General features: G+C 42.1%; 1 protein-coding gene across 1 annotated transcript; it reads left to right on the top strand.

The window, feature by feature from the left end:
- Positions 1-27058: 27058 nt before the first annotated feature.
- On the top strand, positions 27059-43310 carry LOC101844138. Its single transcript, XM_040743316.1, is given in 14 exon segments — positions 27059-27142; positions 36524-36991; positions 37108-37413; positions 37493-38113; positions 38115-39072; positions 39075-39853; positions 39932-40090; positions 40093-40461; positions 40463-40668; positions 40670-41083; positions 41128-41495; positions 41498-41557; positions 41560-42030; positions 42033-43310. Coding segments are annotated over 14 exon segments (6222 nt in total). The 3' UTR covers positions 42992-43310.
- Positions 43311-72089: the final 28779 nt, after the last annotated feature.

The raw sequence follows: 72089 nt of genomic DNA on the forward strand, positions 1-72089 counted from the left end.
ACCCTGGACTCTCAGGGGAGGGTCTAGGCCCTGGCCTGGATGAAATGACAGACTATGGACACCCCACCCTATGGAGGGCCTCACCCTCCATGGGGAAACGAGGGGGTATTGGAGGGGTTGGTGGGAGGAGGGGAGGGACCTGGAATTGACATGTGAAGCAACCTTGCTTCTAATTTAAATTTAAAAATTAAAATAAAAAAATAAAATATAAAATAAATAATAAAATATAAAAATAAATAAATAAAAGTCCTTGAAGCCTGAAAAAAAAAGAAATGGGGGTTAATTTCAGAGCTAGTTAGTAGCCAGCCTAAGCTATTGACCAGCAATAGAATAATAAAGAAACCTAGAAAAAAACAGAAAATATGAAATGTATATTTTACCTGCTCAAACATAAAACAAAATATCATCTTTGGCTAACTTGTGTACAAAACACAGTCTATACTTGTATTTATATAGACACGCATGTTACATTCAAAAGTTTATGTATTTTAGAACTAGGGGACCAGCAACCAATTAAAAATGGATGTCCCAGATGGCCCAGCCTCTCAAAAATGCCTCTGTTACAGTCTCCTGAGAATTCTGAATCCAGAACATCATCAAGGCTGCTGGCTGAGAAGATCCAGCCTCATAGACTATTCCAGCAAAGACCTAACAATTATTCTGGTTTTCTCAAGGTTCCCCCAAATAACCCAGTGCCCACAAACAACATGAGGTAGTATGAAGGCTGCATTCCCAAGACATGGGCTATGGATGGATTCTGGTTATTTTCGTGGATATTTTTCATTGTTTGGTTACAAGTTCCTATTGATCATAATCAGAAAAAAGGCTAAAGGAAAGACTTAAATTTAAAGATTTCTTTCTAAAGGAAAAAGGGGCATATGATATAAGAATGATAGAAAAAGGTAGATTATGAATCTACTTTAATCCAAAAAAACCAAATATTAATCTCAAAATTTTTTACAGTGGTGTAGATTTTTGTTTATTGATACAAATTTAAAGTTAACTTTGTGATATTAAATGTATGTTTCTACTCTTGCTTGGCGTATTTTGTTTATGCAGCTCATTAAAAAATATAATGTATAATTAAGAAATAGATTAATAGTCATATATAATAGTCAAACTTATAGTCTTGTTAGTAATGTTTTCTTTTTTTAATCCAGTTTTATTTGAGCTTGGCAAGGTATTTGTGAGACTCATCTCTGGAACTCATTCAATACTAAGAGCATTGAAATCTTGAATAGACTACAATGTGTTTCTCCATTCATGAATTGCTGGTCAACACCATCGTTTGTAGATCTTATTTTATTTTTTAATTCATTTTACACACCAACCACAGTTTTCCCTCCCTCTGATCCACCCTATCCACTCCTCAGTAAGGGTAAGGCCTCCCATGGGGAGTCAGCAACACTGGCACGTTCAATTGAAGTAGGTCCAAGTCCCCTGCTCCCCACATCAAGGTTGAGTAAGGCAATTCCACTATATCAAATGGGTTTCAAAAAGCCAGCTCATGCAATAGGGATAGATCCTGCTCCCACTGCCCGGGGTCCCACAAACAGACCAGCCTACAAAACATGCAGGCTCCCACCTGTCGGTCTAGACAGTTCATGAGTTCCTACAAGTTTAGGTCAACTGTCCCTGTGGTTCTCCCCATCATGATTTTGACCCACTTGCTCATATAATCTCTCCTTCCTCTCTTGGACTAGACTCCCATAACTTAGCCTGGTGCTTAGATGTGGGTCAGCTTCCATCAGTTACTGGGTGAAGGTTCTATAATGACAGTTAGACTAGTCACCGATCTGATTACATGGGAAGGCAGGGACCCTCTCCACTATTGCATTATTCATAATAGCCAGAATCTGGAAACAACCTAGAAGCCCCTTAACTGAAGAATGGATTAAGAAAATATGGTACATTTACACAATGGAGTACTACTCAGGTATAAAAAACATCATGAAATTTGCCAGCCAATGGATAGAACTAGAAAAAAATCATTCTGAATGAGGTAACCCACACCAATAAAGACAAACATTGTATGTATTCATTCATAAGTGGATACTAGATGTAAAGCAAAGGATAATCAGACCACAATCTAGGTAGCAAGGAGGACTCTAAGAGGGACACATGGATCACCCTGGGAAGGAGAAAAATGAAATTTCTTGGATAAACTAGGGGCAGGGTGGGTAAGGTAGATGAGATGAGGGATGATAACATGAGGTATGTTTTCAAGGTCAAACAGAAATATGTTTTAGATAGACAGATGGTCTTCAAACATTTCAGAGATCTACAGAATATAGAATTTAAGATGATTTAATAATATAAGGCTTTTTATGACAATGAAACACGTCTGCTCTTGGCAGCACTAATCCACATCAGAGGAGATGATGGGCATCAAAGAAACTCCATATGGAGTTTGTTTCTTTGTGGCAAAATGATGGGAAATATCAATCTGTATATATACTTCTCTTATTGGTTGATGACTAAAACACTAATTGGCCAGTAGCCATGCAGGAAGTATAGGTCGGGCTACCAAACCAGGAGAAGGCTGGGGAGAAGAAAGCAGAGAGGAGTTGCCAGAGAGATACCATGTAGAAGTAGTAACATGCCAGTACATTACCAGGTAAGCCAAGAGCACATGGGAATACTTAGATTAAGAGAAATGAGTTAATAATTAAGAAAAAGTTAGCCAGTAAGAAGCCCTAGACATTGGCCTAATAGCTTATAAATTAATATGTATTTTTTTGTTTATTTTGGGCTAATTGGTTATGGGACCAGGCAGAACAAAGGCCTCCATCTTCAGCAAAAGTTAGCCACTGGACAAGAAACTTCTGACAATGTGCTGTCCAAATTGGACAAGCAGGACACAAAAGAGACTTCCAAACTTTGCCAAGACAAATGAGACAGCCCTTCAAAATTCCTGCTTCATGGAAAAGTCTGTAAGGTATTCTAGGCCTGTAGTGCAAAGATGGATATCCCAGTGTTACATAAGAACCTAGAGTGACTGTCCAGGCAGCCAGCTATTTCTGTCATCTTTTAATATTGGAAGTCACTTCCTCTGCACTTCCTGTTTATCAAGGAAATATTACATCCTTCTCAGGTCCTTGATGGAATTGAAGAGTAGAAGTTACTATTATGAGTCTCCCTAATCATGGTAGAAACTGAATAAGGTACAAAATTCTGGATTCTTCAGGAGATGAGAGCTGATGGAGTATTTTCTCTATTTTGCTAAATACGAATTGACTTGATATTGTAACTGTTTTTCTTACTTGGTAACTGGTTTTGTTGTATATTATTTTACTATATTAAAGCTATAACCTTCCTTTTTCATTTAAGCAAAAAGGAGGAAATGCTGTGGAATAATCCTAGTGTACAATGTGAAAATAGGTTGCCCTCATTGTTAATAAAAGCTGACTTCCTGTTAGCTAGGCAGAATATTTGAGGCAGAGAAAATGCTGGGAAAAGAAGACACTGAGGAGTTAAGAGCCAGATGCAGAAGAAGCAACAAGAAATTTGGCTGATGTTGTAAATGATCCTCAGGGCAGCACTGAGATTGATAGAAATTGGCTAAATTAAGTTGCAAGACCTGGATGGAGACAAGTCTAAGCTATAGGCCTAACGTTTTTGGTTATTTGGAGAGCTGGCCATCCTGACCAAAAAAAAACTCTGCCTTCAGACTGGAGGAATCATGGAGGCTGCATGGGTCTGGCCTATGTTCTCTGCATATATGTTATCGTTGTGTTGCTTAGTGCTCCTGTGGGACTCCTATGCGTGGGGGTGGACGTATCTCCAGGGTACCCAACTCTTTCACTGGCTCTTGCGACCCTTTTTCTCCTACTGGGTTGCCTTGCCTAGCCTTGATACCGAATCCTGCTATGCTGTGTTCGGTTAATATCCTTGGGAGTCATGCTCTTTTCTGAAGGAAATGCAAGAGTGGATCTGGGGAGCAACTGAGAGGAATGGGGGGGGGGGGGGAAACTGCAGTCAGGATGTAATGTATGAGAGAAGAGTCAAAAGGAAAAATACTACGTAAGGAATGTTATGTTGATATGTTGTAAGGAATATTCTGTCTTATCTCTCAACTATTTGTCCCTTTACTAATCATAAGTTATATCATGGGTTTTGGTGTCTTTGTTTCAACTACTTGATTTTTATATCATTCATGGTTAATATATATTCAAAATGCATATGAATATAGGAATACACCTCACTAAATACTGGTTTCATTGTGTTTCTGCCTTTAACAGAACAGTATTTGGTAATAAAGTACAGTAAATTCCACAGTTATGCTCTTCAGGTAAAGGGAAATTTTATATTCTAACGTGGTAACGCCAGAAGAGGTAGTAATCATAGCAGTTAGAGTTTAGGGACTTCAGCATGGATTGTCATATCTGAATAGTAGTTTATCCAAATTTAGAAAGTAGGACTTATTATGAATCTCTTTTCTTTCTTTGAAGAAATAGGGGTGAGAGTTTAAATAATTTACCTAATGTTACTGTCAAGCACTGTAGCCAGACTCTGACCCCAGAAAACCATGTCTAGACATTCACGGATTCCCCTAGGGTTAGGCCTCTCTCATCACAGAGGTCTAATTTGCTCTTCCAAAACCTTATACAGTTATGGAAAACGCTTACTTTTTCTTTCAAGCTACTTGGAAAGGTGTGAGGGAGATAGCAGGGGAATATCTAACAACCCTCTCCATTCTTATGAATTTGAAGGAATTTGTACATCTGTATTATCATTCCTAATTAGAAGAGGATGACTGTAGGACTGTGTCATACTTGACATTGTATATCCAGCTTCTGGCATGATTCCAGATATAAAAGCTACTTTGCTTCGAGGTTGCCAAGTGAATGAATGCACCTCATAAGAATTGTTAAATGAGACTGACAAATTTGAAAGAGCTCACACAGCATGACACAGAACAGGGGTCCTCGTTAGTGGTAATTGAAACACACACACTCACACACACACACACACACAATAATAAATAAAAATTTTTAAAGCTTAAAGAAAGGAGAAGGAAGACAGTAGTAGGTGGGAAAAGAAGTAAAGGGAAAACCTGTAAAAAGCAACAGATGCAAGAATTTTATCTAGACAGAGAATTTAAAAGTGATAGATCCCCATTTATAATCTAAGTTGATGTGCTTATTATCATGGATTGAAGGGATTTGCATAGTGCATAAACAGTTCATTGTAGCTTTAGAAATATTCAACAATGAAGTTACCCTAATCCCAAATATAATCAAATTTTAAAAGCCAAATACGGCTCCAGCTGTCTAGGATGAATAATTGAAATCAGTCCTTCGCAAACCCCACACCCAGCACATTATCCTGATGAGGATTTGCCATTGTGCTGGCCTTCACCATGTAGAATTATTGGACTACAATTTCTGGAGGCTTCTTTGAACCATAATCACAAACAAATTAGCTTAATTATTTACTGCTCTCCAGCCCATATGAAAATGGTTCTATTTAAAGTAGGGGAGGAGGTGATTCTTGAAAAGAGAAGGCAACATCAAGGGCAAGTAAGGGCTCTCCCCTGGACTTTCTGAGGCTCTCTTCATTGTTGTTTCCACACAAGGGCAGATTTCAGGTGTGTTTGCTGTTTTCTCTCTCCTGTCATCCTTACACTTTAGAAAAGGGCCTTAATCCCCTCTCTCAGGACTGAGTCCAATAGGCCCGTGCTCACTAGTGAGGTCCCAGTGGTTCTCTAGGAACCATGGGTAGAAATTTCTGTCCCTGAAGAGCCAACAGGATAGGAATTTATTTTCAAACACAATTTGTTCTCTACTCAGAGTCTTTCCTCCCAGGAATCTGTTGACAGTGTCTGAAGTTATTGCTGGTTGTTACACTGCTGGTGGGAAATGAGAAACTATACTCTAAATTCTCTTAGTGTATTCAGAAACTCCATATAAGTGGGCAGTTTGGTGGGGAAAATGGTGTACAGTGCCCCCATATCTTCACTGAGTTTGTGAAAGAATTAAAATGGCCATAATTCAAGGAAGGAATCTCAGGTACACCATTTAGAGACTATTTTAGTTAGGGCTTCTATTGCTGTGGCAAAGCATCATGACCGAAATAAAGTTGGGGAGAAAAGGGATTTGACTTGCACTTTCAGATCATAGCCCTTTATTGGAGGAAGTCATGACAAGAACTCAAGCAGACCAATAACCTGGAGTCAGGAGCTGATGCAGAGGCCATGGAGGGGAGTTTACTGTCTTTCTTCACATGGCTTGCTGAGTCTGCTTTATTATAGAATCCAGGACCAACAGCCCAGGGATGACACCACCCACCATGGACTGGGCCCTCCTGCATTGATCTCATGGAGACATTTCCTCAACTGAGGCTCCTTCCTCTCTGATGACTCTAGCTTGTGTCAAGTTGACATACAAAACCAGCCATACACAGACCAATCAAACTCAATATCAAACACAAACTCTCTGAATTGATCTCCTTCAGTGGTCAAATATGAATAGGGTGATGAATCTTTGGAGGAGAAGTAAAGCTCTACATAATAGGTTGCATATCTATTGCAGTGTACGCTGAGTTAGGTGTATAATAAATATAGTCATTAACACCTCATATGTAGTCATTAACTAAATGTAGTCATTAATACTTCATATGTAGTCATTAGTTAAATGTAGTCAATAATACCTCATGTCAATGGATCCCAAACTGTATTGTGCATCTTAAATAACCTAGAAGGATTATGACAGTCCACATTTCCAGGTCCTGTCTCTGGTTTCTGCAATCTTCTTTGGCAGTAATCATCATCATCTAGCATAGGTATTTTGCAGAAGAAATTGAGTAATTCTGATCAACATTGTCCATGGACAATACACTGAAAAATGTTGCTGCCAAAGGTTGGAATTAGATTTCCTCAGGTTCACTGAACTGGACCTCCAAAGTCTCTAGAGAAGAATCAAAACTTCACCATACTCTCTTGCACCCTTCTTCTCTAGAACTTTCTGGAATAATAGCCCAGAAAGCCCTGCAGACAAAATTAGAGGGAGAAGACTCTGTATCTGCTTCCTCATGGAGAACATTAGGAAGTCAAGGAAAAAGTCTGACTTTTAAAGTGAGCAAGAGTAGGTATTCGGTCTTATCCTTCCTCAGTTTTCTCTCTGAGCCTCTGTTCCCTGACACAAAGACCTACTTCCTGTATTAGCAAGTGGGTTGTTTATAGTTCAGGTTTTTTTTTGAGACAGGATTTCTCTGTGTAGCCCTGGCTGTCTTGAAATATGCCCAGTACACTAGGCTGGCCTCGAACTCATCAATCCTCCTGTCTGGCTTAGCAGGTATTTATAATGATAGTCCACATGGCCTGGGCAGGTAGTTCTGGGATTGTTCCCTCTTGTATGTTTGTGGGAAACCACACAATTTCTACTTCCATTCACCTGAAAATTTCTGATGTCATTGATTTTTACCCCTGAGTAATACTCCATTGTGTAAATGTACCACATTTCCTTTTTTAAATAAATTTTGTTTATATTAGAATTGATCTTATTTTACATATCAATCCCATTTCTCTCTCTCTCTCTCTCTCTCTCTCTCTCTCTCTCTCTCTCTCTCTCTCTCTCTCTGTCTCCCATCCTCCCATGCCCCCCACAGCCAACCCCCATCCCATTCCCCACCCCAGGAAAGGTGAGACATTCTATGAGGGATCATCAAAATCTGCCAAGTCATTTGGGGCAGGGCCTAGGCCCTCCCCTGGGTATCTAATCTGAGAGAGTATCCCTCCATGGGAAATGGGGGGGATACATCCTGGTTCCACTGACAGAGGCTGCCATAGACTGCTCAGTGCTCTTAACTGACACCCACATTCAGGGGACCTATTTGGTCCTATGTCAGTTCACCACCTGTCAGACTGGGGTCCATGAACTCCCACTTGCTCAGGTCAGCTGTTTCTGTGGGTTTTCCCAGCATGTTCTTGACCCCTTTGCTCATCACTCCTCTGCTCTCTACAGCTGGATTCCAGGAGTTGCGTTCAGTGATTGGCTGTGGGTCTCTGCTTCTGCTTCCATCAGCTACTGGATGTAGGCTCTAGGATGGCATTTAAGCTAGTCATCAGTCTCATTATAGGGGAAGGACATTTAAGGCAGCCTCTCCACTATTGCTTAGGTTCCTAGTTGGTGTCATCCTTGTAGATCTCTGGACATTTTTATAGTGCCAGATTTCTCTTTAAACCTATAATGGCTCCCTCTATTGATGTGTCTCTTTTCTTGTTCTCCTCTATTCCTCTCCCCACTTAATCTTCCTGATCCCTCATGTTCTCCCCCCTCCTCTTCTCCCCTCCTCTTTACCCTACCCCCCCCATGCTCCTAATTTGTTCAGGGGCTCTTGTCCCTTTCTGCTTCACTGTGGGAACTTTCTTTATCTATTATTTGGCTAATGGTCTTCTAGGTTATTTTCAGGTTCTGGCTATTGCAAATAATGCTGCTATGAACACAACTGAGCAAATGTTCTTGGGGTATGATTGTGCATCCTTTGGGTATATGTCCAAGTGTAATTTTGCTGAGTCTTGAGGTAGATTGTGAGGTATCCCAGACCCAAAAAGACAAACATAGTATGTATTCACTCTTAAGTTGATATCAGATGTAAAGCAAAGGATAACCAGACTATAATCTACAACCCCAGAGAAACTAAATAAAAGGGAGGACCCTAAGATGGACACACATGGAGGGTCCCAGGAATGGAAAATACTTTGCATTTGGGGGGGTAGTTAAGTTCTCTGGATACACTGGGAAGGGGGTAGAAAGGAGAGAATGGAAGATGGGAACATGAGAGATCAAGAAGATCCAAGTTGAGGAAAGAAGGGAGGGAGTGAGGGAGGGAGGGAGTGAGGGAGGGAGGGAGTGAGGGAGGGAGGGAGGGAGAGAGCAATGAAAGAGATATTTTCACAGACAGAGCCATTATGGGATTAGATAGAGAAATTCTCAGAAATCCACAAGGATGACCCCAGCTAAGACTCTTAGCAATAACGGAGAGGGTGTCTGAATGGGCCTTTTCCTTTAATCAAGTAACTGATGGAAACAGATTCAGTGGCCCACAGACAAGCACTGGGCTGAGCTCCTGAAGTTCAGCTGAAGAGAGAGGAGGGATCATATGAACAAGGGGAGTCAAGACCATGATGGAGAAAACCAGAGACAGCTGACCTGAGCTAGTGGAAACTCATGGACTACGTATGGACTGAAAGCTGGGGAACCTGAATGAGACTGAACTAGATCCTCCGAGTGTAGGTGTCAGATATGTGACTTCATCTGTGGGGGGCAGGTGGGGCTGGCAGTGGCACCAGGACCTATTCCAGGGGCATGAACTGCTCTTTGGAGCCCATTTGCTATAGTGGGTAGCTTTCTCAGCCTTGATACAGTGGGGAGAGGCTTGGTCCTGCCTTAACTTGGTACGCCAGACTTTGTTGACTCCCCAAGGAAGGCCTTAACCCTTCTGAGGAGTGGATGGGGGGATGGAAAGTGGGTGAGCCTGGGGGGCAGAAAAAAGGGGAGTGAGGTGGAACTGGGGTTGATATATAAAATGAAAAATATGTTTTAAATAAACAAGAAAAAACACACAAATTGCCTATCTATTCCTCTTTCCTTGTTTGCCAATATTGTCAGATCATTGGGTAGAAGTTTTAAAAAGCATTATAATATAGTCAGATAAAAAGACAATATCCCGAACCAGGAGACGAGAGGAGTCTGGGAGTCCAGGGAAGCAGCTGTTCCTCCTGCAGCATCAGGTAACAGGCCGGCTTCCTGGCCTGTGTTCCAGTGCCTGCAGATCGCCTGGGAACTGCACAGAGCTCCCAATCCTAGCGGGAGCCAAGCACCCCAGACTCCAGATCTTCTCTCCCACCAACGAGACAAGGAAACCAGAGGAGGCAGGGAGACCAGGGGAGTAGCTGTTCTGGATCAGGTACAACAGGACCCAGCATAGGGTCCAGGGGACCAGGTAAGAGGCTAAGCACCCCAGATTCCTGTTCTTCTTCTCCACCCATGGGACCAGCATTTGGACAAGGAATAGAAGAACCACCAGATTATTGGACTTGCTAGCACCCACCAAAAAGGGAACTCTGGTCCCCAGACCAGTAAGGGGCTCTTTATGCACCCACTAGAAGAAGACATGGGAAAGAGACAATACAAAAACAACAGAAAAACAAATATGACACCGCCAGATTCTAGAGACTCCACACCAGCAAGACACCAACATTCCAATGCGAACAAAGCAGAAGAGAACGACCTTAAAAGCACTTTCATGAAAATGATAGAGGCCCTAAAAGAGGATATAGGAAAATCCCTCAAAGAAATGGAAGAAAAAACAAACCAAAAAATGCAAGAAATGGTAGAAAAAACAAAGCAAAAAATGAAAAAAATGGAAGAAGAAACAAACCAAAAAAGGCAGGAAATGGAAGAAGAAACAAAGCACAAAATGCGAGAAATGGAACAAAAAGCAAACCAAAAAATGCAAGAAATGGAAGAAAGAACAAACCAAAAAATTCATAAAAGGCAACAAACGGACGAAAAGATAAACAGAAAATTGCAAGAAGCAATGCAAACACTGCAAGGGTTGAAACTGAAATAGAGACATTAAAAAAAAACACAATCTGAAGAAAGGCAAAAAATAGAAAAGCTGGACAAACAGTCAGGCACTACCAATACAAGCATTACCAACAGAATAGAAGAGATGGAAGAGAGAATCTCAAGTGTTGAAGATACACTAGGAGAAATGGATTTATCAACCAAAGAAAACCTTAAATCCAACAAATCCTTAACACAAAACATCCAGGAAATATGGGACGCCATGAAAAGACCAAACCTAAGAATAATAGGTATACAAGAAGGAGAAGAAATCCACCTCAAAGGGGCAGAAGGCATATTCAACAAAATCATAGAAGAAAACTTTCCCAACCTTAAGAAAGACATGCCAATGAAGGCACAAGAAGCCTACAGAACACCAAATAGAGTGGACCACAAAAAAAAAAATTCCCTCGCCACATAATAATCAAGATCCCAAACATACAGAATAAAGAAAGAATATTAAGAGCAGCTAAGGAAAAAGGTCAAGTAACATATAAAGGCAGCCCTATCAGAATTACACCTGACTTCTCCATGGAAACTCTGAAAGCCAGAAGGTCCTGGATAGATATTCTACCTACACTAAGAGACCATGGATGCCAGCCCAGACTACTATACCCGGCAAAGCTCTCAATCACTATAGACGGAGAAAACAAGATATTCCATGACAAAACTAGATTCAAGCAATATGTGTCCACTAACCCAGCCCTACAGAAAATTTTGGAAGGAAAACTCCAACCCAAGGAAGCTAACTACAACCAGAAAAACATAAGCATTAGAGTATCCCTCTCTACCAACAGCCAAAAGAACAAAGGGGTGAAATTCCACACATAATTCCACCAACAACAACCATCGCAAATCGAAGAAGGATGAGCAATCAATGGTCATTAATATCCCTCAATATTAATGGCCTTAACTCACCCATAAAAAGACACAGACTAGCAGAATGGATTCGAAGACAGAACCCTTCCTTCTGCTGCATACAAGAAACACACCTCACCCTCAAAGACAGACATTACCTGAGAGTTCAAGGTTGGGAAAAAATTTTCAATCAAATGGACCCAAGAAACAAGCAGAGGTAGCAATCCTAATATCTAACAAACTAGACTTTAAATAAAATCAATCAAAAGAGATGAAGGAGGTCATTACATACTCATCACAGGTGAAACCCACCAAGATGAAGTGTCTATCCTGAACATCTATGCCCCCAATACAAAGGCATCCACATTCGTTAAAGAAACATTATTAGAACTTAAATCTCATCTAAAGCCCCACACAGTTATAGTGGGAGATTTCAACACACCACTCTCACCACTAGACAGGAATACCAGACAGAAACTCAACAAAGAAGCAAAGGGTCTAATAGAAGTAATGACCCAACTGGGATTAACAGATATCTATAGAACATTTCATCCACATAAAAAAGAATATACCTTCTTCTCACCACCACATGGAACCTTCTCAAAAATCGACCACATACTTGGCAACATATCAAACCTCAGAAGCTACAAAAAAATTGGAATAACTCCATGCATCTTATCAGACCACCATGCTTTAAAATTAGAATTCAACAACAACACAAATTGCAGAAAACCTACAAACTCATGGAAATTGAATAAAGCTCAACTGCACCATCCCTGGGTCAAAGAGGAATTAAAAAAAGAAATTAAAGACTTCCTCGAATTCAATGAGAATGAAGACACAACATACCCAAACCTATGGGACACTTTGAAAGCAGTGCTACGGGGGAAGTTCATAGCACTAAGTGCTCACATGAAGAAACAGGAGAACAGTTATACCAGAGAATTAACATCACAGCTGAAAGCTCTAGAACACAAAGAAGCAAACTCCCCCAGGAGGAGTAGACACCAGGAAATAATCAAATTGAGGGTTGAAATCAATAAAGTAGAAACCAGGAAAACAATACAAAGAATAAATGCAACGAAGAGTTGGTTCTTTGAGAAAATCAACAAGATAGACAAACCTTTGTCCAAACTTACCAGACAGCAGAGAGTGAGCACGCAAATTAACAAAATCAGAAATGAAAAGGGGGACATAACAACAGACTCTGAGGAAATCCAGAGAATCATTAGGTCATACTTTGAAAACCTGTACTCCAAAAATTCGAAAATTTAAAGGAAATGGATGACTTCCTGGACAGCTATCATTTGCCAAAACTAAATCAAGAACAGATAAGCAATTTAAATAGACCTATAACCCCTATGGAAATAGAAGCTGTCATCAAAAGTCTCCCAACCAAAAAAAGCCCAGGTCCAGATGGCCTCAGTGCAGAATTCTACCAGAAATTCAAAGAACAGCTTATACCAATTCTTCTCAAAGTGTTCCACACAATAGAAGCAGAAGGGTCTTTGCCAAACTCTTTCTATGAGGCTTCAATAACCTTGATCCCCAAGCCACACAAAGATACAACTAAGAAAGAGAACTTCAGACCATTATCCCTCATGAACATTGATGCAAAAATACTCAATAAAATACTTGCAAATCGGATCCAAGAACACATCAAAACAATCATTCACCACGATCAAGTAGGTTTCATCCCAGGGATGCAGGGATGGTTCAACATACGAAAATCCATCAACGTAATCCACCATATAAACAAGCTGAAAAACAAAAATCACATGATCATCTCACTAGATGCTGAAAAAGCCTTTGACAAAATGCAACACCCCTTCATGATAAAGGTCTTGGAGAGATCTGGGATAACAGGGACATACTTAAACATAATAAAAGCTATATACAGTAAACCAGCAGCCAACATCAAACTAAATGGACAGAAACTCAACGCAATTCCTCTAAAATCAGGAACAAAACAAGGCTGTCCACTCTCTCCATACCTTTTCAACATGGTACTTGAAGTTCTAGCTATTGCCATACGACAACAAAGGGGGATCAAGCGGATACAAATTGGGAAGGAAGAGGTCAAACTTTCACTGTTTGCAGACAATATGATAGTTTACATTAATGACCCAAAGAACTCTACCAGGGAACTCTTACAGCTGATTAACACCTTCAGCAAAGTGGCAGGCTACAAGATCAACTCAAGAAAATCAGTATCCCTACTATATATAGATGATAAAAGGGCTGAAAAAGAAATCAGAGAAACATCACCCTTTACAATTGCCACAAAAAACATCAAATACCTTGGGGTAATGCTAACCAAACAAGTGAAAGACCTGTATCATAAGAACTTTGAATCTTTAAAGAAAGAAATTAAAGAAGCCCTCAGAAAATGGAAAGATCTCCCATGCTCTTGGATAGGTAGGATCAATGTAGTAAAAATGGCAATCCTGCCAAAAGCAATCTACAGATTCAATGCAATCCCCATTAAAATCCCAGCACAATTCTTCACAGACCTTGAAAGAACAATAATCAATTTTGTATGGAAAAACAAAAGACCCAGGATAGCCAAAACAACCCTGTTCAACAAGGCAACGTCTGGAGGCATCACCATCCCTGACCTCAAGCTCTATTACAGAGCTTTAGTCCTGAAAACAGCTTGGTATTGGCACAAAAATAGACAGGTAGACCAATGGAATCGAATTGAAAACCCGGGTATTAACCCACACACGTACGAACATCTGATCTTTGACAAAGAAGCTAAAAATATACAATGGAATAAAGAAAGCATCTTCAACAAATGGTGCTGGCATAATTGGAGACTGGCATGTAGAAGAATGCAGATCGATCCATGTTTATCGCCATGCACAAAACTTAAGTCCAAATGGATCAAAGACCTCAACATAAATCCAGCCACACTGAACCTCTTAGATGAGAAAGTGGGTGGTACCCTTGAACGAATTGGTACAGGAGACAGCTTCCTGAACATAACACCAGTAACACAGACAGTGAGATCAACAATTAATAAATGGGACCTCCTGAAACTGAGAAGCTTCTGTAAGGCAAAGGACACAGTCAGCAAGACAAAAAGGCAGCCCACAGAATGGGAAAAAATATTCACTAATCCCACATCTGACAGAGGGTTGATCTCCAAAATTTACAAAGAACTCAAGAAGCAAGTCTCCAAAACACCAAAGGACCCTATTAAAAAGTGGGCTGCAGAACTAAATAGAGTGTTTTCAAAGAGGAGTCTAAAATGGCTGAGAGGCACTTGAGAAAGTGCTCAACATCCTTAGCCATCCGGGAAATGCAAATCAAAACAACTCTGAGATACCATCTCACTCCTGTCAGAATGGCTAAAATCAAAAACACCAATGACAATTTATGCTGGAGAGGATGTGGTGAAAGGGGGACACTCCTCCATTGCTGGTGGGAGCGCCAACTGGTTCAGCCACTTTGGAAATCAGTATGGAGATTCCTCAGAAAAATGGGAATAAACCTACCACAAGACCCAGCAACTCCACTCTTAGGCATATATCCAAAAGATGCCCATTCATACAACAAAGATGTCTGTTCCACTATGTTCATAGCAGCTTTATTTGTAATATCCAGAACTTGGAAGCAACCTAGATGTCCCTCAACCGAAGAGTGGATAGAGAAAATGTGGTACATCTACACAATGGAGTACTATTCAGCAGAAAAAATAATGGAATCATGAGATTCGCAGGCAAATGGATGACACTAGAAGAAACCATCCTGAGTGAGGTAACCCAGTCACAAAAAGAGAAACATGGCATGTACTCTCTCATATATGGATTTTAGACATAGATCTGGGGAGTGCCAGCCTACAATCCTATGGCCAGAGAGTCTGGGAAACAGAAACTTCATTTAGTGGCTGATCGAAGAAGAGGCAGACTCCCTTGGTTAAGTACTGAGCTGAACTCAAGAAAGCCAGTAACAGAGAGGGAGGACTGATGATCAAAGGGATTAAGACTGGGCTGGTTTAACCCCCAGAAACAGCTGACCAGACAAAGGTTAACTCTTGAATCCCAGGCATCAGCCTGGGAATCCAGCATGGGACTTATCAAGACCCCCTGAATCTGGGTGTCAGTGAGGAGGCCTAGGGAATCTATTGAGCCTTGGGCAGCAGATCAGTACCCATCCCAAGTATACACACGGACTTTGGACTCCCATAGAACAATGTGAGGTGCACTCTCACCCAGAACTCTTGGGGAAGGGTCTAGGCCCTGCCCTATATGAAATGACAGACTATGGACACCCCCATGGAGGGCCTCACCCTCCCTGGGGGAATGAGGGGGATAATGGGGGGGCGTTGGGGGGAGGGCACAGGAGGGAATGGGAGAGGGACCTGGAACTGACTTGTGAAGCAACCTCGTTTCTTATCTAAATTTAAACTGGAAAATAAAATAAAAAAAAAAGACAATATCCCAACGCGTTGTTCCATTTTGCTATTCCTGGACTGACTTACCTCCAAGGCTCTGAAGCTATTCTACAACCAGAATGAAACGGGTACACCCCACTACAGAAAATCTCCTGGTTTTCAGGGTTGAAACTGAGTGCAGTTGGCATGCAATGGGGTAACATGTAAGGAGGCATCCACTGGTCTTACAAGGCACAGCTGCTGTTGACAGTGAACGCTGTCTTAACTTGCCGCACCAGCTCATATTGCTCACTGTGATGCCTCCGGGCTGTCTTATTCTCCGCATTTTCTCCAGGCTTTACCTGCGCTGTCAGCTTCCAAGACTGATGCGACCTTCATGGCCAGTGCTTCCCACATGGCCATTTATGGTCTCCAGCATTTCATGAAATGTCTATAGTGGATATGGCATTTTTAAAATGCTATACAATTGAAAATACTGGAACCATCCCAGATAGGAAGAGTAAATACCATTAATTTTATCTCCACTATAGATATAAACATGTCAATGTTCATGTGTAGTTATGAACCCTGATATAAAATGTAGCACTTTAGATTTTTCTAGTGAGTCTTAAAAGGAAAAGTTCTCACCACCACCCCTACTCCTCCCACCTTCCCCACCCCCACCTCCCCCACTCCCATCTCCCCCACCCCCGCTCCAGTATATTTCTCCTCATTGATTCAGATTTCTTATCATATTCCATCACAGAGTTGTTAACTTCCTTGAAATTTTAGTTGAATTAAGCTTAAACAGGATTCAGTGTGTAGTAGCTACAGAGAACTTATACTGTGCTCACTAAAGTTTGAAGCTGTTAATTTCTTCATCATGTATCATGCATACTTAGAAGCTTAGCATCTTTCTTTACAGGATTAGAAACTGCCCACATCCCTAGTAGTATAACATCACCACATGTTGTTAAAGAAGTAAACAATTGTTTTGAGGGTTTTACGACAATAAAGTAAACCAAATATGTATTCTTTGGGAGCTTGGGGAATATCTGTCTACTTCCAAGAATAAATGATACAAAGAGTTAAAAATGGGCTGGACAGGTGGCTCTGCAGTTAAGAGCACTTGATATTCTTGCAGAGGACCTGGGTTCAGTTCCTGGCACCCACATGGGGAGGCTCATAGCTGTGTGTAACTCCAGTTCAGAACATCCAATGCCCTCTTCTAGCCTCTGAGAGCACCAGATAGGAATGTGGTGCACATACACACATAGAATGAAAATAGATACCTTTTTTTTCTTTTGGTTTTACGAGACAGGGTTTCTCTGTATTGTTTTAGAGGCTGTCGGTCCAGCCCGGCCTCGAACTCACAGAGATCCGCCTGCCTCTGCCTCCCGAGTGCTGGGATTAAAGGCGTGTGCCACCACCGCCCGGCCTGAAAATAGATAACTTTTAAAACAAAAGTAATAGCCAGGCGTTGGTGGTGCACACCTTCAATCCCAGGACTCAGGAGGCAGAGGCAGGCGGATCTCTGTGAGTTTGAGGCCAGCCTGGTCTACAAGAGCTAGTTCCAGGACAGCCGGACAGCCTCCGAAGCCACAGAGAAGCCCTGTATCGATAAACCAAAAAAAAAAAAAAAAAAAAAAAAAGGAAGGAAGGAAAAAGAGAAAGAAAAGAAAAGGAATTAAATGAACATTTCCCTAAATTAGGTTTAGTTCCCCCCCCTCCATTTTTCTGATAATTTCTTACTTTTTTCAAGGTTATTGATTTCCTATCTCTTTAGTTTTCAAGATTATAGTTACATAATTCCTCCTTTCCATTTCTTCCCTCCATAGTCTCTTATATACCACTCCTCTCTCTTTCAAATCAATGACCTCTTTTTCAGTGTGTGTGTGTGTGTGTGTGTGTGTGTGTGTGTGTGTGTGTTCCCAAACATAACCTACTCATTCTATATAATGTCACTTGTGGGCATGTTTTCAGTGTTGACAATTTTGTTTTAGATAACCAATTGGCAAGCAATTCAGAGTGAAAAAAAATGCCTCTTGCTCTCAGCATTCCTTAGTTGCTTACAGAAGTCCTTCAGGGGAAGTTTTGCTCAGTCCCCTCTGGCGATATTTTGTTTATGATATAACAAATAAAGCTTGCCAGAGACCAGAGAAGCAAAGAGGCCAGCCACTAGACAGTTCTCACCTACCCACATAAAAAGTTTGCCTGCCCTGGAACCTTGTAGGCAGTCAATGAATTACAAATAAATTCTTTATAAATTAACAGGCTACTTAATTACAAAAATACTTAGGTCTACAAAATGATCCAAAATATGTGAAAGTATCATTTGCATTCACTTTTAATCATATTAAAATTCAGCATATTCAGGTTCATATATTTTATATTCTTCATTTTTTCCAGCATTGGTGACTGAACCAAGAGCCTTGCAACTACCTGGCCAGTGCTCTACATTCGAGGTACATTGCCTGCTCTAGTCCTGTCTTCATTCTTCTTAGCTCATTATATCCTGTTATTGGTAACCAATTGCTCTTCAGAAAGGTATTGCGTTTGAAGCCATTTGTAAAGGAAGACTTTCATCTTTTTAAAAATAATGTTAACTTTGTCAATAGCAAAGCACTTAAACACAAATGTTACAAATGTCATTTTCTTTATATTCCAAAGGCAGTTCCTTTGCTATGCTCTTTCCTGTGTATGTAATTTGTGTTTTGTAGAATAAGGCAGAAATGGAAGGCTCCCAGCCTCTTGCTCTGATAATTTTCTTCTTTTTTCAATGCTAGAGAATTTGTGAACTTGGATGATATAAAAAAAAATCATCATAGCATTCTGTGGGCTTCCATGACTGTATTCAACCAACATTTATCCAGCATGTACTTATTACTTCATACATTAGTTGAACACTAATAGTTTCCTATGTGCTTTGTAACATAAATATACTAAATGTTTCCTCTGGGCTATGGCTCAAAGCTGAATTAGATATAGTAATTAATCTACTACCACATATGACCTGGGAAACAAAGTCATTAGTGATTTTACAATATTTCCCTCTTCCACATGGATATTCCTAAGCAAGACAGTTTACCTGGACAGACATGTTCTCTTTGTTCCTAAGCTGGATGGTTTGGACTGTCTTCAAAGAACTCTTCGGTTAAGATTGCATATGCTCTAGCAAGATAGTTGGACGTGCATAGACAAGTAATTTTGTGTTATTTCCAGGTGTAAAACTCAAGTTCCATTTTCCCTTTTATTCCGCTACAAGCTTTCTCCTAATGAAGCATGTCAGATGACAGTGACCCTCTCGCCCCTGACATACACTCCCATCTCTTCTGTTATAGGTTTATCTAAATAGCTTGTGTGGAAACTAACCATTTCTGTAGAAGAAACCACAAGACACGCTGAATGGAACCTTTTAAAGAGGCCCTGTTCTATAGCACATGATCACTTCCCACCATAAGCAAACTACTGTTTTCTGAGATGTTAGGGTTGTAGCTCAGGTGTAGTGCAGGTGTGAAATCCTGGGTTCTACATGTAGTATGAAAAGAAAGAAATAAGAGAATTGTGGTCGTGAAAGAATGAATGCATAATCCTTGTTCTAACACCTCTGGTGATATTCAGGCTGAAAATGCTATACAAAGATAGGGAAATATGCCAAATTGAGCAGGAACTATGAAATCTCACATTTCATTTGCATGCAAAATTATATCAATATTTACTTGTCCACACATGTTTGTATTGCTATTTACTTGTGCTATATATAGTATGTACATACTATACATATAATTTATTATTTATCTTGTACCAAGGTTATGGAAAACACTGGATGGCTATTTTCACATGTAAACCTCACAAAAGATCCAGAAGGCTAATATTGATTTGTTCAGTTTTCCAGAGAGAAGAATCCAATATTTATGGCTAGAATTTGCTCAAATTTACTAGTAAGACATTGTTGGAATTCTTCATTTCTAATCCATGTTATTTAATTACAAATGAAAGGCATCAGCTATTTATATGCACATACATACATGTATATACATACATGTGGACAGAAGTTTCTTTCCCACCTGGTTCCTCAAGCCCTTTAGTCCCAAATAAATATACAGAGGCTCATATTATAAACTGTTTGGTCAGTGACACAGGCTTCTTACTGACTAGCTCTCTCTGAATGATTAACCCATTTTTATTAATCTGTGTGTCTCCACATGGTCTTGGCTTACTGTAGAATGTAGGCGTCCTACCTTCCCAGTAGCTACATGGCATCTCCCTTACAACTCACTCTCTGCGTCCTCTTCCCAGAGTTCTCCTAGTCTTGTAGCCCTGCCTATACTTCATGCCTGGCTGCATCCTGCCTGTCCATTGGCCAAAACACCCTTAATCATCAACCAATAAGAGAAATACATATTTACAGTATATGGAAGTACACCCCCATCATAACAAACATGGAGGATATAATGGATTCTAAGAGATGGTTGAGGGGTACTTGCTTTGGTAAGAAATACAGCAGTCTTCAAAATGCCACATAGGAATCCCACTATCCTTATGCTATCCGGAAAGGCACCTATGTTAACATGAAAGTTAAGAACTAGAGTACAATCTTTGAAAATCTGACCATCGACCTAGTTCTGGCAGCTGGGGTTCCCTTCCTGTGAGTTTCACAGCTTCTCAACAGCAGCCTAGGTAGGGAACCAGCACTCAAAGCACGGCCCATGTAGAATATTTCAGATCCAAACCATGGCATTCTGCAAAATGCCTTTGGTTCAATACAAAAAAGTCTCCATAGTTGTAATCAGCCTGTCTGTTCAAATGCCCAAGATTATTTTAAGGGTCAGTACAAAAATCTAAGCTATAAGGTCCTACAAAATAAAAATGATATATAGTAAGCATTCCCATTCAATATGTGAAGAACTGAAAGACAGATCAGATCAAACATCAACGTGAGAAGTATTTCGTTCTGCAACTGTCCACACGAGTGCATGGCAGAGCTGCATGGTGCATCGTGTGGAACCCAGGTGCTGAACTCAGGTCATCAGCCTTGGTGAACATCAGAGCCATCTCTGCCGCCTGAAATGCAGCTTCCTATTCTGCTCTAGTCCATTCTGGTTCTGTTCCATTCTGTCCTGCTTAGGTTATTTGAAACAGGATCTCACTTTGTGACCCAGCCTCACTTTAAAGTCATGGAAATCTCCCTGCCTCAGCTTCCCAAGTTCTGGGATTTGGAGTTAGCCATAGTTAGCTTTGGAACCAGAACTAAATTCTCATAACTGTTATTTGTCATTTAGGCTGTACACCCTTAGCTCCCCAATAAACTACCAGAATCTAACAGGGTTGTTGAAGTTTTGAAGACACTTAAGGTTGGAAAATTCCATTTACTGGAAATTTCTGAGATGCCATTAAGATATGGTTCTAAGGAAATATACTGCTAAGAAATTTCTCCCAGTAAAAATATACTGTTATAATTAGTTAATTATGGTTAAATTTTAGAAAAAAACTTACTGATGAGAGTTAGTGTCACTTAAAATTGAAATGAGACTTGAAAGCCCAAAGTATCACATCCACAAAAAGGTTTCAGTGCTTAGCAATTCTGTAGGCAGAGCCTGGTCTGATCCTACTGATTCATAAGTGTGCATGCCTTCCCCAAAAACAGGAAATTGGTCAAGACAGTAATGTATATCATAGAAATTAACCAATACTACACATCGAGATTCTCACCCCATCCTAAACACAGTCACTGAATATTCACTGACACTGATGGAAAATGTTTTTAGTGTTTCCTAAATCAAAATGTCCTGAGTTACAACTTACTTTATACAATAATGTTCTCAGTGATGCTTCTGGTACAGATTTGCTTCCAACATGAATGAAATGATGAGTTAGGCCACGTCTGGATCTCTGTCAGCTGAGCCTGCATCTCTCGGGAAGGATGCAGCACTCCTGTGCAGCTGAGCCTGCATCTCTCAGGACAAATGCAACACTTCTGTGCAGCTGAGCCTGAATCTCTTAGGAAGGATGCAGCTCTCCTGTGTAGCCTGCGTCTCTCAGGAAGGATGCAGCTCTCCTGTGCAGCTGAGCCTGTGTCTCTCAGGAAGGATGTGCAGGATGCAGCACCCCTGACTGGAAGGATGTATCTCGTGAGAGACTCTTGAGCATGGCAGAGACATTCTTTGTGGTCTGAACCAAGACAGCCAGAGGAAATAAACATCAACAGGCCCTACCTTAGGAGGAAGAGTGAGAGGAAGTCTAACTGGTTTGGACAAGATTGGTAAGCCTGGAGGAATTTTTTAGTCTAACAGGTGATAGAAAAGGAATAAGAGAGATTTAAATTAATCAAAAGACACAAAGAAAGAAAACACTTCAAGCATATTCTTTATCATTGAAGAAGATAGGTAGAATAAATTCTAGGACCTTCATAAGCTATGTTTCTCTTGTTTCAGAAAAAGGAAAAGAAAAAGCTGATCTCAAGTCTTAATGCACACTAGAATTCCTATGGTTGCTGAGTGAATGGTCCATTGTCACTTTTCCCCAAGAAATGAAATTAAGAAACACTACCCATAGTTAAATGCAGCCTTTATAAATAGTCTGTAACCCATTTTTATAAGTAATACATGACACTCCTTCCCTCCCTCCCAAAAAAAAAAAAACAGAAAACTGAAAAGATAGGCTGGCCTAGCGGCTACTGAAGCTGGTGGGTGTTAGCACAGGCTTCTACTAACAAGATATTGCACTCCCAAAAGACTAATCTATGCTTTTAGAGAAAATGACCAGTATGTGCTCAGAGATAATTTATTCTCTTTTTATATATTCCATAAATCAGCTGGCCCTCTTTCCTGTAAAATTATGCATTGTTGTGTCAGTCTTCCTGGAGCAAAGAGAAACGCTGAATTCCCATTAAATTAAATAGGGGAGAAAATACGCAATATACAAGTTCTGAATGAAAGTAGACTAAGAAAAGGGATATGCCTGTGGGGTACACGCTTCTAAAACCTTAGTTTCAGAGGTTGTGGAACACTGAGTTTCAGTTCCTCTGTCAAAGCAAGGGTCAACTGAGAACAAACAACAGATCCAAAGCATTGTGGGTACTGTTAAAATTGAATACATACTATAATCTTATGCTCTAGTTCAAAGTGTTTCCCCTTGGCCCAGTGGACAACAACACATCCATTGTCTAATAGGGTGGCAGAGGGGAAATGGTTGCCTCCAGGTTCATTCTCTTGCCAAAGGTTGCAATTCATACTCTTTCAGTCCCTGCCCCCAGTCCCTCAGAGTGGTTCTCAAACTTGGCACTGGAGTGCTGTGGGGGATCCTTTGAAACTGATGCATTGGCCCCACCCTGATGGTTTTGATGGAATTGCCCTGAGGTTTGGACTGAGCATGGGAAATTTTAAAAGCTTCATACTTGGTTCTAACACAGTCAAAGCTGTGAGGCGATATTTGAGGCTTCAGAGGCCATCCAGTGATATCCCATGCTGTGGTTAGCAGGTGTGCAGTGGCTTGTTAAGATTGTTAGTTTGTGATCCCTCCTGTTCTCCTCCTCCTCCTCTTCTCCCCTCTCCTATCTTCTACCTCCCTCCCCCTCCCCCATGGTCCCAATTTGTTCAAGAGCTCTTGTACCTTTCCCCTTCACCAGGGGACCATGTATGCCCCTCTTAGGGTCCTTCTTGTTTCCTAGCTTCTCTGGAGGTGTGGATTGTAGGCTGGTAATCCTTTGCTCTATGTCTAATATCCATATATGAGTGAAAACATGCCATGTTTGTCTTTCTGTGACTGGTTTACCTCACTCAGGATGGTAAGTCCCTCCATTTGCCTGCGAATATCAAGATTTCATTGTTTTTATTCTGCTGAGGAGCACTCCATTTTGTAAATGTACCACATTTTCTTTATCCATTCTTCAGTTGAGGGGCATCTAAGTATCTTCCAGGTTCTGGCTGTTACAAATAATGCTGCTATAAACACATTTGAACTAATGTCCTTGTAGTATGAATGTACATTCTTTGGGTATATGCCTAAGAGTGGAATCACCCACACATGCCTGCCTCAACAGCAACAACAGAAAATCTTGTGTAGATGAACATATTCTCTATGAAAAGAGCAATACTGACAATTATAAGAATATATGGAAGGCTTCTTTTTGTTTGTAAAAATGTTCACATAATTTTCAAGATATACAAAAGTCTAGTGAAACATGGACATCAGAAGTGACCCTGGCCATATGAGGAAACCACTGGTAGCTACCTGTACTTTTGTCACCAAAACAGTTTCTCAAGATTTTAAAAGCTAATTATTAGAAGACTGGATTCTATTCTGCTCAAACAGCCTCCTGGTAATACTTCCACTGACTTTACACAGATCAGCCCTCACGGCCTGTGGCAAGAGCAGGAGTCTCTTGCTCACAAGACCACTGAAGAAGGTAAGGACATCACCTAGAGATCCTACGCTCACCCTGTGAATTAGGAAGCCTCCTCACCGGGATCCCGACGCAGAAACTGAGCTGTTCTATTCTGCTTCCCAGCAAGAAGGTCAGAAAGCACAGACTTAAGAATATCAGTTTGTGATGAAAAGCAGGGCGCCTTCATTTTTTTCCAGCAGCGAATGAATTCCCAGAAAGTTGAAGCACCCATGTGCATTGGTGACCTTTAAATATATAACAGCTAAAGGGCGTAGAAAGGGGAGTTCACATGAATCTCAAAACCTATTTTCTTTCAGTCTGTGACCCATCACCTTGTTTGCTGTCAGAGAGGTGAAACTGTTAAAATGTTAACAAGCTTGGCCTGTGAGAGTGAGAAGTCTAGCATAGACATCGGGCTTGCATATGTGAACACATGTAACTGCTTTATATGGAGCCAAACTGGTAAAAGCTAAGAAGTTAGTGCTTTAGAATATAATCCCTACTTTAGAAAACTGATGACTTTCCAATTGTTGACCACTGCGGAGTCTATCAAGAACCTTCCCTCACCTGCAAGAACCACAGTGCACCGTCACAGAGTTGGCCTTGGGATAAGAAGCTAAAGTAAGGAGTCACAGAGAGAAAAAACGTCCAGGGGGCATGGTGAGGAGTTTGGGGATGAAAGAATGGAGTCTGTTGAGGGGATGCAGGAGGAGTGGTGATGATAATGATATAGTATTAATAATCTGTCAGTGAAGTCTCTCAAGGAGACCAAGCGCATAGTGACTGCGTAGGGAGCATGCCCGGAAGAGGAGTTCAGTGTGTAATGAAAAGAACTCACTTTCTAACAACATGAATTGGCCTAAGTAAAAGCCCAGTGCCAGTGAGGTGGTTCAGAGGGTAAAGAGCTTGCTGTTGAACTATGTGCACACTTATACACAGCAATAAAACACAAATTAAGTAATTAAATGCAACTACATGGTTATTTAATTCACACACACACACACGCACACACACAATTATGCTGAGTAGATTTTTCCACATTTGTAGGAATATTTACGGTCATCTAATTGAAAGCCTGCCCGGGTGACATGAATGGTACTCAGTGTTGGCCCTGGGAGCAGAAGTATAGTGACACTAGTCTGGAAAGAAGTGACCCTGATGTGAAATGTTATCAACTGCAGAACACGTGATCCCCGAAGGTGCCCCATGTCTTAATGACACCAGTGTTAGCATCCAGGCGCACCTTGGTCCCGCCCCTTGGGGACCTGGCAGAGTGCATCAGTCCTGCAAGCATGGCAAAGCAAACAATAGCCCGGCTTTATGCTCGCACAAAAGTTCCCGTTAAGAGATAAGCTCCACCTACTTCCTCTCTTTCCTTCCTGCCAGTCCTTCAGAAGAGGCAGGCAGGTCTACACCTGTCTCTCTCTTTCTCTCTTCTCTCTCCCCTCTCTCCCTTCCCTTTCCCTACTCCCTTCCCTTCCCCCAATAAAACGTCCCTTGGAAATTCTGCCTGACTGGCCTATTTGTCTCTCACCTACCAGGAGATCCTCCAAGGTCCCCCTGGTGCCGCCTGTCATAACATGGAAGCAGTCTTGAGAACCAGGCAACCACCATCCGTGCCCCACCTGCTATCCCTTTAATACCTCACCTTTTAATATTAAAAAAAAAAGGTGGCAATGTTGAAATCACGGTATTACACTGGCCTGTTCCCCGTCAGCCGCTGCTGGCTAGATGCACCCACCGGCATTCAGGCAAACACTTAGTCAGCATGGCTACGTCACACATTGTGTGGCTGGCTACATTATACCTTGGATGGCCACATAAGGCTCTGTACAAATGTGCCAAAGTTCTCTTTTAAGCAAGTTCTGCTCACCTCTGCCCCTCTCTTCACTTCCTTTCTGGGTCATCGCAAGCTGTCTCCAACCCTTTCCTAATAAACTCCCGCGTGGGTTTATTGTACTCCGCGACTCATCCCTCTCTGCCACCCAACAACAGCTAGCATACTGAAAAAGTACTTAGGAGAGAATTTGCCCCGACTCACACCATCTCCAGTGTCCTAGGCACAGGTGTGGTTGCCTCTCTCCTGCTCCAGCTCAGCCTGAGGAGTGTAACTTTCAGCCCTCACCAAAGAAGCTTGTTTTCACAACAGATACTATTTATTCCAAAGACTGACAACTGGTCAGAATGCAGAGAAAAGTGACTGAGGGGTGGGCAGCCCCAAATGATGCGTCTATAATGCAAACCTTATACCTACGGCTCGGGGCACATTGTGGAAGAGGGAGCAGAAAGATTGTAAGAGTCAGTGAGCCAGGATTCCTGCTTCAAGATAATGTCTTGTAGAAAGCAGGGACGCTGTACCCATGAAATCTCAAAAACATGGTTCCCTAAATACAATGGTCATAGCAACAGCTCCAGTTGACATGCTAATACAGCGTTAGATGAAGACATGTAGGTAATCAATGGCTACTGAGAGAAGGATAATCAGTTTTCTCCAGGGACAAGCTCCCTCATGGGTTATTTCATCCAAGTGCTCGGCGCTAAACATGTGCGCATACAAGTAATACTAAAGACCTTAGCCAGAGATATGTGCGTATGTGTACATTAACTATTATACACATCTTTATTTATGTTGCATTTATTTATTAAATGTAATAATTAAGACAGTTATGAACTTGAGTGGGTGGAGGGGCACAATACAAGAGGAGTTGGATGGGAGAGGAAAGGTTGACATAAACAGAACTCATGCATAACATTCTCAAAAAATGTAACAAGTTGTGGACTACAGCAATGGTTCAGATGTTGAGAGTGTCTGCTGTGAAAGCAGGACCTGGTTCCAAATCACCAGCTCCATGATAAACACTTGGCATGGCAACCCACCAGTGTGATCCCAGCAAGAAGACCCCAGGAGTGTACAACCGCAAGAAGACCCCAGGTACAGTGCAAGCAGAGGTAAACTTCTGACTCACTGGAACAGTGTGTCAGAAAAAAGATGGAGAACCATAGAGAAAGACCCCTTACACACTCCTGCCTCTACATGTACAAGCATGGGCATGTGCACACCCCACACCTGTGCATCCATTGTACACACATGTAACATACATGTGTATCCATCACATACACATGTCACATCTATGTATCCAACACACACACATATCATACCTGTGCATCCATTGCACACACATGTGTCATACATGTGTATCCATCATACACACACGTCACACTTATGTATCCAACACACACACACATCATACCTGTGTATCCATTACACACACACACATAACACCTATGTATCCATTGCACACACACATATCATACATGTGTATCCAACACACACACATATCATACCTGTGTATCCATCACACACACACATATCACACCTGTGTATCCATCACACACACATGTCACACCTATGTATCCAACACACACACACATATCACACCTGTGTATCCATCACACACATATCATACCTGTGTATCCATCACACACACATGTCACACCTATGTATCCAACACACACACATATCACACCTGTGTATCCATCACACACACACGTCACACCTATGTATCCAACACACACACACATATCACACCTGTGTATCCATCACACACACACAACACCTGTGTATCCATTGCACACACACATATCATACATGTGTATCCAACACACACACATATCACACCTGTGTATCCATCACACACACACATATCACACCTATGTATCCATCATACACACACACACATATCACACCTGTGTATCCATTACACACACATAACACCTATGTATCCATTGCACACACACATATCATACATGTGTATCCAACACACACACATATCACACCTGTGTATCCATCACACACACACATATCACACCTGTGTATCCAACACACACACACATATCACCTGTGTATCCATTGCACACATGTAACATACATGTGTATCCATCATACACACATGTCACACCTATGTATCCAACACACACACACATCATACCTGTGTATCCATTACACACACACACAACACCTGTGTATCCATTGCACACACACATATCATACATGTGTATCCAACACACACACATATCACACCTGTGTATCCATCACACACACACACATATCACACCTGTGTATCCATCACACACACATGTCACACCTATGTATCCAACACACACACATAATACCTGTGTATCCATTACACACACACACAACACCTGTGTATCCATTGCACACACACGTATCACACATATCATACATGTGTATCCATCACACACACATGTCACACTTATGTATCCAACACACACACACATATCACACCTGTGTATCCATCACACACACATATCACAACTGTGTACCCATTGCACACATATCATACCTGTGTATCCATCACACACACACACATATCACACCTATGTATCCAACACACACACACATATCCCCACACCCACACACCTGTGTATTCATTACACACACACACACACACACACACAGGCACCTATAACATACAACAGATTTTTAACTTTCATATAAATAACATCAGAAACCTTAAATTTTATTTAGCACACTTAATATGGTAGCTACTTTTACAGCAATCTGGAAGGGTATGTTTTAAAATTAAATACTTATACTGAGGTAATTCTAGAATACAGAAAAAAAATGTATCAAGTCCTTTGGCAACTGGGAATGACTTTCACATTAAATAACTAATCAACAATGTGTGAACCAAGATCAAACTCACGGAGTCCTATACAGAATGCCAGTGTGTGTAACCCTTGAATGTCTGGAAGCAAGAGGGGGATTCTGACCCAGCGTGGCAGTGTTCTCTGCTTACACTCTCGCTACTCCCCTATCATGGTGGCACCTGGCTCTGGAAAGACACACAAGGACACACTAGCTTTGGCATACAAAACAAGGGACTAGATAAGCGTCTTGGATTTCCACACAATGTTCAGTCAAGTGCTACAACATTACCATTTTTCCCCAGTGGCTCTCAACCTAATTCCACATTAGAGCCACCTACACAGAGTTTTCACATTTTCATACCTACGTGATAACTCTAATTAAATAAAAACCCCTGTGGTTGGGGCCCAGGCATTGATGTTCTTAATTTTCTCTCCCCAGAGAAGCCCAATGTTCAGCGGTCTTGGAAACTGACATCCTAGTCTTATCCAAGAAGTAAATACTCACCAAATGAAGTGATACTGTTTCTTATTTTGAAATTCATGTGCAGTAATTATGGTTCTCACCTGTGAATACCCAAGAGTGTCCTCTCATTCAGTATCAGCTGGCCTAGACAAGGGTCAGATTGGGGGGGGGGGGATAAGACATAATCTTCATTTTTTTTGCTAACTATATGCCACAGTATTTTTAGTTCAGCTCCAGTGAAAACAGAAATGATTTGTTGTCTTTCTAGCTGAATCGTGGTAATTCCCTATGTGCAGCATGAATGAGCATGCCTGTGGGCAAACGGATAGGTATGGATTCTTTCCTATGTGAAAGAATAGATCAGACCTTTGCTTTGTCCATTTCCAGAATAGGATTCTTGCCCTCAACTATCTGTGTAATTTATAAAAACAAACTAAATAATATGCATAAGTTTGAATATGTCTCCCATCTTTTAATGATCTGATTTAATAATAGTTTTCTCCCCCTTCTCTGATCACCTGCTATACAGTAACTGAGATTCATACTGTGATACCAGTAACTCATGGTCTCTGCTTTGCACTATAACCTGGTTGCTGTGTAGGGTGCACAGTAAGTACACTAACCTCTAAGCTTTTCACAGAATACAGCACCGACCTCATGTATCATCCATTCAATGGCTGTCAGAAACCAACAGAATATCCTGCTTTCAATACAAGCCCTACTTTTATGCAGGAAAAAAAAGATTATTGTCTTCAGAGGCAATGACTGGCAGGAAACTGATGGCTCTGGAGGCAAAGAGGTGAAAACATGAAGAGTTCTATTTTCCACATCAGCCAAATGGTAATTAAGTCACAAGTGAAATACCTTTGGCAATATTAATTCTCATAAGGAGACTTCAATAAGCCTGAAATCAGCACTTAATTTTTCATTCTCTTATTTCTCGGAGCCCTCAATGAAACAGTTCCAATTCTAATTTAAGATATGTTGCCAAAAACTGATTGAAAAAGCATGGTTCGTGAGTAAGTTGTTTAGGTAAGCATTGTTTAAAGTTGGCAATGAATACTTCCTCAAAGTATTGACTTCTGTACCCTACATTTTATCCTTGTAATAGAAAGACACTGTTCTTTGAACTTGGGAATACCTAATGTCCACAACTGACTTCTGGTTTTTACTAAATCTGAAAAGTGTAAGACAAAGTTTGAAATTTTATAAACTGCATTTCAAATGGAAATAATTTCTGTGGTGATATCTTGCTTGTACAAATAAAGCCTGTCAAATGGATAGAACTAGAAGAAACCATCCTGAGTGAGGTAACCCAGACACAGAAAGAAAAACAGGGTATGTACTCACTCATAAGTGTGTATTAGACATAAGCAAAGGATTACCAGCCTACAATCCACAAGCCCAGAAAATCTGGGAAAACAAAGAGGCCCCTGGAGACATACATGGTTCCTGGAGGAGAAAAGGACAAGATCTCCTGAGTAAATTGGGAGCATGAGGGGAGTGGGGAGGGAGGTAAGAGAAAGAATAGGGTTAAGGGAGGAAGACATGAAGGATCAGGAAGATTGAGCTGGGGGAAGAATAGAGGAGAGCAGGATGAGAGATACCATAATAGAGGAGGCCATTATAGGTTTAAAGAGAAATATGGCACTAGGGAAATGTTCAGAGATCTACAAGGATGACTCCAACTAAGAATCTAAGTAATAATGAAGAGGCTACCTTAAATACCCTTCCCCTATAATGAGAATGATGACTACTTTAAATGCCATCATGGAGCCTTCATCCAATAGCTGATGGAAGCAGAAGCAGAGATTCACAGCTAAACACTGAGCTGAACTCCTGGTGTCCAGTTGTAGAGAGGGAGGAGTGATGAGCAAAGGGGTGAAGACCATACTGGGAAACCCACAGAAACAGCTGACCTGAGCAAGTGGGAGCTCACAGATCCCAGCCTGACAGCTGGGGAACCAGCATAGGACTGAACCAGGTCCTCTGAATGTGAGTGTCATTTGGGAGGCCTGGGCAGTCAGTGGGGCCTCTGGCAGTGGAAACACTATTTATCCCTAGTGCACAAATGGGCTTTGGGAGCACATTCCCTGTCGAGGGATACTCTCTCAGCCTAGATACATGGAGGAGGGCCTACATCCTGCCCCAAATTATGTGTCAGACTTTGATGATCCCTCATGGGATTCCCCGCCCTGCCTTGGGAGTGAATAGGGGTGGGATCAATGGTTGGTGGGGGGTAAGGGAGGACAGGGAGGGGGAGAGAACTGGGATTTGTATGTAAAGTAAGATTATTTTTTAATTTAAATAAAAATTTATTTAAAAAAAAAATAAAGCCTGTTTGAAGGTCAGAGAATGGAGCTAGCCATTAGATAACCATAGAGGTCTGGATGTCTGTACAGACAGACAGGAAGTGAGATGCCTGGATGGAAACACAAAGTGAGCTGTCTAGGAAAAGAGGGGATAAATGCAGGCAGAAACAGGAACTCTCTCTTGTCTGCTGAGAGGCTGGAGAGGTAAGGTATGGCTGTGGCTTGCTCCTTCTCTCTGATCTCTCGGCATTTTCTTCTATATCTGACTCTGGGATTTTATTATTTAGACCAATTAAGAACCCCATTTACAATCTAGCATATTTTAACATTCTCTTTATTTCCCTCTTTCTCTTAACAATATTGGATTTAAAAGGTATCCTGCCTATTGTCTTCATATTCTCCTATAGTGATGTTTTTTACCATCCAGAACTAATGTTGGAAAGAGTACATAATTGTTATAAATTTCATATTTGTCTCTAAGATTTTAGTCAACCTCTTACCACTTATGTAATAAAATTATTTCTCTATATGAAATAATTTCCTTAGCCTCAAAGTGGAAGGTTGATACCAATACTTCTGAGAAATTCATTCTTTCACAGCCAGAATATCTATCTGATGATTCCAAATGAAGAAAACACTCCTAATATTTTCCTACCACATACTACCCATGGTGTATGAATAAGAGCATTCTAAGAACCAGAATTCAGTCTCCAATTTCAGGTCAGTTCATTGTTAGATGTTTGTCAAGGACTGGTGTCTTCGGGGCTGTGACTGGGACCAGTCAAATATCCCGGGTCCGTTACTGAGTGGGGGAGAGTGGATGTGAAAAACCTCAATACACCCGCCCCTTTTTGGGAAGGTCGCCTCAGTGGAAAATTCTCCAAGGTCCCTTCCCCTGGACAGGGAACAAGGTCTAATTAAAAAGAACATCTGGTCCAGAGTGCTAACGAAGGAAACCGGCAGGCTGTAGAGATAAGTGTACATCTGACCTTGTGGTTTCTCCAGGGAGGATGAGTTCTGCCTGCGCTTCTGACAATCCCCTATTGCTTGCCCAGATCTGCACCTGCAGTAGCTCCACTCCTTACAATACCCCTATTACTTTGCTTGCCAAAATTATGTATATAAAAAGAAAGCTGTCCTAGGGCCTGGGCGCGTTCAGTTAGCCGAGTGGTTGCATCCAACTGTCTGGTTATTGGGCTCGGACATCACAGGGGTATTCAGCCTGAAGCCCGCTTACTTCAGGTCTTTCAGATGAGGGAAGGCTAGCTATAGACATTAAAGAGAAGATGGAGACACAGGATAGTGTCAGGAGGGCAGATCCAGTTAATAATGAATGCCCCAGTTTATTCATGCATCATCTTAATTAACCAACCAAAGGTGGGGACAATGGCAGAAGACTTCTATTTTTATGTATAAAGGGCAAAGAGCAGTCACTTCCCTTAATCCTAAAGGCACTCCTTACTACTTGGCCATCAGAAGCTCCATAGCAACATGTACCATCTAGCCTTCAGGATGAGTGCAAACTCTCCTGGGCCTAGCTCTATTGTTATTTAGATAGGAGCCATTCACCACCAAGGTTAGGACATCCTGCAGCCATTAAACTAATATCTTAAAGACAATAGGAGTAACTTGAGCTCTCTGAACAGGATGGAATAGATTTCCAATACATGATCCCCAACAGATGTTTTAAGATTTGTTTTTATGAGTATTGATGTTTTGCCTGCATGGACATCTGTGTGCCACACGTATACAATGTCCTCAGACGCCAGAAGAGGGTGTCCATTTCCCTGGAACCAGGCTTATAAATTGTGAGCTACCATGTAGATGCTGGAAAACAAACCCAGGTGCTCTGTAAGAACAGCCAGTGCCCTTAAGTGCTAAGCCCCTGTTCAGTTCCACTGCTAAAAGTTTTAGCTACCCTTATCTAGTTTGAATCCTTTGAGTCAAGTTTATTAAGGTATTAGCTTGAGCTAATTTACACTGTGTTCTACCGCTTAATCCAGTTTAATCTTCATGTCAGCCTTTCCCATGGCACACCTAAAGAACAATAATGCCTAGAATGAACTATCAGCAAGAATAGCACACTGGTATAGAAATGTGTATATGGTACAGGAAAAGGGCAAGGTAATTATCCTTGTTTTGTGGAGAAGTCTACAAAATCCCAAAGATCTTACAATTCTGACATGAAAAGTCAAACTGAGAAAGCACTTGGTAGATACTTAGAGACAAGGTCAGGGAAAGAAAAATATAATAAAAATAACATGCACATGCAAGATTGGCTGGTGAACATAAGGCATACTTCAGATTAATGTTCTATGAGCAGTTATCTGGGCGTGGGAATTGGGTAGGCCTAAGCTTCAAATGAATTGAGTTCATGCTGGCTGCCATAGAGAGTGAAAATGGCTCCCGTTGACTCATGTGGAGTGGCCCTGTTAGATGTGGCCTTGTTGGAGAAAATGCTTCACCTCACTGGGGGTGGGCTTTGACATTTCAAATGCTGAAGCCAATCCCAGTGTCTCCTTTTCTCTCTCTTCCTGTGGATCCAGATGTAGAACTCTCAGCTCCTCCAGCCCCATGTCTGCCTGCATGCCACCATGCTTCCCACCATGATGACAATGGACTAAACCTCTGAACTGTAAGCCCCAGTAAAATGTTTTCCTTTGTAAGAGTTGCAGTGTCTTGGTGTCTCTTCACTGCTGTTGAAAACCTAGCTAAGAAAAAGTAGAAAGCCATCACAAAGTTTCATGGGGAAAGAGCAAATGTTTCAAATGAGCGCCTGTGCTTCCTGATCCTCATACCATTAGATACTGTATCCTCACAGCCTTTATAAACAGGTAGCTAGTCCTCAATATTCTTGTTTCTTCTTTAGCAAAGCCACACCCCAGTTCTGATGTGCAGAGCAAAGTCTGTGGCATGGTGGTATGATGGAGGATGAACTTCTGCATGCTCTGAATATATGTTTCTTTTATTGGTTGATGAATAAAGTTGTTCCAGCCAATAGACAGGCAGCATGTAGCCAGGCAGGAAGTATAGGCAGGGCTACCAGACTAGGAGAATGCTGGAAAGAGGAACACAGAGAATGATTCTCAAAAGAGATACCATGTAGCTACCAGGAATAATGTCTGGACATTCTTCAGTAAGCCAGGACCACCTGGAGATACACAGATTAGTAAAAACGAGTTAATAATTAAGAGAGAGCTAGCCAATAAGAAGCCTCTGTGTGTTTGTTTGGGGCTAAATAACAGTGGGACTGGGTGGGACAGAAACTTCCATCCACAGTGGTAAGATCAGCTAAACTCACACAGAGATCTGCCCTTAAAAGATCAGCTAAACTCACACAGAGATCTGCCCTTAAGAGATCAGTTAAACTCACACAGAGATCTTCCCTTAAGGAGTACAGCACAGTTGAGGTGTGTAAATGAGACAAAAGGAATACAGATGTCTGGTCCTCCAAACCAGCATTTTCTGCAGAGTGTAAGTTACTCCATAATATTAGTACAGTGTAAAACAGCAAAGATCAAGCCTGCTGGACCTGATTGAGAGCTGCTCTTGCAAGGTCTGCAGGACTTCATATGCAAATAAAGCCACTTCTATATAAGGTGTACTAAATCCAGCCCGGGATGCTCAGCCTCCTGAAGTGCTGCAGCATCCGCAGGCGCCTGTGTGAGCAATAAAGAACCCTCTTGCTGTTGCATCCAGTGGCTCTGTCTCGATTTTTGGGCAAGGGTCTCCTGCCAGGAAGATTCCCTGTGGGGGGTCTTTCATTGGAAGTCCCACCGAGATCAGAAGACCCCTGCCCAACTCGACCAGAAGCCCACCGGGAGGTAAGCTGGCCAGCATCAGTGTTCCCTGTTGGTAACTGTGTCTGTTTTGTTGTCCGTACGACTCGGATCCGGGTCACTTGGTATCTGGGTGGCTTGAGAAGGAGCTGACGAGCTCGGACTTCTCCCCCGCCACCCTGGAACACATTCCAGGGGACGTAGAGGTAGGGGCTTGACTTCTTGGAGCCCGTGGCATATACGCCCCTCTATCAGAGAATCAAGGGCCTCTGGTTCTTGAGTCTCCATCTGAATTTTTGTTTTCAGTACCGTGCAGCGCGTCTGGTCACCGGCTGTCTTGTTGTATTGTGTCTGTCTGTTTGTCTCTTGTTTGCATTTGAAGTCATCATGGGACAGTCCCTAACCACCCCCTTAAGCCTAACTCTAGGACACTGGTCTGAGGTTTGAGAACGCGCCGGCAACCAGGCGGTCTACGTAAAGAAAAAGAAGTAGCAGACCTTTTGCTCCTCAGAATGGCCCACTTTTAACATAGTTGGCCGAGGGACAGCACCTTTAACCTTGATACTATTCTGCAGGTCAAAGAGAAGATTTTTGACAAAGGATCCCATGGGCACCCAGACCAGGTCGCCTGCATCGTAACCTGGGAGAACTAGGCTTATGACCCACCTCCATGGGTGGCTCCCTTTGTCTCTCCTAAACCTGCTCCTTCTCCCCCCACCCCTCTGAAACCTGCTCCTTCTCCCCCCGCCCCTCTGGAACCTGCTCCTTCTCCCCTTGCCCCTCTGGAAGCTGCTCCTCCTCCCCCACCCCTCCTAAACCCGCTCCCCCCCCCCCCCCGCGGCACCCTCTCCTTCTCTCCCCGCTCCTACGGCACCTCCTCCTTCTGCTCCTTCTTATTTCTCATCTCTGTACCCTACCCTCACCCGGGAACAATCTCCCCAACCTGTCCTTCGCCCAGATCCTAACTCCCCCCTAATGGATTTGCTCTCTGATGACCCCCCTCCCTATCACCCGCCTCCATTGCAGCCAGTCCCGATAGGAGCTCAACAGACGCCCCCGGTGGGAGACCAGAGGGACGTCACCTACTCACCTCCTAACTCTCCAGGGGCGGAGAGACCAACCACCCTCAGAGATTACCTCCCAGGCGTTCCCCTTACAACAAGGAGGGAACGGCCAACTGCAATACTGGCCGTTCTCTGCCTCTGACCTATACAACTGGAAACAGCACAACCCTCCTTTCTCCAAGGATCCTGTCACCTTGACTAATCTAATAGAATCTATATTAATTACCCATCAACCTACTTGGGATGACTTCCAGCAGCTCTTGCAAACTCTCCTGACCTCAGAGGAGAAACAGAGGGTTTTTCTAGAAGCGAGGAAGAATGTGCCAGGGGAGAACAAACAGCCGACTCAGCTACCGAACGAGGTCGATGCCGCCTTCCCCTTGACCAGACCCAACTGGGATTTTACCACAGATGCAGGGAGGGGACACCTACACCTTTATCGCCAGTTGCTCATAGCGGGCCTCCGAGGGGCCGGTAAATGCCCCGTCAATTTGGCACAGGTAAAGCAAGTAAGTCAGGGTTCCAAGGAGTCTCTTGCCGCCTTTCTAGAGAGACTCAAGGAAGCCTATCGCATGTACACTCCCTATGACCCAGACGTCATAGGGAGTGTACATTTATATGGCAGTCGGCGCCTGACATTAGAAATAAGTTACAGAGGCTGGATGGACTACAGGGCTACACCATCCAGGATCTACTAAAGGAAGCAGAACATATCTATAATAAGAGGGAGACTGTAGAAGAGAGAGAGGACCGTATACGCAGAGAAACTGAAGAGAAGGAGACAGCTAGGGACCGTAAACGAAGTAAGGAGCTAAGCCGCCTCTCGGCCACTTTAGTGCAGAATAGCAATAGGTCAGATAGGCAGGGAGACCAGAGGAGGCCCAGGGTGGATCGGGACCAGTGTGCCTATTGCAAGAAGCCAGGCCACTGGGTGAGAGAATGCCCAAAGACCCCAAAAACCAAAGGGTCCGTGGCCGGAAACCTCTCTTCTGGCTTTAGATGAAGACTAGGGGAGCCAAGTCCAGGAGTCCCCACCCACGCCTAGGCTAACTCTCAGAGTCGGGGGGCAACCAGTCACCTTCCTAGTCGACACTGGAGCTCAGCACTCGGTCCTCACCACCTCCCGGGGCCAACTCAGCGGACAGACAGCCTGGGTGCAAGGGGCCACCGGTGGAAGGCGATACCATTGGACTACTGAAAGGAAGGTGCATCTGGCTACCGGTAAGGTTTCTCATTCTTTCCTCCACATCCCCGACTGTCCATACCCACTACTGGGACGAGACCTACTGACCAAACTCAGAGCACAGATCCATTTCGAGGGGAATGAGGCCACAGTGTCAGGCCCAAGTGGAGCCCCTCTCCAAGTATTAACTCTCAAAATGGAAGATGAATACAGATTGTTTGAGGGGGAACCTACAGTGAAACCCGAGATAGACTCTTGGCTGGAAGATTTTCCCTTGGCCTGGGCTGAAACTGGGGGCATGGGTTTAGCTAAACAACAACCTCCCATAGTCATTGAGTTAAAGGCAACAGCTACACCCATCTCGATTAAACAGTATTCCATGCCTAATGAGGCCTATCAAGGAATTAAGCTTCACATCAAAAGACTCTTGGACCAGGGGATCTTACTTAACTCCCTGTCGGTCGCCATGGAACACTCCACTTCTACCCGTCAAAAAGCCTGGCACAGGCGACTACCGACCGGTACAGGACCTTAGGGAAGTTAATAAGAGGGTGGAGGATATACACCCCACGGTGCCCAACCCATATAACCTTTTGAGTACCCTACCACCCACTCATCCGTGGTATACGGTGTTAGACCTAAAGGACGCCTTCTTTTGTCTCCGGTTGAGCCCTAAGAGCCAGCCAATGTTTGCTTTTGAATGGAGGGACCCCGAACTAGGAATTTCAGGACAATTGACCTGGACGCGGCTCCGCCAGGGATTCAAGAACAGCCCCACTCTCTTCGATGAAGCCTTACATCAGGACCTTGCAGACTTCCGGGTTCAGCATCCATCCCTGATTCTACTCCAGTACGTGGATGATCTCCTACTGGCAGCTCCAACCGAACGGGACTGTCTTAAAGGTACCGGGGCCCTACTACAAACCCTCGGGTATCTTGGGTACAGAGCCTCCACCAAGAAGGCCCAAATTTGCCAGACAGAAGTGACTTATCTGGGGTACAAATTAAAAGAAGGACAGCGTTGGCTAACGGCCGCGTGCAAGGAAACTATATCCCAGATCCCAGTTCCCGGGGGTCACCGGCAGCTGAGAGAATTCTTGGGCACTGCTGGGTTCTGCAGGTTGTGGATCCCCGGATTCGCTGAAATGGCGGCTCCTCTGTATCCCCTAACCAAACAAGGGGCTCCCTTTGAATGGACAGAGGCACAACAGCAGCCCTTTAGTAACATCAAACGGGCCCTACTCTCTTCTCCAGCCTTGGGCTTGCCTGACCTAACCAAACCTTTCAACCTATTCGTGGACGAGAAGCAAGGCTTTGCAAAGGGGGTCTTGACCCAGAGGTTCGGGCCATGGAAGCGACCCATCGCCTACTTGTCCAAGAAATTGGACCCAGTAGCCTCAGGATGGCCCCCTGCTTGAGAATGGTGGCGGCCATTGCGATCCTCATCAAGGACGCAACAAAGCTGACTCTGGGACAGCCATTAACTGTACTGGCACCGCATGCGGCTGAGTCTATCGTCTGCCAGCCTCCTGACCATTGGCTATCCAATGTCCGCATGACCCATTACCCGTCCCTGCTCCTGGACGCTGATCGGATTCGCTTCGGCTCAGCAGTCGCCATTAGTCCTGCAACTCTGCTGCCGCTGCCAGAGGGCCCTATGTCCCATGACTGCCTGCAGATCCTCACGGAAGCACATGGGACCAGGGTTGACCTGTCCGATCAGCCATTAAAAGATGCGGACCACACGTGGTACACGGATGGCAGTAGCTACTTGCTGAATGGAGAACGACGAGCAGGAGCAGCAGTGACCACCGAAAACCAGGCAGTCTGGGCCAGCGCCCTTCCGGGAGGCACCTCGGCACAACGGGCGGAGCTCATCGCTCTAACTCAGGCGCTCCAGCTGGCAGAAGGTAAGAGACTCAACGTGTATGCCGATAGCCGGTATGCCTTCGCCACCGCCCACATACATGGGGAAATCTACCCAAGGAGGGGACTCCTAACCTCGGAGGGCAAGGAGATTAAAAATAAAACTGAGATCTTGGCCCTGCTCAAGGCCCTATTCCTCCCCAAGAAATTGAGCATCATGCACTGCCCAGGGCACCAAAGAGGAGACAGTGCAGAGGCAAAAGGCAATCGTCTAGCAGATGAGACTGCTAAACAGGCCGCTGTGGGCCCCCAGCTCCTCACCGTCACGATCTTAACTGAACCAGGATGGACCCAGCTAATGAACTGGGAATATAGTATTGAAGACTTAGATTTGATACAGAAACTAGGAGCAGACTATGATCCAGAGCGGGACAGATGGGTGCATCAAGGAAAAACCATTGTGCCAACTAAACCTACAATGGACCTAATTAATAACCTCCACAAATTAACTCATTTAAGTGCCCGAAAAATGCAAGTCCTGGTGGACCGAGCAGAGACGGGAAAACTTTTCCTCATAGAGATAAGGCCCTACAAAAGGTCACAGAGACTTCTACGGCTTGCGCTCAAGTCAACGCAGGACAAGCCAAGACTGCCCCCAGGGTCCGTCTCCGGGGACACCAACCTGGAGTCCAGTGGGAAATAGACTTTACTGAAATTAAACCTGGCATGTATGGCTACAAATATCTCCTAGTTTTTATAGACACCTTCTCTGGATGGGTAGAGGCCTACCCCACCAAACATGAAACTGCAAAGGTGGTCACCAAGAAACTATTAGAAGAAATCTTTCCCCGATATGGGATGCCTCAGGTAATAGGATCAGACAATGGGCCAGCCTTTGTCTCCCAGGTGAGTCAGCAGGTGGCCAAAGATACTGGGGATTGATTGGAAATTACACTGTGCATATAGAGCCCAGAGCTCAGGTCAGGCAGAACATATGAATAGAACAATTAAGGAGGTCTTATATAAATTAACGCCAGCAACTGGCTCAAAGGATTGGGTGCAACTCCTACCCCTGGCTCTGTATCCAGCCATGAACACCCCAGGCCCTCACGGCCTTACCCCTTTAGAAATTCTAAATGGGGCCCCCCCCCGCCATCACTTTCTTTGATTCTGATATTTCGGGCTATGCTAATTCCCCCTCTCTCCAAGCACACCTGCAGGCCCTGCAGATCGTGCAGAAGGAAGTTTGGAAGCCCTTAGCAGCCGCCTACCGGGACGCCACTGATACGCGAACAGTGCCTCACCAGTTCCAAATCGGAGACTCAGTCTGGGTCCGGAGACACCAAACCAAAAACCTCAAGCCTCGCTGGAAGGGACCATATACGGTACTCCTGACGACAACGCCTACAGCACTGAAAGTTGACGGTATCGCTACCTGGATCCACGCATCTCACGTGAAGGCTGCCCACCCGGACGCTTCCACGTCTCCTGCCCAGGCATGGAGACTCTAACGTTCTCAAAACCCCCTAAAGATAAGACTTATTCACAATTAGTTGTCTTGTTTGCCCTTTTGACTATCCCCACCCTGTCGACCAGCCCCCATACCCTAAAACAATTAACCTGGCAGATAGTCTCCCCAGCAGGAAATGTCTTGTGGTCTCAGTCAGGGAACCATGCCGTGGGAACCAGGTGGCCCTCGCTCACCCCGGACTTCTGCCAACTGGTGGCAGGGTCAGACTATTGGGATATACCCGACTATGAGGCAGACACATTGCCAGAAAAACTAAGATCAAACCCTGGCAATAGAAGCGTGCGTGGCTATGGTGTCCGGGGAGTCCGGACCTCTATAGGGTGTGCCACCATCGAGAGACAGTGTAAACTGGGTCACCAAGACTTTTACGTGTGCCCAAAGGATGGGAGGGACTTCCACACGTCTCGTAAATGTGGAAGCTACGACTCTTACTTTTCGCCGCCTGGGGCTGTGAGACCACCGGCGGTGCATACTGGAACCCCTCATCTTCCTGGGACAGGTCACCATATTACAGGGCTGGGGAAGGGGACATTGTTCAAACTGTTCTGGAGGACTCTGCCTTCCCCTTAACATCACCTTTACACCGAGTGGTAAAAAGGCTCCAGAATGGAGCAGGGGATACACTTGGGGGCTCCGCTGGTACACAGAAGGAGAAGATGGGGGGGGGGTTAACTTTAAAATACAACTTAGAGTACAACAGGCCTCCCAACCAATCGGTCCCAACCAAGTCCTGGCGGAGCAGAGGCCAGCGTCCTCCTCCGGTTTCATACCAACCCCCCTGCCAGTGGGTAACTCAGTTAGAGTTGAAATAACCACACCAACCTCGCCCCCTGACCAGTCCCAGGATGTCCAGTCCCAAGAAGACTTCCTGGGGACAGGGGATAGACTTATTAACTTAGTAAAAGGAGCCCACCAGGCCCTTAACTCCTCAGACCCCGCTCGAGCTAGAGACTGTTGGCTATGCCTCAGCGTACTGTTTCAGGAAATTTCTCTAATTATACCAGAGCCCCGGAATCGGGTTTGGTACTGCCTCACCACAAGCTAACTTTACCCGACGTTTCTGGGCAAGGGACATGTTTGGGTCAGGTTCCTAGGTCGCACCAGCCACTCTGCAATCAGACCATCCAAACTCTGTCAGCAGGGAACTATTATCTGGCCGCCCCAAATGGTACGTACTGGGCCTGTAACACAGGTCTCACCCCCTGTATATCGGCCCAAGTGTGGAACCAAACCTCAGAGTTCTGTGTGTTGGTCCAGCTTTGGCCCAGGATCACCTATCATAGTTCAGAGACCGTTTATGAGTTCTTCGAAGACACCCCTAGAAGGCAGAGGAGGGAGCCAGAAACCATTACTCTCGCGATCCTCCTGGGAGTCGGGAACATTGCGGCAGGGATAGGCACTGGAACTCATGCCATGATACAGACAGGGAGATTCCAAGCCTTGCATGACGCCATGCATTCAGACCTAAAAGCGGTTGAAAAGTCAATCACTGCCCTCGAAAGATCCCTGACCTCTTTATCTGAAGTTGTTTTACAAAATAGACGGGGATTAGATTTACTCTTTTTAAAGGAGGGTGGATTATGTGCGGCCCTTAAAGAAGAATGTTGCTTTTATGCAGACCAGACAGGGGTAGTGAGAGAGACAATGGCTAAGCTAAGAGAGAGGCTGGCCCTGTGAGAAAGAGAGTTTAGTTCACAACAAGGCTGGTTTGAAGGATGGTATAACAGATCACCCTGGTATGTTACCTTACTTTCTACTCTTATGGGACCTCTAGTTATACTGGTGATTATTCTGACATTTGGTCCCTGTATCCTTAACCGGCTGGTTCAGTATATCAAGGAAAGGCTGTCAGTCATCCAGACCTTAGTCCTAACTCATCAATATCAGGTTCTAAAGCAACAGGAGATAGAGAATCCTCACAACAGTTAAGTAAAGGATTTTACTTAAGGATAAAAGAAATGGGGGAATGAAAGACCCCCGCCACACTCATGTAAACCGCGCCCTTTCTAAGAGCGCGAAATTCCAAAGCTGTGACATCATCAAGACGAGTACCCTATCGGTGGTGCTCTCGCCTTCTACCTCATTTTGCATATCAAGCCTGCCGGACCTGATTGAGAACAGCTCTTGCAAGGTCCGCAGGACTTCATATGCAAATAAAGCCACTTCTATATAAGCTGTACTAAATCCAGCCCGGGATGCTCAGCCTCCTGAAGTGCTGCAGCATCCGCAGGCGCCTGTGTGAGCAATAAAGAACCCTCTTGCTGTTGCATCCAGTGGCTCTGTCTCAATTTTTGGGCGAGGGTCTCCTGCTGGGAAGATTCCCTGTGGGGGGTCTTTCACTATAAAAGAGATTAATTGCCCCTCTATGATCTCTAAACTTCTGGTGGAAGAAAATTAAAAATAAACACTAACAGTATCATCCCTGAAGGTGCTATTGTGGAATGTTACTTTAACTATGTAAAGCTGTGCTACTTTATGTTGTGGAATATCACTTTAACTAGGCAAAGGTGTGTTACATTTGTTTATGCTGCATTTGTTGCTGCTTTACCTTGCCTGCCTAAGGCACCTAATTGATCTAATAAAAATCTGAACAGCCAATAGCTAGTCAGTAGATAGACAGGTGGGACTGGTGGGCAAAGAGAATAAGTAGGAGGAAGAATCTAGGCTCAGAGAGAAGAGACTAAGGGAAAGGGAGGGACATGCCCAGAACCAGTCAGCCAGGCAACCACCATCCACAGTAGGATATACAGAATTAAAGTGAGATAAAAAGCTGAGATACAATATAAGTGACGAGAAATGGGTTAACTTAAGTTATACGCACTAGTGGGACAAGCATAAGACAACACCTAGCATTCATAACTAATAATAAGTCTCTGTGTCTTGATTTGGGAGCTGGTTGGCAGCCCAAAGAAAGCCTGTTACAAAGTGCTTCAGTGATCAAGGGTATATACAGTTTGGCCAGCAGTTCTGATCTAGAAGCATCTGATGACATAGGAGGGTAGCAATGTCCCCAACAGTACAGTGACCCTTCCATGCTGAGTTCCACAGCTCATGTAGGGTTGCTATTGACACTGTTGTCATGCCACTTTTATGATGGCCGTATAACACTGTTTTCTTAGCTTCTGGAATTTCTAATTCTGAGGCTTCCTTCAGACTATGATTTCAAAACCATCTAGAACTATTCTGATATAAATAAACTCTTCCTCTTATAAAATGTATAGCCAAAAATAATTAACATTTGCTAACCATTGAGGGTTAGTTTTGTTTGTTGGTGTCCTATTATTCTTTACTGAATCCATATATATATATATAGCACTTGGCTATGCAGAAGGGCCTTTACTTGCTGAATCATCTCAATAGTCCTTTATTTCCAAGATTATATTGCTGAAATCTTTGGGGTGGCTGTGCAGACTGAGACAGGGCTTCTCTGTCTAAAGGCCTTGGCTGGCCTGGAACTCACTCTGTAGACCAGATTGGCTTCAAACTTACAGAGATCTGCCTGCCTCCTTCTCCCTAGTGCTGAAATTAAAGGTGTATGCCACTTTGCCTGGTTTTATTGCAGAAATCTTAACACAATGAAGGATATCCTTCATTCTAATGTGAATCAGAAGGAATCTGTAATGCAAATTTGTCTTATTGCTGGTCTTATCCTACTAATCATTTCTGATAAGGTCTCCTTTATTAAAATCTACCCAGATTCTTTATATTTCTTTTATTTAAAACATAATTTTTCTATAGAGTATATTCTAAATGCAGACCCCCCCCAAACTCTACCCATCTGGATCCACACCCTTTTCTGTCTCTCATTGGAAAATAAATGGGTATCTAAAAATAATAATAAAATAAGGAAAATAAAAAACAAACAAGTCCTAATATGATAAAATAACCAAACAAGAAAAGGAGCCAAATAAAAAGCATAAGAAACCCATACTGACACAAACATATACAATTGCAAACACAGAAATTCCATACAAGCATAAAACCAAGAATCCGTAGTATATAGGCAAAGGGCTTGCAGGAGGAAAAGAAAGCACTGACCACACTATAAGACAAAAGAAACCTCTAAAGACACCATTGAGTTTGTTTTGTGTTGGCTATCTACTGCTGGTCGCAGGGCCTGTCTTAAGAGTGGTTTGTTTCCCCGCTGAGACACCCTTGGAGAAAGGTAAGTTTTCCTTTGGCAGTGGTTACCAATTGGAGATAGGTTCTGGGTCAGGGATGGGGGTTTGTTTCCGGTTCTCTCACCTCTTCCAAAGCAAAGCCACGCAGGCCCTGAGCATGGTGCCTCGGGCTCTGTGAGTCCGTGTGTGCCAGGCTCCTGTCAGGAAGGCCTTGGTTGCTTGGTGCCGTCCACCCCCTGCTTCTTACACTCTTTCTGTAGAAAATACTTCTGAATCATAGTTATTCTAATATGCTATTTGATAGGACAATCGCTACCTGTCACCTCGTAGCATACATCCAGCGCTGTTCAAATATACCATATAACTTGGTTTAAGGCAATAGCCAAATGGGAATTAAGTCAAGGTAAAATTTTATGCAGAAGTATTTCTTTAAATCAAAATGTTCTGTCTATAACTACTATCTCAAGTTGATGGAATAAAATGAACTGAATGTACTATAAGGAAAGGCATATTCATTTTATTTAAGAAAACATCAATTTAAGAAAATTTGTTCATATTCAATTAGAAGGAGAAAAAAAAAAGGAAATCTTGGTGAAACTATTTGTTCCTAAACTATCTGTAGACTAGCCAGGCCACTTCAGTTCACTCACATTATACAATAGATGATGAAGGAGGGGGCTTATTTTTAAGAGTTTCCCATGTGAAAATGGGTCTCCCAGTTTTGGCGTATAAATTGGTTCTGGCCGGCATAAGAGTAATTTAAATCAGATTTTGAATGAAATGATTCTTATTCGGAAAATGTGAGCAAATAAAAACACACAAATTTTAGGGGATTTTCATTTTAATATATCTTTTTGTCTAAATAAACAAGCACAAAAATGCAAATATTTAAATATGTTATAACAAAGATTGTAGTAAGATTCAGAGTGTGGTAATCTCTGCCTGACTGGAAATCAGGGGTGAGATCATGTAAGGGAAAGTTCAAGAAGAGACCTTCATGGTTCAAGCCCCCCAGCTTTCCTAGTGAAACCACCTGTCTGGGAAACAAGCATGCCTGTCAAGACTCACAGCCAAGAACAGAGGCTGAAGCTTGGGACCGTCCACAGCCTCAGCCCAGATGGTCCATTTAACAACAGGGCTCTGCACTCATTATTATTTAACCACTGTTATCACAAAGTCTTAATATATTCATCCTAGCCTAGGACTTATCATAGCTTATATTTCCTCTTTAATTCAGATAATTTTCTTTAATTTTTCAGTTTTCATTATCATCTCTAATCTTTTTACTTTATTAATTCTTGGCTTGTATTTTACTGTTTTATAGTTCTTTTTGTACTTTTTATATTTTATTACAACATTTTGGTTATTTTTTATCATCTACTTTAAACATTACCTCATTCTATAAAGAGCAATTGGGAACATTGACTAAAGGATGCCTGGCCTGAAGGACCTAAACAATATCTTTTCTTGTGGGTTTTACAGTGTCTCTTCGGGACTGCAATAGTTAGTTTCTAACATCCCGCTCCCAGATAAATCATTAGAATGTGATATAACTCTGACAGAGGGTGTGGCTGACCCCATTTGCTCTGTCTCCAAGGTCAGCCTACTGAACAAAAGTACATCTTTGACACACCATAACATCCCCTGTGGGGGGCACACAGGGGCAGCTGGATGACAGTGGCCTTCCCTCATGAACTGACACTGTTGGAAACCGCATGGTTCTGTTCTATAAAATGGCTGGCCTCTGGGGAACATTCTGGAAATAATCTGCAGTTTACCAGAAGGGAGGCGGTCATAATCACTAGGGGCTGGACATGTCCTCCACACTTGGCATGGTCCCTCTGCAGTGAAGATATTTTTGTGTTATTTTTTTTCTATACTGACAAAATCAACTTAAAGGAGAACGGGTTGATTCCAATTCATACTTCAGAATATTTTATCATGGCAATGTGGAAAGAAACTAGTAACGCACTTTCTGTCCTTCGTGAGCCTGTACTACAATCCAGGCTATGCCATGAATCCAGTAATTTCTTCCTAAACTAGATCTGTGAGAAGTTCTCCTCTGAACCTGTGCATCTGAGGGCAGATAAAGATTTACACACAAGAGATTATCAAATGCTTATTATTTGCAGGCACTGCAAATGTAAGTTGAAAGGTATGGGGGGAAGGGTTTTGATGTCAAAAAAATGAGATCCAAGTCTTTTATGACATAAGCCAGGAGAATGAACGGTTCTAATTTATTGTCATTCAGAGGGATTGTCAACATATGCACAGTTTAATAAGCCATACATTTCACACAAAATTAAAATTTTATATTTAATAGTTGTTACTTGGTTTTTCATTCTATTTCATCAACACATTTTTCTATATTTACACTGAAGCCGTATTAATTTCATAAAGTTCACCCTCAGTTTTATCCAAACTATTACTAACTATATTTGAGATTTAATTTTCCCAATTTAAAAACAAAATCACAGTGTACTTCAGTAAAGCAAATTTTTCAGTGTTCTTACAGAAATTTCATTGTATTTGTAAGTTTTAAAACTATAACACATATGTCAGTAAAGATTATATGCCATTCAAGAATATAGTATGCATTCCACTAATTAAGATTGACTATTCCTTGACTCTTAATAAGATACTATACAAGTGGTTCTGAATCTTCCCAATTAAATATATGATAAGTGTTTTAAGTTTTATCTCTAGTTAACAAAATGTTTTCCAGTTCTACATTTTCATTGCTATCATAATGTATCCATTTTTATTAAATATATAATAGAAATATACACATGTATACAAATATACACATTTACAGCAAATACATGTAACACAAATATATATTAATATATGCAAATATATACCTGCAATATAACTATATTACCCAGTAATATTTTATATGATGTAAATGACAGCATATTTTCACTCTACACAATTATATTTTTAATATGTTTTAATTAAAATATAATCACCTTTCTTCTTCTCTTTCCTCCATTAAGCCCCATGTGCCCTACCTCCAACTTCTCCCATGCCCCCTACTCTCAAATTGATACATACCTGTGTACATACCTGTGAGCATATGAATGTATGTGCATACACAAATATATAAATACAACCTACTGAGTCCATTCTTTGTATGTTTGTGTGTTTACGATTTGAGGGCTAACCACTTTGTATTGCATAATCAATAAGGGGCTCGTTATTGGAGAGGCTAACTCTCCCTTTCCCAAGCAGTCATCATTAGCCTATCACTCTTTGTCTAGCAGTTGGATCCTGTGAAGTTTTTTTTCCTCCCACATTAATATGCCCTTTGATATTTCCAATGTTCCTTTCCTGTTTATGTAGCCATTCATTTCTAAAGGAGACTGTTTCACAGCAGACTTCCTGGCATATTGGCCCTTACAAACTTTCCATTCCCTCTATATGTGATGTCCCCTAAACCTTAGGTGTAGGCTCTGTGATTTTATCTGCTGGTTTGGGCTCCCCAAGATCAGCTAATATCTGCATTGTATCTGGATTTGGTTTTCTGTTATGGTCTCCATTTGCTGTAAAGAGAAGCATCTTTGATAAGAGTGATAGTTATACTTATCTGTGGGGGAGCTGATATCTTTGGGGGGGATCTTGGGAAAATCAGGATAATCGTTAAGTCCTGACTAGAGCAGTTTGTGAAGTAAGACCATCTCAGCCAGCAGCCTTGAAGCTGTTTTGGATGCAGAATTCTGAGGAGACTGCAACAGAAGCATTTTGAGATGCTGGATCATCTGGGCCATATGTTTTTATTGGTGTCTTGTCCCTTTATTCTGAGCATGCATAAATGCTTGAAAGTAGCATACACATCTCTATTAATACAAGTACAGATGGTGTAGTGTACACAAATTAGCCAAAGATGACATTTTGCTTTATGTTTGAGCAGGTAAAAATTCATTATATGTTTTGCATTTTTCTGTGTTCCTTTCTTTACATCTGTACCCAGGACTTTCTGGGGTCTTCCCTGATCAAACCTGACGCATGTCAACCTGGAGTAAATCCACAGCCCTTTGTTTACTGTGGAAACAAAAGCATAACCTCTTCCCCAAAGTAACATATCTTTTGACTTCCATTTTGAAGTCAAGACATTTTAAAAACATATAGGTCGGTTTATTTCAGAAGTTTTCATAGTCTGGTGTGTCTTGGCAGCTGCTGTTCTTTCACTAGCAACTTTTCACTGTGGGGGCACCGTTACTGGTTTTCGTTTTAGTTCTCTTTTTTTCATTTGCTTCCTTTCTAATCTGTAACTTTCTCTTCTACTCTACAGCTTTTCTCTTCCCTCCCTGCTTTTCATTTTAGTGATTCAGCCTTTTCTTCTTCTTCCCCATCTCCTTCATTAATGCATTTATTACTTCCACAATTACATTAAGTAGCATTTAACTTCACAACTAATCTACAGCACTTTTCCTAAGCTCATCCACACAGTGGATGGTGACATATTGTTGGGGTACAGCTCATTTTGGTTGTATTTCTTTGTTGTGTATAGATTGATGCTATCAGCACAGCATCATTTTGTCTCTTTCTTGTTTACTGGTTGTAAGGATGGAAACTTCAACTAAGTGAGTGAATATGGGCTCATGTAGACTGAAGTGGTAAGCACAGGACCTACATGGGTCTACATCAGGTCCTCTTTATATGTTGTGGCCGTTAGCTTGGTATTTTTGCGACTCTTAAGTGTGGGAGCAAGTGAGTCCTTGATTCTTTTGCCTATTCTTGGTATTCTTTTCCTCCTGTTGAGTTGCCTTGTCTAGTCTCAGTTTGTGGCCATTTGCCTAGTCATGTTTCTTTGTTTGGTTTTGGACTTTTTTTGACATGTTTGGTTGTTATCTCTTGATTGTTATCTCTGAAAGGAGAAGGAGGGAGAGTGTATGAGGGACAATAGAGGGGGGAGGACCTTAGAGGAGTGGAGGGAGGATGTACTGTATGAGAGAAGAATCTATTTTCAAGTAAATAAATACAAGAACAAGTCTAGAAAAATGAAACAGATTTTTAAAGAGTATTTCAAATCTTCTTTGTGGGCTTTATGCATGTTGGAAATCATTGTACCAACTGAACTAAATCCCAGCCCCTTCTTAGATTTTTGAGCAATCTCTGCACTGGTTGCACAAGTTTACATTTGCACCATAGGTGTCCAAGTGCTCCTCTTTCTCTAAATCCTGGCCAGTGCTTTTGTCGTTTGGTTTTTTGTTAGTTATTCTTACTGATGAGGTAGAATCTCACTGTAGTTTCAATTTTTATGTTCCTGATGGTTAAGGATGTTGATCAGTTTCTAAAATGTTAATGGGCAACTCATATTTCTTCCTTCAAGACCTGACTATCCATTTAAGTAGCCCTTTTATTGGATACATCATTTGTCACTGCAGTGATTAATTTTTTTGAGCTCTTGATAGGTTCTAGACACTAATCTCCTGTTGGATGTAGAGTTGGCAAAGATTTTTCTGCCTTTCTGTAAGTTGACTATACTGATTCTGCGGGTTATTTCCTTGGGTTCCCATTTGTCAATTCTCAAAATTATTTCCTAAGCTCTGGGGTCCTTTCTGAAAGCCATTGCCTATGCCTGTATCTTAAACCATAACACCGATGTTTTCCTCTAGTAGATGAAGATTTCAGTACTTTCATTTCAGTCCTTAGCCTATTTTGAACTGACTTTTATAAAGGATAAGAGACTTCAACCTATGTATATATTTTAGAAACAATATTGTCTTTCAAACTTCAAATGACTTGTAGCTATGTCCATAAGGTAACAATGTCTCCTTATCTTGATAATTTGTGTGTTTGGGGATGGGTGAGTGGGGTGTATATGCCAGAACTTTTGAGAAGAGATCAGAGGAAGATTTGTGCTAGTTGGTTCTCTCCTACTATGTGGTATCTAGGGATAAAACTCAAGTTGTCTATCTTGGTAGCAAGCATCATTACATACTGAGCCATCTCACCAGCCTTGTAATAACTCTTGGGTGCTAACAAAATTACTGGTTAGTGATCTTTTAAACATAGTGAATACCAAAGGACTTCATCAAAAATATTGTAGAAGATAATGCTGTCTGTATTGGCAACCTGGAGAAGCTTTGCTTCTTACTGAATCATCAGATTCATGTTTTCTTTAATTTCTTGGAAAAATCAAGTAGTTAAATATAATCACAGACTCAAGACAAGCTGTTTTGAAGCTAAATTGACTTCCTTACTGTGCAGGTTAGATTCTTACAGAGGCTACAGTCAACAGTGGTGGTTGCAGTTACTAGCAGCATGAATATCACAGGAATGAGCAATAATCCCACTGCTTTTAAGATCATGTGATAACCTGGGGAAACCGTGACCAGCCAGGCACTACAAGCATACCACAGACTGAAAAGATAAAGAAATGAGACTTTCATCACCTGCAAGGACGTATACCCATCATGTTGAAGAACAAACCCCGCCTGTGTTCCTAGTAAGAAAATGGAGCTGAGCAGTCCCTGGGCACTGAACAGCTGCCCTCCCGGAAGCAGTCCAGGCGCTCGCTGACAGCAGCGCCAGCTTCACCTCCACAAAGCCGTTCATGGTCAGATGCCCAATGAATCCGCAGTGGATGAGCACTGAGAGGCCCACGTGTCTGCTTCTCTTAGCTGCTGCACCTCTAAATGGGCCAACGCTCTTTAAAATTTAAAGAGCGAGCACAAAGAACTTCACTGTAGTCTCTCACACAATGAATTTCAAATCAAAAGAAACATGATTTCACCATGTACTTTCTCTTCTTCCCACCAGAGCTGCATTGCTGTCTGCCTTAAAATTGTGGTTCTGCATCGATTTCCACCTATTGTTCGCCTGACCCTGCTTTTTCATGACATTTAGAGCCTTCAAATATTTATAAACTGCTACCATGCTCTCAGTTCTCTGCCTTTATGCCTGAGTCATGTTGTCATGGATACGTGGAAACAATAACGCATTTGAATAAATAGCAACTTTTTGCTGGATTATTGATAGATTTAGAAACAGTTATCTTATTAATCTTCTACCTATTTTTAGCCATGAACTCTCACTGTTAGTTCTTCACCCATGAAAATACTGAGGGTCACATGCTCTAAGGCATTATGGCAATTTTACAATAAAAAGATACTGGGAGAGCAGGACTCCAGGCCAGTAGAGATTAACTACAAATACACGGTAACTTTTGTCAGAAATGGATGAGAGGAATACACACAGATCTTTAGTGTTTGGTCTCTTAAAATCTTGTATTTGAATAATGATGGAAACAAACAAGTGACCATGCAACCAAGCTTTTTTTTCTTTATTTAGAAACAATCTTATTTTACATATCAACCCCCCATTCCCTCTGCTTCCCATCTTCCCATGCTACCCCCACCAATCCCCCCAACCCACCCTCCACCCACTCTCCAAGGATAGTGAGGCTTTCCATGGTGGATCATCAAAGTCTATCACATCATTTGGGGGGAGAGCCTAGGCTCTCCTCCATGTATCTGGGCTGAAACAGTATCCCTCCATAGGGAATGACATCCCAAAGTCCATTTGTGCTCTAGGAATAAACACTGGCTCCACTATTATAGGTCCCATACATTGCCCAGGCCTCCTAGCTGGCACCCACATTCAGAGGGCTTGGTTTGGTCCAATGCTGGTTCCCCTGCTTTATTACTGGGGTTCATGTGCTCTCACTAGGTCAGATCAGCTGTTTCTGTGGGTTTCTCCAGGAAACCAAGCTTTTAAGATTTCATTTTGTATTGGTTAAAACAACACTGTGCTGTATTCTGTAAATGTTTACATGTGTGGTTTAAGTATATTATCAACCTCAAGACCCCATGCATTGACTGAAATACTAACTACAAATGTTGTTAGTTAAAATAATACCAATATGTTGACTTATATTACCCGGAAAGTGCTTGATACACAGTTTCAAAGTGAGGCAAATAAAGTCTTCACTTCAGAAAGAAATTTTAACTGCTGTTCCCCAGAGTTTACCCTCAAATCATAAATGTTGTGGTGAATGTTTGCAACTCCAGCACTTGGAAGATGAGGGCAAGGGATGATAACTAAAAAAACATATATATTGTTATGAATTAACAAGTTTGAAATTAAAAGTGTTACATAGACACATTTCAAATATAGACCCAAGTGTGTTCATCACTTTCTTGAAATTTTTTTATTGATTTTTAAATTTATTTTACATACTAACCAGTTTCCCCTCCTTCCTCTCCTACCATTCCCTCCCCGACCTTACTCCTACCTCCCCCAATTCCCTCCTTATCCATCTCCATTCAGATAAGGTAAGGCCTCCCATGGGAGTCAACAGAGCACGGTATATCAAGTTTAGGCAGGACCAAGTTCCTCCCCCCTGCATCAAGGCTGAGCAAGGCATCCCACCACAGGGAATAGGCTGAAAAAGGCCAGCTCATGTGCTAGGTACAGGCCTGGTCCTTCTGCCAGGCGCCCCACAAACAGCCCAAGCTACACAAACACAACGGCCACCCACATGCAGAGGCTCTAGTCAGTCCCGTGCAGGCTCCCTAGCTGTCAGTCTAGAGTCCATGAGCTCCCACAAGCTCCGGTTAGCTGTCTCTGTGGGTTTCCCCACCGTGCATGATCATATGCGCCTTGCTCATATAATCCTCCTCCTCCTCTTCAGCTGGACTCCCGGAGCTCAGCCTGGTACTTGGCTGTGGATCTCTGCCTCTGCTTCCGTCAGTTACTGGATGAAGGCTCTCTGATGACAACTAAGGCAGTCACCAGTCTGATTGCAGGAGATGACCAGGTCAGGCACCCTCTCCACTGTTGCTAGGAATCTTAGCTGTGGTCATCCTTGTGGATTCCTGGGAGTTTCCCCCAGCAACAGGTTTCCCCCTAGCCCCATAATGGCCCCCTGTTTCAATATGCAAATTTTTCTTTAATCAGCTCATTAACCTGCATAGCTAAAGATTAGAAAATAAAGTCACGTAGCGTTTTTTACCTACAGCTAAAACGTGCCCACTTCAGGCATGCTTATGGAATGCAATGCAGTCACAAGCAGACAATCGGGCAAGGCTGCACTGGAGGAGGCTCTTCTAGATGCCCCGCCTTCTTCCCTCCCTCCTGCGGAGGCTGGCTCTGCTGAGGAGCAGACAGGTGAACACTTTAGCTCCCACAGTAATTCTACATGTGTCGGTAGTGTTTCTGTGCAGTCAGCCATCCAAACAAAAGCCTTATACTTTGTGTGCCTTGCTTCACCTCCTTGCAAGTGGTCTGTGAGTTTTGGAGCCCTGTTCCTGTTCTCATATGAGGAAGAACCTGAGCACTCACGTTTGGAAATGATGCCTGTACCGTATAGGACAAGTACACAGGTTTCCTACAGATGCCTGTACCATATAGGGCTGTACACAGGTTTCCTACAGATGCCTGTACTGTATAGGACAAGTACACAGGTTTCCTACAGATGCCTGTACCATATAGGGCTGTACACAGGTTTCCTACAGATGCTTGTACTGTATAGGACAAGTACACAGGTTTCCTACAGATGCCTGTACCATATAGGGCTGTACACAGGTTTCCTACAGATGCTTGTACTGTATAGGACAAGTACACAGGTTTCCTACAGATGCCTGTACCATATAGGGCTGTACACAGGTTTCCTACAGATGCTTGTACTGTATAGGACAAGTACACAGGTTTCCTACAGATGCCTGTACCATACAGGGCTGTACACAGGTTTCTTACCGATGCCAGTACCATATAGGGCAAGAGGGGGCTGGTTAATTGAGGGGGCTGGAGGTTTGATAGCAAATAAGTATTACATTATATCAAACTTATTTTTTACATCTAAGGAGACAAAGGTTTTTGCTTACCTGAATTATTTATTCTGTGACTTTTACCTCTAAATTTTTCAGATGTGAAAATCTTGTGTCTCTGAAGTAAATCTATCTTGGCATGATCCATTATCCTACCAACACAGTGCCAGAGTCCCTAGAAAAAGTGCTTGTGTCTCTGCTTATAAAGAATATTGGCCTCCGGTTTCTTATCCTTGTTAGTCTCTGGTTGATGGTATGGGGAATGTTGACTTCCCTTCATCTTTTTTTTTCTTAATCTGAAATCTGTAACAGCTATCAGGATTCTCTTTCTGTATTTCAGATATTAACATATTTGTCTTCCTTTGTTTTCTCTATCCTTTTCCCCAGAGTTTAATTTTATTATCTATTAAGACAATATGCTTTTACCCCATACATTTCAAACTGCTGTGTTCTTTAATTTCTTGCCTTCATTTATTTAGGGCTCAATAGTTTCTTTCCATCTGATATGGGGAGAGTTTTACATTTCTGAGGGGAACAACAGAATACAGGTGACATGAAGGGGATATGGGGAAAGGGAGAGGGAGGCCAATAGAGGTTTGAGAAACTTCCTTTTGGGTTATTGGTCAAAGAAGTGCAAAAGTCTCACGAAACAATACACATTATTGCTGTTGCCCTTGGATGCCTCCTAAGATTGAATGCAAGTCCGACTGCTCAAGACAAAAACCTCTTAGGACACAGCACTCTAAAGATTCCAACTGGATCTGACCTGAAAAGCTCCTCCCTGGAGACTAGCTTTAGAATAACAGAAGGTGCTCCGCAGCTGCCATGGAAGGGAACAGTTCTCCCCAGTCAGGAAACTTATGCTTTGCAACAATGGCCAGTATAGCAAGATATGCCTAAAGGGGCAGTAGTGGCATTAATAAGTTGGAAGTAACCGACAGCTATCTGATTGGACTTCATACCAGCTCAACAGTAGACAAACTAAGCCTGATGCTAGAATTCTAGCCCACAGCCCAGGGCTAGTGTAGTCATGGATCTTAGAGAAGAACCTACTGCCACCACTTTAATAGACCAGTATAATTCCTGATTGCTTTGTAAAACTTATCAACCACAGGTAAGTATAACTCTCAACCCTCATCAAAGAAATTTCTCTTTGAATTAGATAGAGACCACTACAGAAAACCACAAAAGGTCAAAATACAGAGAAAAGCCGATTGTGAGACACCCAGCCTCAGACACATCTACAGCACAGTTGGTGCACCAGTAGTACAGGGAGCATCTTGGAAGAGGAGATAGAGAGACCACAAGAGCCAGGGGACCAGGAAGTCTGCTGTGATATTGTATCTCCTAGAAATTACCCAAGCATCGCCCATGATGCCCCAACAATATGGATGCCTAAGTAAGACCTGAGCAATTAACAATACCAAAAGACTTGTTAATGTGGAAGAGGGAACTCTTACATGGACCCACCCCTTAGACAAAGAGCTACAGGGAACTAAAACCTTCTGAGAGAGGGAGATTCAGTCTCTCCTAGGAACGAACCACCTAATTGATTATCCATTAGCAAGTGGTCAGGCCTGAAGTCATATAAATACAATCAATACTAAACAGATGCAATAGACTGTATTTACATATTCATGCATCTATGTATGGTATAAAACAATATTCATCAAAGAAAAAGAGATCATCCATTTGAGAGGGAGTGAGGGGGCATTCAAGGGAGCATGGAAGGGATTGGAGGGAAGAAAAAGAAGAAATTAAAAATATTTTAACTAAAGAAATAATTTATTTTATTAAAACATGTCAGAGTCTTAGCAGCACTGATGAACTGTGATACATTAAGTCTTTGATGTCGTCTCACTCCAGATGTTTGTTAGTTCTATTAGTAATTTTTCATCGCTTTTTAATTTCTTAATTAAATTTCTTAGTGCTTGCAGATATTTCAGTTGTATTTTGGCCATTTTCCCAATTATTATGATTACCTGACTTCTATCCTTTTTATTTGTTAGGATTTTTTGTAACTCAAGATAAGCTCTGTCTTGTTTTATCAACAGATAAAAAAAGGCCTTTGGAAAGTCCCAATAGCTCACCATGGTTTTTGAAACAGGCACTAGGAAGATTTTCAGAGATCTACAAGGATGACACCAACTGACAATCTAAGCAATAGGGGAGAGGCTACCTTAAATGTAAATTTATCCCTGGGTAATGAGATTGATGACCTTATATGCCATCCTAGAGAGTTCATTCAGTGACAGAAAGAAGACTCACAGCTAAACACTGATCTGAACTCCTGGAACACTGTTGGAGAGAGGGAGGAGTGAAGAGCAAAGGGATCAAGACCTGGCTGGTGAAACCCACAGAGGCAGCTGACCTGAACAAGGGGGAGCTCATGGACCCCAGACTGGTGATTGAGAGGCCAGCATGGGACTGATCCAGACCCCCTGAACATGGGTGTCAGTGAGGAGGCCTCAGCAATCTATGGGGCCTTGGATAGTAGATCAGTATTTAGCCCTGGTGTATGAATGAACTTTGGGAGCCCATTCCACATGGAAGGATGCTCTCTCAGCCTGCACACATCGGGGGAGGTCCTAGGCCCTACCCAGTATGATATAACAGACTCTGGAGGGCCTCACATTCCCTGGGGAGTGGATGAGGGATGGCTGGGGGTTGGGTTTGGGGGTTGGGGGCAGGGGAGAAGGGGAGGGTCGGGGAGCTGGGATTGACATGTCAAGCAAGCTTGTTTCTAATTTAAATTTAAATAGATTTTTTTTTAAAAACCCTCTAAGTATTGCTACAAGTGTCTCTTTCTTTAATGGAAATAATATGCATATAAACTTTGCAGGTAAGATATTGACTGTTAAGGAGCCAGACGTTCCCCATCAGGTCAGCAATGAAGAAAACATGTCTTCTCTCACCTGTTTGTTTGTTCGTCTTCTCAGAGTGTTGTCTTTTATAAATCTCAACTAATGACATAAGACGATAAAAGAAAACTTAGACATGTGGGGAAGGAAGAAAGAAAACTATCTTTAATTTTAGGTGACATGATTGTCTATGCAGAATCCCTGAGAGACAAACAAGACCTCTTCTGGGAGGAGGAAGCCTCACAGAAGAGTTACAGAATACGGATTTCTTACCTCACTGCTTTGCTGTATAAATGTAAGTCAACCCTGAAACAAAAGCACGCAGGGGCTGAAGAGCAATGACTGCTCTTCCAGAGGACTCGGGTTCGATTCCCAGCATGCGCACGGTGACTCACAACATCCTAACCCCAGTCCCAGGGGGTCCAATGTCCTCTTCGGGCCTTATTGGTACTGCACACTCATGGTGAACAGCCACGTACCAGCAAAACACCCTTACACATTTCCAAATGTTGAAAGCACAGTCCTATCCACATTTGCATCAAAAATACAAATACTCAAAGATAACCAGAAAATTATGTGTAAGCTCTACCTGAGGCAAACAATCAAACTCTGATAAAAGTTTAAAGAGGAACCAAATGAAAAGAAAACTTATATATCAGTTGATAGGAAAACTCATTGTTGTCAAGATGTGAATTCTGTCCAACCTGATGTATAGATTCAATGCAACCACAGTCAAAATATAGAAAGTTACTTTGTGGATAACAACAGGCTAATCTAAATCTTTATATAAAATGGTAAAGGATTCAGGACAGTCAAGATGACATCAAGGGAGAACAAAGTGGGAGAACAGATCCTACCTGACTTTACAACTTGTTGTAATAAGTCAGTGAAACTCAGTGGCATGTCTAAGAGCAGCTACAAAACACGAGCCACCCAGTCTTTGGCAAAGCATCAGTAATGGTATCTTTAAACTTAGCATTGATCAAAATACTAATTAATTAATAGTAAAGTATTAATTAATAGAAGTATTTAAAAATGAACAAAAACTAGTGTTAAACTACTGCACACCCAATGTAAATAATGAATCTAGCTTTATACCCTTTGAGATATTACTTAAAGTAGACATAAACCCAAATGTAAAATGAAAATCCAAAGGCCGTACAGGATAACATGGCAATAGTCTTGGATGAGGAGGTGAATGGATACAAAGCCAAAGTCACCATCTATAGAAGGCAGGTTGGATAAGCCTGAGTTCTCTAAAATTAAAATTTTCTGTTCTCCAAGGGTAGTCTCTAGAAAAATGAAAGGGTAAGACACAGACTGGCAAAAAAGTTTTTTTTTTCAAAATTCATTTCTGATAAAGGACTGGTTTCTAAAATACATGTGATGAGTTGGTGTCAGCTTTCCATTGCTGCAACAAATATATGAAGTAATTATGTGGAAGAAAAATTATTGTGGCTCACAGTTTTAAGGCTTCAGCACTTGGTAGATGAGCTCCATTGCACTTAGCCTATGACAAGTCAGTGTAACTGAGTCCACTGCACTTAGCCTGTGGTAAGGCAAGCATATCATGCTGGAGTGTGTGCAGAGGAGAATGGCTTCTCACCTCGTGGCATCCAGGAAGCAAGGAGAAACACAAAGGAGCCAGGATTCCAGTAGCAATTTAAGCCCCCAGAAACCTTCTTCCTCTCTTCCTCCCTCTCTCCTCCCTCCCTCCTTCCCTCCTCCTTCCCTCCCTCCCTCCTTCCCTTCCTCCCACCCACCTTTCCTCCCTCCCAGCCTTCCTTCCTTCCTTCCTTCCTTCCTTCCTTCCTTCCTTCCTTCCTTCCTTCCTTCCTTCCTTCCAGTTCTTAAACAGTTCTACCAACTCACAGTAGCATTGTAGCGTAGGCGCCAAGCTATTCAAGACCCCAACTGTAGCAATGCTTAAAACTTAATGAGAACATGAACAAACATTAAAATATGGGCCATGTGCTGTAACAAATATCTTGTTAGAAAATATAAACAACCAAGTAAAACTGAAGTTGCCCACATCACACATCAGCAGGAGAAGCAAATTAAATCAATGACATTCTGTCCCATGCCTGTCTAATGAGATGAACAGTGAGAATATAGAATGAGTTTCATTCATTGAAATGAGAGTGGGAAATGATATAAATACTTTGGAAGAGAAATTTGGGATTATTAGGAACCTAAGCAAGTCTTGCCACCCAATCTGACAGTCTTTGGTGTGTGTCCAAAGGAGTGACCAGCTGAAATGCACTATGACACTTACAAAAGGGTGTTTCATAATTATCCAACTATGAAAGCAAATAAAACATCTTTCACTGGGTGAATGAATAAGTCAACTGAAGCACGTAACAAGGACTATTATTCAGCACTGAAAACCAAGCTATCAACTATGAGGTGACTTCCAGGGCATTCTAACTGTATGAAGAGCACACACTGGGATTCTACCCTGTGGCATTCTGGAAAAGATTAAACCATGAAGACAATAAAAGGTAAGTTTTCAGGGCTTAGGGGTAAGGGAGGAACCAATAGGTAGGTCACAGAAAACTTTCAATTTTTTGTGACCCCAAAAATGTTTTTTAAAATCTTCTTAGGAAGCAATTATACTCTTCTGGATCTTGTTCGAATAGTCTAATATCAATCAATTTTTCTACATTTTTGTTACTTTTCATTTCACTTATATTAATTACTTTCAGTTTCACTTATATTAATTACTGAAAAAAATTAAGTTTTTAATGCAACATATTTTAATCATTTTTACTCCCTATCCCAAGTACTTTTAAAAGAATATAGGGAATTACCTGAATTGTTTATTTTGAAATTTGTGAGTCAAATGTGGGAAATTGGTGTATAGGGAAAAAGATTATACAGGGGTGTGAAGGATATACAATATGGTGAGTGGGTGAAAGTGGACAGAATGTATTGTAATCACATATGAAGCTATGAAAGAAAAAGTTAACTAATAAAAATGCATCACTCTACAATCAAAAAGTTTAGAGTTAAAATTTTACTTTCACTCAAAAGGAAGCTACTGATTTTGATTTAATTTGGAAAACAACCATAACACAGAATAAATAAACTGATTAAATTCTTACCTACTCAAAATCTTATTTGACAATGTAGTTTCCTTGCTTCAAATCTGATTTCCTGAAAAACAAATGAAAATAGCTTACATGTAACCCCACCCCACTCACCACATAACTTGACGTCCTATTTCTCTTTTGTGTTGTAACTTATTTTCTTCAATGTGGAACAAAAATTATCATTCTAATTTTACAGGTTGAGTTTTCCTTTTACAAACATTCAATTTGCTATTAATCCATAAGCATAATCCCTTAACACCTATTAGCAGCTCTGTGGTTTTTGATTAATCTGTTTCTTCACACTTGCACAAGATGACTGACAATCTCAAGGTAAAGACAGTGGAAATGCTGTGTCTGCCCCACAGAAAGAGTGATGACATCAGACAGAAGAGCAGACTTAGTCAGGAGAATGTGCTGTACATTAAAAAATAACCATCTTGTCTAATGGGCGAGAGTGCCATTCAGTAGTAGATAGAGCACTGGTCTCACGCATAGCAGGTCCCAGCTTTAAGCTCCAATCACCCATAAGGGAGATGGGAAAAAAAGAAACCTTGTCTACTTTTCCTTCATAGTGAGTTGTTTACTTTCATGAAGTAGAAAAAGTAAAAAGGAAATGAGTGTTAAGGCTGGGTTTTTCCAGCTCATTGATTTCTGATCTCAGTATCTGGTGACACTGATGTTGAGCAGTGGGCGTGCAGATGTTGCCACACCAGCTGGCGGAGCAGCTGATCACAATTATTTGTTGCCATTAGTTGCTGGCGAGGGGAGTCAAGATGCTATCCTTCCCCAGGAAAACTGCTTCCTACGTCCTAAGGTTCGGACCTCAGGAATATTGCAGATGGGACTGCCATGAGACATGTGTGGTGTTTGCCAAAACATTGTTAGATACCCTCTATGAAAAAGAAATAAAGAGAGAAAGAAGAAAAAGAATTGTCAAAACAGCTAAAAATAAATGGAGGCAATAGATATTTCTACAACTCAGGAGACAATTATGAGGTAGTTCATCAACTTGACTTAACCATTCCCATCAAACAAGTCTACAGACGTTTTAACTATAAAATCTTCACCATCTTCTCCTCAATTCCTAAACTCTGGTCAAGGAGAGCCAATGTCTCCCTGGCTCCTGGGTCACTTGGCACTCTGCCTCCCTAGTCGCTCTCCCTGTATGCCGTTCTAAACTTGAAATGTCTGCTTTGGTTTCTACAAAACAAACTAACATGATAAGAAGCCACGGGAATATATTTTTGCATCAAAGGTTTCCAGAATGTTAATATTTTGACTATTGTTTTTTTAAATGCTCTAGCTGCAATATCCATTAAAATAAATGACATGTGCCATCCAATTTAAAAACGCCTTCGGGTACATGGGCACAAGGAACTGCCCTGGCCTTCACTAGTGTAATCCAATGCTCTTCCTCATGTTGGTTTTTTTCTGCTATAATCCATTCTCTGTCAAAGAAGGTCATTGTCTGCCTTTTTTCCTAACCCTGGTTACCAGCCAATATCAAAGTCTGGCATCTAACCTTCTACCCAAAGGCCTCTTAAAGTAATACCATTTTTAAGGAGGATTATGATACCAGCTGTTATATAAACGTAACTTATTTCATTCCTAATGTCCTGTTACAGGACGTGAAAACATTCCTCTGTGTCTTTGAGCATCTACCACAGAAGGGACACTGTGCACAGACATTGTGGGAGCAGTGTGCATGTAAGTTCATCTGTCATACTAACAAAATCCTAGCAACCTCTTCCTGGAGTTTTATAGCATGATAAAAAAAAACAATGCAGTTGGAAACTAAAAAGTAGTAATACCAGTCTCTAAATCTCAAATATTGTTAAATATGTCCAAGGTATAACATTTTTATGACATGATTTTTTAACCACTCATTTTTCCTTACATTATGAATGACTTGAAGCTTCTCTGTTCATTTGGAAACCAACAGCTGAAATATTGTCATGTATATACATGAAATATACCAATTTAAATATTTTTACTTTACTGTGATTGTGTATGATGTGGGTGTGTATGCCCATGCCGCGGGACACATGTGAAGAAGGACAACGTTACTGAGTTGGTCCTATCTTTCATTTACCTAGGTTCCAAGATAAAACCCAGATTAGCGGTATGCAGATAGTGCCTTTACCTGCAGAGCTATCACACTGGCTTCTAAATGTTCTAACTCTTTGTAGTGTTGTGGTTTGAACCTGGGTTGGTGCATGACCAACAAGTACTCTATCATTGGTCCTTATTCAGAAGCCTAAAATACATTAATTTTTAAAATAAATTCAGCAGCTATGTTCTTTGAGAACATGCCATTTTAAAGAAAACAACATAATAAGGAGGTTTTATATTGTCTTTTCTACATGCAATATTCTCCAGAAAAGAGGCCATCTTTAGCCAAGCTTAAGTAGAGACATATGTATTCTTTCCTTCCCTTCTGTGAATTTTCTTTATTTCTGCCTGAACTACTAACACCCCCTGAAAACAAAATTTACTTCCATTCTTTATACTCTCTCCTGGGGAATGAGAATTCAAAGGTTTTAACTGAGAAGAGAACTTTACAAAGACGCAGAAGAAATAATCTTTAGTTTTGGGGGGTAAAGCATTTGTAAAGTTGCCAGAAAAATTAAGAGACACGTATGTACATACATATCACATGATTATGATAAATCAAGATGCCACAAGGGAAAGATTTATTACATGTGCAGACTTACCACAAAACATATATAACTGTCGGCTAGGGAGATAGCAGTCTCAGTAAAGCAGGGAACCTCAGTTCAATCCCCAGCACACACATAACACGTTGGATGTGAGTAGCCATGTATAATCTCAGAACAGAGGACATGAAGACAGGAGACAATCAGCGAGAGCCTTGCTAATCCGTGAGCTCTTGGTTCATGAGAGCCTCTATCACAAATAAAACTGAGGTGAAGAAGAACTGAGGAAACCATCCAACATCGTCCACTGGCATCCACACAAATGCTCACACAAGGACACACAATGAAAATGTATACTCACATGAAAACGTACACATAAGAACACATACACACATGCAACGTCTACATTGTAAGGACTGTGTACATATCCAGTGTGGAGTGAAGTCCTGGCATACATGTATGAATGCATAGTTATGTGTGTATGTCACTTCTATTCTGAACTAACATACTATACCTTAAATGAAAAGCAGCATGTCTATTCCACAATTGTCTCTTAAACTCCGTTCGGTAGGAAGGGTTTCCTCTAGGATCAGATGAAAACATTCAGGGTCTCTCCTTGAAAATACATAGTCATATGTCCACTTTAAGACAAATACATCCCCAACATAGTCATTAGCATTTCTACTCCAATACATCAGAATTTTAACTAGAAGTTTCCTCCCTGTTGGTATGCTTTCCCAATACCAGAGGGCGCTATGCAGGGTACTGGGGGAGAAAGGTCATCAAAGTCTTATCCTGCAGTAGATGCTCTCTGCTATAATATTGATCTTCCAGGAAAGATGCGCCCTCTAGTGAAGCAGTGACATGATTGTCAAAGCAGCAACCAGTGGCTCCTTTATAGGAATTGAGGTCTACTCCACGGGAGGAAGCCACGCCCGATACTGTCAATGTTGTCTAAAACCTGAGGAGGTCACAGCCTCTAGCACATAACTTGCTACTGTTGTGTTGCTAAATGGACAAGTTGTAAAAGTGCCCCCTAAAGTATTTGTATTTATAACCATCGATTAATTAGTTAAGCCACCCTCAAGCTTGTCCAGAGAATCTTCCTTTTGCAGTGGGCAATGATTAATGCAGAGACTCCAAGCTCAGAGTGTTGAGAATGAATGACTGTGTGGTGCTCAGTCTAAATGTGACTCCTGTCACTTCCTCCAAGACTCAGGGAACACCACAAGAGAGGGAACAGGAAGATGGTGAACAGGTGGGGAGTGGGGAGGGGAGCTTCGGACCAGCAGGTGGCCGTGGTATCCATGTGCTCGCTGCTCCCATGGTTACTTGCACAAACCTGTAGAAGGTCGGGCCTGTCCATAACCCAGCATCGGTAGGAAGTGGCCTGGGAGGCTGCGCTATCAGAAATTTTTAAACTGGGTTGAACATTAAATTACTCTTTCTCCACAGCCTCCGTGTGAACTCAAAATCTGCTGGCTTGGCTTTTGCTTTGGCACAGTGACTATAAGGCTTCACACCCTCTGCCTTGAATGGGTTTGTAAAGCAGATTCCCAACATTCCACTGGGGGCTGCAAAAATGTCTTGAATATCTATTCAGCCTGCAGGGTATTATTTTTCTCTTCTGAGAGGAAAAAAATTCTGTTCCAAGCAGTAGTTTTATAAGTTCTCCATTTTTCCAAAGCCGAGATCAACTGTTTCATCCTTCTTCCCTCCCTTTCCCTGACTCTCTTGTTCCTCCTTCTTCCTCTCCGATCTTAAAGCTCAGTAGGCTCCATGAGGTCAAACTGGAAGATTCCATGGGTCACAATAGACATGTTTACACCACAGAAATCACATGGCACAAGGCAAGGGTGAGAGATGGATTGCTTCTCTGCTCTCTACCCCTCCCCTCCTCTGCCCTCCCCTCCCCTTCTCTTCCCCTCCTCACTGTGGTGTGTGTGTGTATGTGGGTGTGGGTGTGTTTCCGAATTCACTTTCCAGCACAATGATGCTGGGTCCACAACAAATGCAGGCACGTCTCTTCCCACGGAAAACTAAATTATAAAAGTACAGGAAAATCCTGACGTCGCCTCTCATTGGCTCCATCACCCGCACAGCAGCGAGCATTCTCTGCCTTCTGTGTAGAGATCACAGGAAGCCAACGGAGCTTCCCATGTGCCATGGAAGCCTTCTCACAGTCAGCATTGGTCAGGAAGTACAGGTGTCCACTCTCCTCAGGTGTGTAGCTCACAGAGTGACTTTCTCCAAAAGTGTCTTCTATCAGTGATCTCCTTATCCGCTCTCTTCACTGCCTCAGTGTGTCTTCCAACAGGTGGAGAGCCAGAGATCTGCAGCCAAACTGGTGAATTCTGCACTGGGAGTTAGTCTTAGGAAAGGTCCTGTGTCTTAGTACAATAAAAGAGGGCCAAAGGACTACTTCACCAATTATTAGTAAGCAAAATCCATGCACCAATGCCACAGGACAAATGGGAATCTCAACCAAGGCACCAGCTGCTGAGTCCGCCACTCATTCCTGATCCAAAAGGGCCTGTGCATCTCTCTGCTCTGCCTTTCCATTCTGTCACATCCATTCCCTATGAAAACCCTGTCCCTTGGACCAAAAATGCTCCTTTCTACTGGCTAGAGGACTGGTGACAGAAATTCCATAACGTTTCCCCCCTTTTTGTCTAATTAAGAAGGGAAGGTTCTAACCCTAACATAATAACACTATATAAAATAAGAATTATTATCAAGTATTGTTAAGATAGAAAGGAAAAGTAATAGCCTTAACAAGAATGAAACTACATGCAAGAACAATTATTATGTAAGAAATACATTCTAAATGTCCAGTACAAAAGTAATTGGCAAATTTATAGGCATTGCTCCAATAGCTGTCCTCTCCTGAAGAACTCAAAGTTCCTAATATGTCTTTTGGCAACATTCAGAACTGTCACTGTAACTATCTAGTCTTCAATCCTATCAAAGACCTGAGATGGAAAATAATATTGCCTGAGTAAAAGTAGGAAGTGCAAGCAAGTGACTTCCAAAAAAAAGAAAAGAAAAGAAAAAGAAATGACAGATAAACTGGCTGCCTGAACAATCACCCAAATTTCCTCTGCAAAATTAGGGAGTCCAATCTTAACCTACTTAGAATATCGGACAGACCTTTTTCAGAAACAGGAAATTTTGAAGGACTATCCTATCCTGTCTTGGCAAAGTTTGGCAGTCACCTTTCTCTGTGTCCAGCTTGTCCAGTTTGGACAGCATACTGTCAGCAGTCAAGGCAAGGGCAGTTTCTTGCCCTAAAGTTGACTTGTGCCACAAAGAAAGCAATTCCCTATGGAGTGTCTTCAGTGCCCCTCATCCTCTTTAGAAGTAGATGGTGCCACCAGGAGCATACGCTTCTTATGCTAAGAAAAATCTCAGATATTAAAACATTTTAGATGCTATATTTTTTAAGTGCTTGAAGATTACCTATCTATTTGAAACATATCTCTGTATGCCTAGAAATATATGTGTAATTTGATAATTATTGGAGAATATTAACCTGTATTTCTTTATTATCCTATATAGCTTTTTCTTTTCCTTTTTTATATTCTTTATTTCATTTCATATTTTATTTCATTTTATATTCTGACAACAGTTTTCCCTTCTCCCACTCCCATCACCTCCTCCCAATCCCTCTCATCTCCCCACTAGTCTATCCCTGGCCCACTCCATCTCACGGGTAAGGGCTCCCACGAGGAGTCAACACAGTCTGGCACGATAGGTTGGGTCAGGGCCAGGCCCCTCTCACATGCATTAAGACTGAGCATGGTACCCCACCATAGGAAGTGGGATCCAACAACTAGCTCATGGACTGGGATTACATAAAGGTTCTACTGCCGCTGAGCAAGGCATCTCTCCCTAAGGAATGGGCTCCAAGAAGCTAGTTCGTGTACCTGGTTTGTATCTTGATCCTACTGCCAGAGGCCCCTCTGCTAGTCCAAACTTCACAAATGTCACCCACATATGGAGGGCCTAGCTCAGTACCCTGGAGTCTCCACAGTTTTAGATTTAGAGTTCATGAGTTTCCACGATATTGGTTCAGCTGTCTCTGCAGATTTCTCCATTATGATCTTGACTTCCCTTGCTCATGTGTTTCCTCCTGCCTCTCTTCGCCTGGATTTTAAGGACTAAAAATTCACATTTCAGAAATAAACTGCTGTATAGATAATACCTTAAGCAAAAATAGAAACAGATGCGCAGTAATAAGGACAATAGCCTCCAATTTGTAACAATATACAAAAATATCTTAAACAAAAGTAGAAACATATATATAGTATAACAAAAAAACCTTAAATTGATATCAATATTCAAAAATATTTTAAACAGAAGTAGAGACATATACACAGTATGGTAAAAATTTCTTTAAATATGTGCCAATATTCAAAAATATATTAAGAAATAGAACTGTATATACAGTATAACAAAAATAACCTTAAATTTGTCTCAGTGTATAAGAACCTTTACCAATGTAAATTATTTAAATATAATAGTTATTTTTTAGTTAGAAAGTAGACTTCCTAATCTACCCAGAGCTAACCAGAGACGTACTGTTCTCATAAAGAGGTAACTGTGAAATTTCTTTTTCTCACATTGTGATTGTTTCCCCCAACTTTAACTAATTGTTCACAATCTTCTGTTTTGTCACCTAGAGTCACCACATTCAATGCCATTTGCCATTATATAGATTACTCAGGGAATTTCTTGTAGATATCTAATCTAAATATAAATAGTTATTTTGTCCTCCCTAAAGTCATGTCTGATTAGACACTCTCTAGTAAACAGACCTTTAAAATATATCCACTTTCCTTACTTCACTTACGCTTTGTAGACAATGTAAACCAGAAGATGCAAACGTTAAGAAGCAAAGGAAGGTGGGCGTGGGTGGGTGTTGGTGGGTGTGGGTGGGTGTCGGTGGGTGTGGGTGGGTGTCGGTGGGCATGGGTGGGTGTGGTTGCTGTGTACTTCCCTTAGCAAGGAGTTGTAAGTAACCTCAGCCTGAAATTTTTAATTTGTAAATAAATATAACAATCTCTAAGTCCCTGGTAACTCACGAAATATACCTTAATGATAGGGAAGTCATTGAATACCAAAGTACTAGCTGGAGGATCCTGTCAACAGTGTGCTGGCTAGTTTTATGTCAACTTGATGCATGCTTGAGTTATCTGAAAGGGGGGAACCTAAATTGAGAAAACACCTCCATAAGACCCAGCTGTATAGCATTTTCTCAATTGGTGATTGATGGGGGAGGGCCCAGCCCACCATAAGTGGTGCCATTGTGGACTGATAGTCCTGGGTTCTATCAGAGAGCAGACTGACCAAGCAAGGGGAGCAGGCTGTCAAGCAGTGCCTTCCCACAGCCTCTGTCTCAGCTCCTGTCTCCTCCAGGTTCCTGCCCTGTATGAGTTCCTGCCCTCACTGCTTTTGATGATGGACTGTTATACGGAACTGTGAGATAAACCCTGTCCTCCCCAAGTTGGTTTTGGTCATGGTGTTTTATTACAGCAATAGTGACCCTAAGAAACATATCAATGTTTATACACTTTGTTTGTTGTATTGTTATATAGACTCAATCCGTTCATGATTCCCTTTAAGATGATTTAAAACCAAATGAAGGAAGGAAGACAAAAGGACATGAGTCATATGCTAACAAAAATAACAAAAGAGTGAGCTGGCCACAGATAATTTCCTGAAACCAGTATGAGGAGAAGTAAGTTATGTGAAAGAAAAACATTAGCAAGTCCTTTTGTGAAACAGTAAAATTTCCAAACTAAATATCCATTTCTAAGCCCAAGGCAACGAATAAATGAAAAATAAGAAAAATGCAGTCTCAAACTTTTTTCAGTTTGGTCTTTAGATTTGGAATATGATTGAGAAACAAAGTAAATGAACAGCCAGTTCCCATTTTAGAACTCACAGCAGCACAACATCCACAGGACAGATGTGGTGAGCTACATGCTCTGATCCGTTGAGCTTGGAAAACAGGGCTTTTAATTACAAATGTTTTCATGAGAAATAGTATATAAATTCCCACAGCAAATATACCAAATATTTGATTATATCACTAGTTGCTAATAATCATTTTGATGGAAGTAAATCCTACTCCTGGTTTCAGATTTCTTTCATTGAAAATAGATTTTTTTTTCATGTCATGTGTTGGTTATGGTTTCCCCTCTCCCAATTCCTCTCTGGTCCTCCCCAAATCCCCTGCCATACAAATCCATACCCTGTCCTTCTCCCTCTCGTTAGAATATAGACAGGCATCTGAAAAAAAAGAGCAATAAAAACAAACAACCTGGTATAGCACAGAACAAATGGGTGGGGGCAAAGGAAAAGACACAGGCACACACATGCTCACACAGAGAAAACCAACGAAAACGAAACCACAAAGTGTAATATATGAGCAAAAGATTTGTAAGGGGGGGGGTGAGCCCAGGCAAATCACTGTGAGGGAAATAAAATCAAACAAAAACTCCAAAAAGATACCATTGAGTTCCTTTAGTGCTGGCCACACACTGCTGGGTATCGGGTCTGTTTTCAGGTGTGGTTTGGACACCCAGTGAGACGCCCGTGGAGAGAGCTAACTTTTTCCTTTGTGAAGAGTGTTTCTGGGTTAGGAGTGGGGGCTTGAATCCACGTCCCCTCTCGTCGCGGGGACCCCATCCGACTTAGACCTTTGCAGATCGTGTGCATGCTGCCACGATCTCTGGAGTTGCCCTGTATCAGCCTGGTTTCCTTGATGCTCCCCATCCTCGCTGGCCCCTGGAATCTTTCTGTCTCCTCTCCTGCAGGGTTCCCTGAACCCTGAGGGAAGGAGTTAGCTAGGGTATAAAGGCTTTTCAGAAAAGCAAAAGTATCTACAATGGATAACATTCTCCCATTTAGTTAACTCCGTTAGTAAATGGTCAGATAGACAGCCCTTGCTACACAAAAGACAAACCGAGCTAGCTAGAACAGCCTTCCAACAGAAGTGCCTAGTATTTGAATAGTAAACTTTGGAGAACTTGGAACATACTCTTTCATATAACCAAAGGCTGGGCTGGCCACAGTACTCTTTAGTGATCAATTCATGGACCCTAGTTTAGGGATGGAGAGCATAGGCCTTGCTGCTTTCTTCATGCACACATAAATGTGTACTATCAGTCACATTTTTATGCAAATATTTTTTCCAGAAAACATCTGATTCCATTGAGCAGTAAAATTATGCTAATCGGGTGCAAGTGGCTTGTGACCCCGGTCCACTGATCCCGATGCTGACTGCTCACTGGAACAGTAAGCAAGCTCTTGAATTAGCCGGCTCTGCAGAGGTTCCTAATGAGAGCTCTCTGGCTCCTTTGGGACTGTTTTGTTGTTGCAAACACTTGGTTAAATGGCTCAATTGGAATGAACTCAATACTCTACACAGAGGTAACTTCAGACATTTGACTCCAGATACGTGATCTCCCTTCCATATGGTCTATCTGCTGTGCAGTCCACACGGCTTGGAAACGCCTGGAAGTTCTGTATACTTCTGGCAGGGTCCACAGTGGCGGCAGCATTCCATTTAGATTTATCCACATTAATTTTGGAAAGTCAGAGCAAACAAATTCTCCCAGCCAACAGGGTGTCTACAGTCAGTACAGAATGACAATGATTTCCTTATAAAATTGTCTTGCATACTCTACTAACAAAGATGATTTCTGTGCTTAAGTAATTGGTGCTATTCTAACTTTTCACAAACGCAGCTTTTTGTAATAGCTTACCTCATTGCCTTCAGAGCCAGTGAAGAGCAAAGGCTTTGGCAAGGTACTCTGCATTGTTTACCACACCACAGTTATTTGGCAAGGATGCCTGCCCATCCCCCCATCAGCCCCAGGCAGCTGTGCATCTGCCAGCTGGGAGCAGGGGGCAGTGGGGAGAGGGACTTCTTTCTACTTCAAAGGTCTCAGAGCGGCTCATAAAAGATCAGGGGGATTGACCCACGCCAAGAGGAAGACAGTATATTTGGCAAGTATGTTTGGATATGATGATGAGATAATCCACAGAAACTCGGGATTAACTGGGAGGAAGTCTGGATTTAATAGCACTACAGTAGGCTAAAAATAAATGTTTAAAAAAAACCCTGAAAATCCCCAAAGAAAAACATTTAGTGAGTTTGATCCATCACAGAGATGGAAAAGGATAACGTAGAGTGTCATTCTGGATTCAAGAAATTGAAGAGACTGGGGGGAAATGTTCAAAGATGCAGAGAATTTGAAAAGATCAAGAAATGGGGGAAGGACAGCAAATATGAAAAAGCAGAAACCATCCATCCAGGTGCTGAGGAGCTGAGGCTACTGCAGGAGTCTGGGGAAGAGACACTCAGGATTTGGAAAGGGAGCCAGAGTTTTCAAGAAACTCCAAGAAGACGCCTATCACAGACTGACCACTAGTTCCCACTCATTCGAAAGAGGGCAAAACTGAACCTGCTGTCAAAGCATAAAGAGACACCTCGGTATAGCAATGCAAGGTGAA

Source organism: Mesocricetus auratus, unplaced genomic scaffold (genome assembly GCF_017639785.1).
Source record: "Mesocricetus auratus isolate SY011 unplaced genomic scaffold, BCM_Maur_2.0 Super-Scaffold_15014, whole genome shotgun sequence".
Taxonomy (NCBI): domain Eukaryota; kingdom Metazoa; phylum Chordata; class Mammalia; order Rodentia; family Cricetidae; genus Mesocricetus; species Mesocricetus auratus.